General features: G+C 39.4%; 2 protein-coding genes across 3 annotated transcripts; one reads left to right on the forward strand and one right to left on the reverse strand.

Annotated features, from left to right (window-relative positions):
* Positions 1–3,989: 3,989 nt before the first annotated feature.
* Positions 3,990–37,180, forward strand: CCDC93 (coiled-coil domain containing 93). Its single transcript, XM_065750307.1, has 23 exons — positions 3,990–4,130; positions 4,952–5,065; positions 6,708–6,802; positions 8,893–9,004; positions 11,619–11,717; positions 12,555–12,611; positions 14,988–15,088; positions 18,593–18,632; positions 19,052–19,147; positions 19,633–19,683; positions 20,104–20,190; positions 24,026–24,142; positions 25,241–25,303; positions 25,582–25,655; positions 26,215–26,296; positions 27,164–27,235; positions 28,444–28,515; positions 28,777–28,885; positions 31,043–31,125; positions 32,795–32,832; positions 33,512–33,596; positions 34,378–34,491; positions 35,918–37,180. Exons 1-23 carry the CDS (start codon positions 4,089–4,091, stop codon positions 35,969–35,971), a joined length of 1,857 nt encoding a protein of 618 aa, XP_065606379.1. The 5' UTR covers positions 3,990–4,088; the 3' UTR covers positions 35,972–37,180.
* Positions 37,181–50,960: 13,780 nt separating this feature from the next.
* DDX18 (DEAD-box helicase 18) lies at positions 50,961–59,611 on the reverse strand. 2 transcript variants are annotated; one of them, XM_065750309.1, is made up of 14 exons: positions 59,468–59,611; positions 59,201–59,377; positions 58,724–58,855; positions 57,956–58,091; positions 57,539–57,639; positions 57,220–57,419; positions 57,023–57,137; positions 55,631–55,770; positions 54,692–54,853; positions 54,162–54,314; positions 53,392–53,505; positions 52,591–52,647; positions 51,739–51,916; positions 50,961–51,252 (listed from the first exon to the last, which is right to left on the reverse strand). In XM_065750309.1, the coding sequence occupies exons 1-14, from the start codon at positions 59,571–59,573 to the stop codon at positions 51,110–51,112; spliced, it is 1,914 nt and encodes a 637-aa protein (XP_065606381.1). In that variant the 5' UTR covers positions 59,574–59,611; the 3' UTR covers positions 50,961–51,109. The 2 variants fall into 2 exon arrangements, with proteins under 2 accessions (XP_065606381.1, XP_065606380.1); XM_065750308.1 differs by having other exon boundaries at positions 59,201–59,611.
* Between the last annotated feature and the right edge of the window lie 12,245 nt (positions 59,612–71,856).

The following is a 71,856-nucleotide window of genomic DNA, read 5'->3' on the forward strand; positions in this document are numbered from 1 at the left end:
TTCTCCCCAGTGCTAGCCTTGCAGACACAGCTGTGATCTAACTGAAATTTAATATCCTGGCCAAATCGAGGGCTGCGTGACGCACTTACAGTGCAATTGTTCTCATTTTCTTTGTACCTTCTCAGGTGAAGACTCTATGACTCAGACTTAATTAGCTGTTCCACAGATGATATGTGAGTCAGAAAAAGCCCACTTCATTCTCGCAGAGATTAATTTCTCATGACTGTAAGTGCTACAGATGCCCTGAGAATTAAAAAAAAAAAAAAAAAAGATGTGTAACAGCACTGTCCTGAACAAATTCCACTGTGAATAACTGCTCTGTGTTAGCCTGTGCTCTGTCTGCCTTTGCTTGGACCTTGCAGTGTGTACCTACCTAGAAGCAGAGCTGTCCTCATAGTCTCCATCCTTCCCACCAGCCAGAACAGCCCTGAAGCCATCAGAACCCCAGATGCTGGCAGGGCAGAGATGAAGGTGAAAGGTTTAAAGCAGACAATCAGTGCAGCTTTTCTGACTGCTTGCACGTGTTCTAGGCTTTTTTCATAAATCTCCAGGATTCTCCAGCATCAACTGCATTTTTTCTTGGCAGCTCCTACTCCATAGTCAAAAATGATCCAGAACTGTGATGGTTGTTTGAGGTGTGTGTTAGAATGAGAACTGTTATGAGTCCTTAATAATGCCAGTTTTAAAGAACATTAGAAGAAAGAAATTATTAGGGCTAGAGAGGAGGCTTCTGAACACGCTTCTCTCCCTTGTGCCAATATGATAGCCATCATTTACCAGTTACAAATCAAACTAGCTTTGGTCTCCGTGAGGATGTTGCCCAGGGAAAGAGTCTCCCTGCCTGTGTAAAGTCACTCTCTAACTTGTTTATAAGGTTCACTTAAATACTGGGAGGCTGCAATGAGGTCTCCCTGCAGCTTTCTTTTCTCCAGACTGAACAAGTCCAGCTGCCTCAGCCTTTCTTCATTCTCCAGCAGCTCCATGTCTTTCTTCTGCTGGGGGCCCCAGGCCTGGCTGGGGCCTCACGAGGGTAAAGCATAGGGTGTATCAGTCACCTCCTTCACCCTGCTGCTGCCCCTCTGTGGATGCAGTCCAGGATACAGTTGGCCTCCCAGGCTGCAAGTGCACACTGCTGGTTCGTGGCCAGCTGTTTGTCCACCAGAACCCCCAAGTCCTTCTCCACAGGAATGCCCTCACTGAGTTCTTCTCCCAGTCCACCTGGGATTGCCCCATCCACGGTGCAGCACTTGAGCTTGGACTTGTTCCACTTCATTTGGTTCAAAATGTCCAATTGCTGGAATATTCTGACCATAGATTTTCAGTGATGTCACCAAAATCATGGCACTGCAAAAGAAAAGTCCCTTTGCTAACTACTATGAGTGAGAAGATGTCTGTGAACAGCTTCTTTCTCATCCATACTCTCGCCTCTTTTGCCTGTGATTTTTTTGTTTTTGTCTGGCATGAACTAACAGTAAGTGAGCTAAAAATGTTCATATTAATGCTGCCAATCTTAACAAAACAATATTTAAAATGACACAAACATCGTTTTCAAGAAAAATTTCTTCCTATCTTCCTGTATGTTTTAAGTGACTAAATGCTGAGAATACAAACTGTTGAGAGAAGGGACCAAACTGGGCCAAACTGTACCTTCTAAATGTCACCAGTGGATGTGTCAGTAGGCATGTTTAAAATATCATTATGTAAACTTATCTGTGATTGATAAAAGGGCACTATGCCTTGCAAAATGTATCAGCCTGTCTGATGGGATGCAATGGTCTGCTGCAGCTCCTAACACAATGGCTACTGTAACAGGTCTGTGACTTTTCATTTCACAGTGCACAGAGTCTCACTTCCTCAGATGATAACTGGAAATCTGCAGTTGCCTAGTAAATGGCTCCTCATGCCTACTACATCTAAACAACAGAGGAAAGGGGGATTCAATAATTATAAGGAGCTGGTTTACAATCAAGACAACAAAGAAGAAAAAAAAGAGTAAATGCATATAGAGGAAAACAGTGCTGCTGTCCCTGACAGTCTTGCTAATTGTAGATGAAAACCTTCATGGCAAGAATCATGTTTTGGATCATATGGAAGTCATCTCTGTGCTAAAGCTGCCATGCAACAAGATGGGTGGCAAGCAGAGCTCATCAAAGAACTGATGCACAGAAAACAATGCAAAAAATGATAGTAACTTCAGAAGGCTTGGGTTCAGCCCCCTGCACATGGCTGCAGCTTCTCCAGGAATCGAGAACACAACCAAGAAGATGCAGTCATGGCGTTACTGAGGCACACAGCCCCTATCAAAAAGACCACGTTCAAAGGACCATGATGCAGGGATTTCTCTCTATCATGCAGAATTCGTGGGTGGAAAACAGTGTCCTTTAGGCCTCCTCAGAATAGAGACAATTGGAAAAATGCCTCAGCCTACCTGGTTATTTACCTAACAGTGTCTGCATTATGAGTGGAGCTTGTGCTATTGCTGTTAGAACTCCACCTCATGTTTTAACTCTTCCTACGAGGAAGAACAAGTATGTACTAAATAGGCAGTGACATTTGATTGTGACACTCAGCGCTGACCCAGTCTGATACTGCCAGGAGTCCAGACTCAATAGCAAAAAAAGTTTTCTGGTTATAAAATGGAAAAACAAAAACAAAAAACAACCCATTTAGTTCAGCTTCATGGGATCAAGATTAATAAAATTGAAAAATCAAGACTGCATTGCTCAAAGCAGCTACACTAAAAGGCAGAACATGGCTAACCTTCACAGATCAAAGTAGAGCAGGGAGGGGGAAAACTAAGACTAAAACTGAACCTGCTAGAGGTTTCTAAGTATTAAATCTGGAGATCTGAGGAAAGTGAGGTTTTTCTTTTTTAGAGTGTGCCCCTCTTGGGACTTCTTAAAACCTAATTGGTATTTAGAAGATTGATTGTCTGAATGTCATAGGGGACAAGGACTCTGAATAATCATGTGGATTTGCATCACAATTAGGTATTGGAAAGCAAAGGTTTTGTGGACTATTTTTTTTGAGGCTTGAGTAATCAAAGATGAGTTGTAATGACAATAGAGATACAATTTTGTATTTTCATGCCTTTCCTTTTGATTTCTTAGCATCACGTCAGGTGCAAGAATTGTGAATATTGAGGGCTGAAGCCCTCACTGCAAGGTGGAAAACGTTTTCAGCTCTCTTGATCACATAGCAAATTAAAAGAACCTAGTATGTTTATGTTTCTCATTTTAAGTCAGCTTTGTGAAGCTGGGTGTCCATGCATGAGTTTTAAACTCCACAGGACTTAATTAGCCATCTGCCTCCTTTCCTATACTTTAAAAAGCCAAAGAAATAGTTTTTCAGAGTGGGTTTCGTCCTTCCCTCGTCTTCTATGCAGTTAGTCCTTAAGCCTTTAGTTGATCTGGTCTTCCTATTAATCCTTTAAAATGCTTCTTTGAAAGGGAATTTGATGACAATCTCATGGCTGAGGAATCATGTTCATAAGTTGGTATTTCCTTTCAGTAGCTGTGGTAGGAGCAGTGTGGGCCGCTGCCTCCAGTTCAGCACTTCTTCTTCTCCCTCTTTCCCGTGCGTTTGTTTCAATCTCTCTCTTCACGACAAATTAGAGCCTTACATTTCTCCGTGAGCAGAAAGCAGATAGCAGAGCAGAGAGCGCACACTGCTCACGTTATTCTCTTGGGCTGCACAGCAGTTTTCTGCAACTCTAATTAAGACATGGACTGTGGCTACACCGGCATGCAGACTGAGCCAGCCTGGCATATTTTTGCTTCCATTATTATCGTTTTGATCGCTCTGTCACGGCAGCATCCAGCACGGCCGGCCTCGGCTACGCTTTGCTGCCCTCCAACGGGTGGAGGAGGCGACCCCTGGCGGTTGCGCTCCGAGCGGTCACATGAGCCCCCGCCCTCCTTCCCCGCACCCCCTTTGCCGCGAATGGCACGGCCCGGATGCGCTCGTACGCAAAGGAGGGTGCGGGCGAACCATTGAGCGGGGGTGGGGGAACCCGGCAGCCGCCGGCTGGGAACATCCCTTCGGCCGGGCGCTGCGGCGGGGGGAGCGGACGTGACAGACGGAGGGCGATGGTGGTCCCCCGGGGACAGGAGCATCGGGCCCCGCAGGAGGTAACCGCGGCCGCGTCTGTCCCCGCTTCGCTTCTCCCGGCCCTGCGCAGCCGGGGGCTGCTGGGCCCCGCGGTGTCAGCCGGGAGGGAGTGCGGAGCTGCGGTGACATTGCTCGGCCTTTCGTGGGCACTGCGGTGTCGGTGCGGTGGGGAGCGGGAGGCTGGGGGATGTCTGCAGCGTGCGGTGCCCGAAGGACGGCCCCGCAGCGCCGTGCCCCAGGTTCCAGGCCTGCCTCTGAGCCCTGGGTGCTCCCTCCCCTTGTAGGGGTCACCGGCCCTTACAACGGGGAAATGAAGCGCTTATAGGAGAGTGCTGCCTCGATAAGGAGCACCCAAGCTATCCCTAACGAAAACGTGTTGATTATTTGTTATAAAGCCGTGCTTCCAGTTTGCTTAAAATTGGCTTGCTTGAAAGGTGGAAGGCTACCACGGGTTATCTGCTCGTTTTTGTGTTAAAAAATAATAAGTAGAAGCGTTAATGTGGGATACGCTGTTATGTGAAGGCAGAAATTGAAGGAAATGCACAAAACAGAATAAAGGAACTGTGTTCTGGCCATTGGGGCAGGCTGCAGACCAGGAGTTTGAACTGGAAAAGCAGATTGTAGTATTTAAATGGGTGGGGGAAAAAAAAAAAAAGTGGCATTTAATCCACGCAGGAATGCATTAGGTATTTCTTTAATATTTTCCACTGGAACAGCCGAGTCGATGGCAGTCCATGGTCTCTCTAATGTGTGCCCTGTTAAGATATGTTAAGTCTGGAAAACATTAATAGGAAGAGTGAAGGAGAAGCTCTGAATTAGTGTTGTGTTGCTCATTTGCCAGGTTGAAACAAGGGAAGATGAGGAACAGAACATCAAGCTGACGGAAATTTTGGAACTGTTGGTGGCTGCTGGCTATTTCCGAGCAAGAATCAAAGGGTTATCACCCTTTGACAAGGTGAGACTAATGCATTATTTTATCAAACCCTTTCTTAGGTATACATGGGTTACATTTTTATTTCAAGTTAGTTTAGCAGTTCTAGGTGACTCTTAAAAAATAAACATTTGCAATGTTAGCTTTCCTGTTTTAACGTGTCTGCAAATGAGCCCTTTTCCTCCTATGTTTTGTAAAACATTTGTATGCAGCAAAGTCTGTGTTAAAAGTGACAGTTGGATTCAAACTAATAGCTGATATGCTTTTCTGTGCATGTTATAGCCTAAGCTTGAGTCATATATAGGGAATTTTGCACCTATGTCATCTGCAGCTAAAACTGCTAGGAAGACCTGAGGTCTGGAGATAAACACTTCTTTTAAATATTATTGTCCTCATTGTGAGAAAAGAGAGGTTTGTAGTGAGAGAATCTGCGAAAGAGAAGAATGCTTAACTTACTGAAATTACTTTGGAGCTGTTTTTACACATCTTTAAAAAGTCATGTGTGTCAACCATCATTGTCCTAGGCAGGAAGTGTGTGATAATGACAGTGAGCAAAGTTCAGGCTGAAAAGTGACTTCTGAATTGTTTTAGTGCTGACTCTGTGAGAAGTTCCTGAACTGAGGTTTGAGAATTTTTTAAAACACTTCTGTTTTTTCTGCTGTTCCTGTGGTCATAGCACAGCTATATTTTCCAGTACAGCTTCAGTTTCTGAAAACTGCATGGCATTACTGACCTTAGGTGTTACAGAGGCTGTGCACACAGACACAAGGTAGTCTCAAGGAGACAGCCTTGGGGTGTAATGTTGCTTTTCTGCATAGAAGTGTATGCATCAGGTTTACACATGCCTGAATGCAGCTGCAATTGTCAGTTCCCAACTTCTACAAAGCAAGCACTGCTATTGAAAATGAGCTGGCTCAAAAATACTGGTTAAGTGTTTCAGATGGGTACGTGAGAGGGCTAATAGGTTTTAGAAGACCTTGTTACATCCTTAATTGCTGTATGATCTTAAGTTTCTCTGTGTTTTAAAGTGTTTCTTATGCTCATCGTATTTGCTTACATTTAGGTTATCTTGCATGTGTTTGCACAAGATTGTCTTTCAGTACTTTAATGAAAAGCTGATGAAACGGCTGAGGTGTTTAAATATGCTGAAGTATCTGTAGGAACGGTCTGAGGATGATCTCTTCAGGGATTGATTTACATTACTATACTGCACACAGTGCTTGGTGTTGCAAATGTCAGCAAGTAAAGAATAATAGTAACAGTAGGATTTTTAAACATTTGAATGCAGAAATAGTGATCTTTGTTGAAGTTTTGATACAGTCAGTTTTTGAAAGGTCATGACCTACTGCCTTGTTTTATATTTTTTGTATTTATATTTTTTAGATTTATAATCCAACAGCTTTTTTAAAATTAAGAAATAAAGATCATAGAGTGACTTAGAACACCACTGGCTCCTCTGTTCTTTTCCCCACTCTTCTTGGATGTGTGTACTTTATATAGAAGTTGACGCACACATTTTATCTGCATGTCTGTGTATAGGATTACTGAGGATGCGGAAGATACTAAGATGTAGTTTCTAAGATAAATAAAGCCTTTAGGAATTTAGGATTTGTTTTTATATCTTCAGAATACCGTGGAACTAACCATGCTGTTGCTCCTTTGGTAGGTTGTGGGTGGCATGACGTGGTGCATCACTACGTGCAACTTTGATATCGATGTTGATTTATTGTTTCAGGAGAACTCTACCATTGGTCAGAAAATGTAAGTTGTTGAATGGCAACAGTGTTTTTCGGTTGTTTTTTTTTTTCCTCTTAGGAAAGATTAAAGGATAGGAAGAATTATTTCATACTTGCCTGTTCGTTACAAGGATTTTCAGTCAAAGTTTCCTCATTTTCAAGATCACCAGCTTTCAAAGCATTCTGTGATTTTCTGGGGTGCTCAGACTGCAGTTCCACGAACTGTAAAACCAGAAAGAAGCTCATTCTAAAAAAGAGAGTGTTACCCCCTCTGGGCTGCCATGGTCTTACATCCTTACTATGCAGTAAAAGCATTTGTGTGGCTGAACAATAAACCAGATTGGGAATTGACCCAGCTTAAAACCTACCTAAAAAAAAAAAAAAAGGGAAAATAGCTTTAACATGATTCAGTTACTGGCTCCAGGTCTCTGTGCAGATGTACAGATGCTTATGCTGGCACAAGGGGATGATGCAGAGGCCAAAACAAAGGGCAGAGAGAGACCACGCTGCTGGAAACTGTGGAATGCAACATGAGCAGACCATGCTTGAGCTCCCTGTATCTGTTGTGCTGTGTAAATAACCTCTGATTCTGCTGTTGAGTTCTGCGTTGGAACTGTAGGCATCAGCAGACAGAATCTAAAGCGTGACATTGTTGCCAGAACAGTCACCTTATTGTGACCTAATGAGACCATTTTGGTTTGATATGATTTGTTATGTAAGGAATTTACAGGAGGTAGCTGGCTTAGGAGTATTAGAGAAGGCTGTGAAAATAATTTATGCTGAGAAAAAAAGAATCAATTCTAAACTGCATTATTCCTTTGTGTTTCTGTGATAAGAGCCGTAGTTAAAGTTTGCAGAAAGTAAGAGTAGCCTGTCAAGTTACAGTTACATGGAGAGACATACTAGCTCCATGTAGTTGGAAAGAGCATCTTACTGTACTGTTTTCTCAGAAGTCATTTAGCTTTGGCAGGACCTTAATGCATTTAAAAATAAAGATTTGTTGTTACTTCATTAAATTTAGAAGTACTCAGTCATCATAGCTAGCTACATAAAGCGTTGGTAAAAGCACACAATTAAATTTAGACTAGCAATGATGATGGTAGTGGTGGGTTTTCTTGTTATGGGTTTTTTTGTTGTTAGCTGCCAAGAAAATGTTTCTTATCCTTAAGAACAGGAAATAATTAAGTCGTTCTTAAAATGTTCTTTTCTCTCTCCAACTGACTGCTTGTAAAACTGGCAAAACAAAAACCAAGCTTAGCTCCTGCAACTCCAAAGATGATTTGTTTGTATTTTGTAAAGGCACCGTTCCCAGACTTTGGTCTGTCTCATCCCTCTTGTTCCCCTTCATTTCTTTCAGAGTATCAGTTGTCCATCCAGTCTGAGCAGTACAGAATATCACTGAAGTCAGTACTGGGCCACTTAATTGTTTTCCTTCATGGAAAAATCTAATTTCTGCACGTGCATTCTTGATGCTAACATCTGCTTTAAAATGCTCTTCAGAGTACAGGCAGCAAAAAATGCCTTGCTCTAAAATGAGGGATTTGTTGGAAACAGAATAGTGTTCTTGTAGATGGATGCTTTGCTAGACAAACCCTTTATTTCACCAGATCTTACCTCACCATAGGGTGAGGTGGTTGCTGGTAAATTCAGTTTTATCCACTTTGGACCAAAACCATATGAACTATACTATGCTTGGCTGTTCAGTGTAGTACATATTTATACTCCAAAACTTTCAGTAGTGACATTGAGATAATGTGGCTGTTTTATTAAATAATTTTTTAAGTCCTTAGGAGGGATGTTTTAGTCTTTGAGTTTATACCTTTTACACAGTATTACTGAAAGATACAATTCAGACATTGAAATAACACTTGTATCTTATGTGAGATACTTATATGAGATTACTTACTCATCCCTGATAATATATACAAGTGCAATGTGGAAGTTATTCTGTAGCTGAAAGTATTGTTGCTTTTCCAGCTGTATGCAGTGCAAGCCACTAGAGGGAACTTTCAAACTCTGAATTGTTTGCAAAAATAACTTGAAAATTTCAAGAGAAAATCGGCACATGTGCACTTGTGTTTGTTTTTTGTTTATCTCTTTTTCTTTCCCTAATAGTGCCTTAACTGAAAAAATCGTGTCAGTATTACCAAAAATGAAGTGTCCTCATCGTTTGGAACCACATCAGATCCAGGGACTGGATTTCATTCATATATTCCCTGTTATACAGGTAATAATTGTACTACGTATCAATACTTCACTGAAAAAGGCCGTAAAACTTGCATGCATATTTTAACAAGGATCTGTGGTACTGTTTGTCTCTTTATTTAACTTTAGAATGAATAATGTCAGAAAAGTACTTCAAATGAATGCTTTTGAAGAACTGAATGACATTATAGTTATCTGTGTTTGAGAAAAACACAAATACTGTGTTCTTTGAAACGGATTCGTGTTCTGCCTCTTGTGGTATTTGTCTGCTTAAAAGAACTGAAAGTCAGTACGAGTGAAAAAATGAATTCCTTTGATGTGACCCTATTGCTGTGTGTTTGCTGAGCAACACTGACCACGTGCATGCTCGTAGTTCTCCATTTTATTCAGATTCAGGCTGACATGCGAGAAGTTCCACTTACACATGGTATCTTAAGAATTCTGGGTACGTTAACTTCATCTGTACACAAGAACATATTCCTCGTAAACTGGGAAAGTGAAGATAGTGCAGCAGGCTTTTTCTTTATCTCCTTTCATCCTTCCTGTGAAAGAATGTAGCAGGCAAATGTTTCATATGAATTCCAGTTTATAAGAAGTGGGGAGAACTTCTTGGTTTTCTTTTTCTTATCTTCTAATGAGAGGCTCTTGAGGGAAACCACTCTTAACTCTCTTTCCTGCAGTGTGTGCAACTGGTACACAGCTTTTAAGCTGTGCTCCTGATGCCTAGAGAGGAAGGCTTGTATTTTGTCAGTATGAGTTTTTGCTTCTCAACTTGTCTCTTCCTAATGAAGAAAAACTACCCCAAGTGATTTTCTTGCCCTGATCAATTTGAAATGATAATAATTGGCTACATACATGATGTAAATGACATGATAGGAAGAATAATTCCTGTCCTAAAGTGAAAATATAAACTATTACTCATGCTCTAAAAAATACAGCACTAGATACTCTTTCCTCTAAACTCCTTTGTCCAAAATTTAATTGGGGCTAGTACTTCTGGACAGGAAAACCATTATTTCTAAGCAGAAACGAAGTCAGCTTCTATATTTCTCTGGAAGCAGTGATCCTTAGTCTTAATGGCTAGGTGGTGAGGAGTGTAGCTAATCCATGCTTGGTCAAAAAGGTCTTGGTGAGTGTAAGTTGATGGTACGTAAAAGATCATTTTCTGGAAACAGGACATTCTGTCAGTTTCTGAAAGGCTGAAAGATCTTAATAGGCCTAACACACCTTGGTGTGTAGGAATTACGTATTTGGTAATGACACTTCACTCAATAATGCATTGTTGGACTCAAGATTTCATTTACTATATAAATCACAAGTCAGTCCCCAAGTGATGCAGAAGATCTTTCCTCCACTTGAAAGTGTGTCCCAGAAATTTTTGCACTGTGCAAGCCTGTCCAGGGAACTCAATGGCAGGAATTTAGCTGAATCCTTCTGAATAAGAGGAATTAAATTGTGCTGGATCACTGCCACAGGCTGCAGAATTTAAAAAAAAGAAAGGTGGGCAGAAAGAAAGACTTAAAAAGTCAGAACCCAGTGAGTAGATATGGTACAGTTCTTCTGAGTGAATTCTGCTTGTGTCTACAGAGAAAAGCATGTACACAATCTTGTGTTGTGGTCTGCTTTGTAACTTACAGCTTATATTTTCAGCTCCCTTGTTGTCAACATACTCCCTTCACATTCCACGGATTCATGTTTATAGCACAGAAAACTGTTTTTGGCTCAAATTTGGTTCCCAAGATGGGTCTGATCTCTGATGTGACCTGCTGCACAGGCTGTCAACAGCTCACAAGATTTATCTTTTCTGACATAATTTAAGATGTACTTGAATCTCCTGTGGCTTTTTGTGTGGTCTTATAAAAGTCTGAAGAAATGTTTCTGTCTTACACAGGCATGTGGTTCTTGAAAACTTCATAGGCTCAAAGTTACATTGATCTGTGGTTGAGCTTGTGTAAGTTTGTGTAAATGGTGTAGTTTGTGAAAAAGATAAATGATCTGTTACAGGAAAGTTAGTTGAAATGTGTAGAGCCTACATATAGTGGCTTCTACTGGGGCAGAGCCAATACTCATGCAATGAAGTCACTTCCTAAGTGGTGTCCTCTGTCAGAGTGCTATGGACTAATGAGAAAAGACACATTCTGTGCTGGGTCCTAGCACTGAGAGCTCAGAACATTTTTTGTTCACCTTGTGATTGTGTCCAATTCCAGCCCATTTGGCTCCTCTGATTGTTCAGCTAGGCTGTGAACAGTTCAAGCTTGCTTTGTAGAAGAATATCCACAGACTATGTAAAAGCAACCTGGACTATCCGTTTGTTATAAAGTATGCTCCTGAGGGCATCTTTGGAGTAAGTAGGGGTAAACCTGCCTGCATGCAGAGAGTGGTCTTGGTTTTGGTCTATGCTGTGAGCACAATACTTTCTGGAACCAAAGGCCTGTGCTGTAAGTAGTGAAGCAGAGAGATGACACTTGTGGCTCATATAGCACAGAAGGACCTACTGGTCCTTCAGTTACCATGTTTACAAATAAATATTCTTGTTTACATGTTTCTGTGTTGTATTATAAATAGTTATGCAGCAGTTCACTGTTTGCTGTTGTTGTCTTCCTTCTTTTTTGCACTGGTACAAATTTCTTTTTCAGTGGCTGGTGAAACGTGCAATAGAAACAAGGGAAGAAATGGGAGATTATGTCCGTTCTTACTCTATATCACAGTTTCAAAAAACACATAGACTTCCAGAGGTAAGAGAGAAACTAGTTTGCTTTTCTGTTGCAGTATGTAAAATGCCTTGGTGCAGTATCAGCTTCACAGCTCTGTGAAGTGCTTGTTTGGGCTTGTATTTTTTCATGATTCTTTTAATGCTTAGAAGCAGAAATAACAGTGACAAAAATGTCTGTCTTATGCACTAAGTTCATCCCAACTTTCTTTCTTTTTAATGTAGTAATGATAGGAGATCCCATAAGAGGACCAGAGAGATTTCACTGTGGCCTTCCAGTACTTGAAGGGAGCGTATCAACAGGAGGGGGAATGACAGTTCACATGGATTGATAGTGACAGGACAAGAGGAATGGATTTAAACTAAGACAGGGGAGATGTAGGTTGGATGTCAGGAGGAAGTTCTTCACTCAGAGGGTGGTGACGCACTGAACAGGTTGCTCAGAGAGGCTGTGGATGCCCCATCCCTGGAGGCATTCAAAGCAAGGCTGCATGTGGCTCTGGGCAGCCTGGTCTCGTGGTTGGTGACCCTGTCCAAGGCACGGGGGTTGAAACTCGATGATCTTTGAGGTCCTGTTCAACCCAAGCTATTCTATGATTCTGTGATGGCTAGGATTACATTAGTGTCAGATATTGTGTAAGCAGAAAACAGAAGGACTGCCAATCTGGATATAGTTCTGAAGACCTACCTACCTAGCTGATGGGAGAAACCAGTATTTTTATGTTACAGGAAATGGGTAGCATTTCACCAAACGGTTGGTCAGCTCAGTTGGAAAGTGTTTGACAAATTTGCAAAACTTACTACAGTGGTTGAGATTTAGTCTTCATTCCTGGTATTTTTTATCATCTCTGATGTCTTGCAGGATGATGAATTCATGCAAAGAAAAGAGAAGGCTATCAAAACAGTTACTGACATCTTTGTAAGTAAATTATTATTTTTAATGATCAAGAAGCAAGCAATTTTAGTAATGAATGATAGTGGTTGGTTTAATTCTGCTTGAGGCAGCTGCTCCTGAATTTTCTCCAGAGAAGGTCCTATGTTGAATACCCTTCTCAGAAGGGCTTGCAGAAGACAACACATGAAGTTAGACACCTTTTAGGTATATGCTGTTACACATAGGTAAACGGTGCCAATTGCCAACTCACTGCATGGTGTTTCATGCTATCAAACAGGTCACAAGGTAGCTTACAGTTCATTAAGCCTTCAGCAGGCTGTTGTGAAGCTGTCAGCACGTGGATTAATTTATTTTGAAATTAATCAAAACGGCAGTGACCTCTTGAGTTTAAACATCTGCATTTCAGATCTTGTCACTTCTACTGTTTGGGTTAGCAATGGAAATACGCACCGTACTTTGGGAATGTTTTCCTCGAGTAGCAAATGTTGATTTGGAAAGAAGACATCCATTGTGTTCTTCCTTTGTCAAGGCAGGGCCATCCAACTCTGTTTATATATTTGAAAGCTTTTCAACAGATGCTGCCAGGATATGTTATTGCTGCGTATCTGAATTGAGAGCCTGGCTAGCTGCTCAAGTTTCTGTCCTTGCTTGCTCTCTGATTTTTGCACAAGTATTTTGAGAAGTCATGAGAAATGTAGGTATGCTTTGAAGACACTTCCAAGAATCTTCAAGAAGTGTACTGGGAAAATCACTGCTATTTCAGGCAGCTCTAGCCAGGTGTACTACACTTTTACTTGTGGGCAGAGGTGTTAAGTGCTGGTATGCTGGGCAATTTGATTGCTTGTTTAGTGGGCCAAACAAGACAAATCATCTTATTCTTTTGTCATGCTTTGGTGCTATGTGAGTACTGTTGAACCAAGTACTATGTGGTTCAATTGCAGTATATGTTTTAAAAGGGCATTGCTGTGAAAGTCTCCAGGTGATGACCAATGTATGATCTCTTACTAATACATTTGAATAATAACTTTTGCTATGAAAGCTTCAATTACAGTCATTATTAACTGTTGTTACCCATTTCGGGATGGTGTGTTTTTTTTTTGCTGTTGAGATTTTTTTGTTTGTTGGTTTTGTTGATTGTTTGATTTTTTGGGAGTAGTAGTAGGGGGAGTTTCTCCCATTATAAATGGGTATTACTGTTTTATTTGTACACCAGTATAGTGAATGGAGAGAACAGAAGATTAATTCATGAGATCTCTCAAGATGTCAACACGTGAGTGCAGTCCAGAGGAATGTGCAGAGTGAATTTTAAGGGGAAGAAGGACACAAGCTTTCCTGTCTGCCTGTAGGAATTGGAAGAAAGAGTATAATCTCAAAACTCTTCTGCAAGTCACCTTCAAATTGTTGTGCATTGGAACTGGAAGAGAAATCAACTTTCCTAAAAGAGAATCACCAAGTGCGAAAGATTAGGCTGTTGTCTGAATTCATCATTAGACCTGAGCTCTAAGGACCTGCCCTTCTTTTCTCAAGGGGACAGTACAGTGTGATTTATGGTCACAGGGTTAGAAAAGGGAATATTAAATATCAGTAATGGTTATTGGAGTAACTACTGCCATTGAAAAGTGAATGTGTATTAAATGGAAATTCTCTTACAGCAGCTGTGTTCAAGTACTTGATTAGCTAATGCCAAGGTTAGTGTTAATGGTAGAGTGGCTACACTTCATATGTAGAGTAATGTTCTACCAGAAAAGCTGTGACTTTCATTGCTTTTCTGTGTGTGTGCAGGTGCTTGATGTGGGAGTTTCTTGGTCATGAAAGGCTTGTTTATGTAACAGGCAAAAATGTAACTAGAGAAGAAACAAAGGTGACAGAAATTCAGATTGGAAACAAGTGAAAAATTGCGGAGGGTAACTTCCAAATTCAGGAGAAACTTGCCAAGGAATACTTTCTATTTTCACTTTGTTTAAAATCTCTACTTTGGGATTACATATCTTTGAAAAAGATTGAAAGCTGTTTTAGGAAGGTTAAGGTTCAAGAACTGTAGAAAATCATAACTTTGTGTTGTATAAGTGTATCAAGCAGTGTCTCTTTTATTCTCCTTTGCAAATTCTTGCATTGAATTATTTGTCCCATGTGAGTGTGATTGTTTGAAGTTAAGCATATTAAAAAAGCATACATAAAGAGCACAAGCTTCTATTTCATCTTCTGTTTTAGTAGTGTTTGTTTTAACCATTCTGTGCCTGGCCCTTGAGGGGTTTTAAATTATTTCAGTGGAAAACAAACCAAGGAGATAGGTCTGATGCTTCTGTTGTTGACTCTTTGGTAATGATGATGAAGTTCTTCTCTGCTGTCATGAAGGCTGGAACTACAAGCTCTGACTTCATTTACTGTCTTGTCTGATAGGAGGTTTACAAACCCCAGAGAAAGTACAAGCGTCAGAAGGGAGCTGAAGAACTTCTGGATGAGGAATCAAAGGTTCATGCTACGCTTCTGGAATATGGCAGGTGAAGGGCTTCGTTTGATTGTTTGAGGGTTTTATGTTGTGTACATTTTTAAATTGATTGTGTTTTATTTTTAATTCTACTGGAGAATCAAACTTTCAGATTTACTTCGGTCAGGTTTCAGACTTGTTTTTTTCCACTCATCCTGTTCCCCTGTGATCTGTGCACACAGACAGCATACCACATTGTACCACCAATGGGAACCCACTTTCTAACTTTGCCCCTTTATTGAGTTATATTTGTTGAACTTATTCATTGCTCCTTAAAAATGGCTTATGCAATGATGGCAGTACTACTTTAAAATGCTTCTATATTAAAACAGCTTTATATGCATTCTGTGGGAGAGTGGTGCTCTATTACTTTGCCTACACCACTAAACTATAAATGTAGAGAGAACTTAAATGTTGGTGAATTCTTGAAAACTTGGAATTATTCTGTCATAAAATAGGACTGAATTTACTCCTTAAGCGTGAGTGTTGGATAAATGGAGAACAAGTGATGATTACACTTTTAACTTTGAGCCATTAAAGACATAAATAGTCCTGCTTCTGCAGTAGTTAAGGAATCTAAGAGTTGTAGCTGTGAACTAACCATACAGAAAACATTGCTCTTTGTGACTGGGTGTGCAGTGGGTTTAGTGCTTCCTAAATGTTTTTAAAATGTTCATCTCTAAAATTTCTTTTTAGCTATCTTTTCTTTTAATGTTTCTAAACTAGTAACATAATACAAATCTCAACTTTTCCTTTCCAGAAAAAGATAGAAAATTGTGAGTGTATCTTTGAAGCTCTGAACACTGAGCTTTGAAAATAAATTACAGGTTCATCAAAGCCCATGAGGCTGAATGTTTTTCTGGGGAATAGAGACTGTACTGACAATTTCCTAAGGTCTTTCTATAATTCAGAAGCTAATAGTTCAGAATTAAATTATATATGGAAAGAGTGTAGCCCTTTTGTTGTCCATGAGCTTTATGTCACCATATTTTAAGAAGAGTCTGAGAGTGTGAATCGTAATTGTCAACGGTTTACGGGCAGGTTCGGCCCGGTTCCGTGACGATTGGTGCGGGGGACCCACGGACCCACGCCCCAGGAAAAGGGAAGGGGGAAAGGGAAAAGGGAAAAGGGAGATGGGCCTAGGAACAAAACAGCGGCAACGATCTGAGGAGGAAAGCTAATTTACTAAATAAGATATCGGAAAGCAAAATAACACAATATAATACAATATAATTGGAATTAAAGCTAATAAATCAAATAAAATGAGCAAGAGAGAGTGTCCGATAAACCGAAGGCCTTACGCTAACGCTGAAGGCGGACGGCAGCGAGCACCCACTGCTGAGTCGATCCCAAAGGAAAGAGAATGTCCCGTGACCGCAGACAGTTTTTATCTTTCCCTCTGAGCGTAAACACGTAAGAACGCAAAGCATCGCAAAGTCCTCTGGGGAATGGAGTTCTTCTTCTCTTCTGAGACAGGTATACCTGGAACTATCGATGATCCACGGAGCTGGAGCATTAACTCTTTAACTCCAAATGCACTACATGATGTTATGATGTGGAATACCAGTACCAAAAATCATAAAACCATGACATTCCACCCCTTATTCCACATCACTACATCATGTTTGATATATATGTATAGAAGAACAATGATTAACATGCATTAAATACACACACACACAACATATATAAGTATATACATGGAATTAACGACTGCACTCGCCCAACATCAAATTCCCTTGTGGTACACACTGAACATCCCCATTCTTCTGCATCACCCACCAAGTGGACCCAGGTCCCTGAGCAAAAACAGTTCCACGGAGAGGTTTACCCTTTCCAGAAGCTGGAAGGACCCAAACTGCTTTTCCTAACATGTTCTTTACATGTACTACAGGGACCTTATCTCCCTCTACAGTAGGTAGAGATCTGGATTGGGCAGGACCATCACGATTGATGGATCCTCGAGTGTTGACCAACCAGGTGGCTTCTGACAAATGCTTCTCCCAGTGCTTAAATGTTCCGCCACCCATTGCTTTCAATGTGGTTTTTAACAACCCATTGTACCTTTCAATTTTACCAGAAGCTGGTGCGTGATAGGGGATATGATAAATCCATTCAATACCATGATCTTTGGCCCAAGTATTTACAAGAGAATTTTTGAAATGAGTCCCATTATCTGACTCAATTCTCTCTGGAGTGCCATGTCGCCATAGGACTTGTTTCTCGAGCCCTAAGATAGTGTTTCGGGCAGTAGCATGGGGTACTGCATATGTTTCAAGCCACCCAGTGGTTGCTTCCACCATGGTGAGCACATAACGCTTACCACTGCGAGATCGTGGCAAGGTGATATAATCAACCTGCCATGCCTCCCCATATTTATACTTTTGCCATCGCCCTTCCCCCCATAGAGGTTTCATTCTCTTAGCTTGTTTAATTGTGGCGCATGTATCACAGTCATGGATAACCTGTGCAATAGCATCCATAGTTAAGTCCACCCCTCGGTCTCTAGCCCATTTATATGTTGCATCTCTTCCTTGATGGCCAGAGGTCTCATGGGCCCATCGAGCTAAAAATAATTCACTCTTGTGTTGCCAGTCCAAGTCTGCTTGAGCCACCTTGACTTTGGCAGCTCGATCTACCTGATGGTTATTTTGTTGTTCCTCAGTTGCCCGGCTAAGGCAGCTGGTTTTGCCCCACGTTGGGCGCCAAAAATGTCAACGGTTTACGGGCAGGTTCGGCCCGGTTCCGTGACGATTGGTGCGGGGGACCCACGGACCCACGCCCCAGGAAAAGGGAAGGGGGAAAGGGAAAAGGGAAAAGGGAGATGGGCCTAGGAACAAAACAGCGGCAACGATCTGAGGAGGAAAGCTAATTTACTAAATAAGATATCGGAAAGCAAAATAACACAATATAATACAATATAATTGGAATTAAAGCTAATAAATCAAATAAAATGAGCAAGAGAGAGTGTCCGATAAACCGAAGGCCTTACGCTAACGCTGAAGGCGGACGGCAGCGAGCACCCACTGCTGAGTCGATCCCAAAGGAAAGAGAATGTCCCGTGACCGCAGACAGTTTTTATCTTTCCCTCTGAGCGTAAACACGTAAGAACGCAAAGCATCGCAAAGTCCTCTGGGGAATGGAGTTCTTCTTCTCTTCTGAGACAGGCATACCTGGAACTATCGATGATCCACGGAGCTGGAGCATTAACTCTTTAACTCCAAATGCACTACATGATGTTATGATGTGGAATACCAGTACCAAAAATCATAAAACCATGACAGTAATGGAAAGAGTGGACTGAGGTGGAATTGTTCTGTAAATATGCCATAGTACCTGAGTATTTCATTTATTTGAACAATTCCAAAACCAACATGAACCTGGCATTGGATGTTGTTGAATGAATATCTGTTGAATGGATCACTTCTCAGTGAATCTTATCAGTGAAAACTGATAACGTGTTTGTGGAAATAGGAGACAACAATGTGTTTATTTCATTTTACTATTATTCTTTCAGGAGATACGGATTTAGCAGACAAGCAGGAAAAACAGAGCAGGTGAAAAACTTTCTGAATTTTTAAAACATACTCAAATTTTGGGGAGAGCTGCGCTGCTTTTGTTGGGAGTGTTGTTTGCTGTAGTATCTTAAAGTTACACAACATCATATTTAGGGTTACATAGTTGACTTGTGGGGCTGGTAGTTCTCAGAAGGATGTGGAATCTTTGCCAGAGGTGTGACTGTAGCCTGTCTGGAACACTGTCTTGAAGAGCTCGAGTACTTGTGAAGTGTGTAAAGGCTGTCATGAAAATTGAATGATGTGTGAGGCTGTTCCAGCAGCTGAAAAGTTTTTGTAACTGGAGCGTAGTAGATCTGAGTTTCTTTTGTTGTTGTTGTTATCTTTTTTTCTCCTTGCTGTCAGTATTTATACTTTAGATTACTGGAACTAGATATAATATTTTCTTAATTTTTCTTCAGAAGGCTGAAGATAAGAAAATCGTGCTACCCTCAGGGCTTGCAGCGGCAGGGAAAGCTGAGCCTTGTGATGAAGATGACCTTCGGGCAGCTGAAGAGGTGTGCTATCTCTCTAATGGATGAAGCTAATATCTCTCTTCATGGATGAAGCTAACTTTTGGGGAGGGAAACGGTTATCACTGCCATTCTCTATCGTTGTCACTCTTTTCAGGAAGGAAGATTTCTGTGCTTGCTTTCCAGAAGAGAATATGGAACTTGAAATCAATGCTCCAAAATTAAATGCTTATTAGCATTCAATAACAAAAAAATCAACTTCTGTTTTGTACTCTGAGCATTTTTAAGCGGTCAGGTTTTGGGTTGATGTGGGGAGCTGAATGCTGTTAGTTAGCCTGCACTCTTATGAAGAATTTTCATTTATTCGGTAGTTTCAGCCACCTCTGAATTAACTTTTGTAGATTTGCTGTCCCATTACATGCATGAAAATACACATTATGTTATGTTAGTTGTACACGTATACCACTGTCAGTAGTCAGAAATAAGTTAGATAAGAGAAGATATGTGTAATTCCTGTTATTTTATCCTAGCTTCGCATTAGAACTCTGATGACTGGAATGGCTGCAATGGCAACGGAAGAGGTAATCAATGTCTAAAATTGATAACAGCTTTGTTTAAATTGTGATTGATTAGGTTTTAGCAGTCGCAGTTTGTATTCATCATCAGTGTTTCCTACTTTCCCAGGCCCTGTAGTACATTAAGATACAGGGTTAAGGATTTTCATGCAAATTTGAGTACAGTTTTCTCCAGTCTTGCATTGTTTTCATTCTTGGAAAACAGAGCACTCAGCATTATAGGTGAATTTTCTACCAGCAAAATGTTCTTTCAAATGGATTGTTTGTTGGGCTTGTTTATGATTGGAGATTTTTACCCAGTGTAGAATTTTTGTATGTTTCTGTTAATACTAGGGCAATTTCTCCGTGCTTTGCAAAAAGCACAGGCAGTTCAAAAACTCCCAATGTTTTGTCACTAAATTTTTAATGTTTTGTCTAAAATTGCAGGGCAAGTTGACAGCGAGCACGGTGGGACAGATAGTTGGACTCCAGTCGGATGAGATCAAGCAAATAGTGTCAGAATATGCTGAAAAGGTAAGTGTGTTTACTGACTGTAACTTACCAGGTTGTGATAGATAGCTTGTTAATTAAAGCTTCTGAATCAATTGCTGTGATTGTCTTAAAACAATACTTATTTCATATATGCTGTGGATAACAGTACGGTCAGGATTCAGGGAAGTATTTCAATTTGGCAGAATACCTATTTTTAATTACATTCACAAGTATCTTGGGTGTTCAGCAGCTTCTTAAAATTCTTTATGGTAAAGGGCCTGTGCCCATTATCTGTTGAAATCAGCAGTGTAAACTCATTAAGTATTAAGCACAGCAATACAGACAGTGGGATCTTACATGCACTGGATTCCAATTATCACTTGTGCTGGGTGTCTCATTTTCATTCTAATATTATAAAAAAAAGCCAAACAAATATTTGTTACTTTAAAAGTCAAGGGTGTATATTAGCTTTGTTCATTGTGTTCAGCTGTGATTGTTTTCTTTATAGTAATGTGAGAAGAAAATCTGGCTCTTCAAGCAATTAATACGTATAATACATCACTGCCAGTTATGAGTTATAGGTTGCTCTTATTTGTCCAATGGTCTTCTCATATTTCTTCTTTTTTGTTGACACTTATGAGGTATGGAGGTTTCCCATTTGGGAGATAAACCCTATAACTCAAGGAGTCTATAGCAAATTCTTGGCCTTTCTTTATTTTAAAAGATTGGAAGAACAGAAGTCCAAGGGTCATATTTCAATGTTACATTTCTTCTGCTCTGAGAAGGCAGCAAGACCTTGACTATTGCAGTAGAACAATGATTAATACTCTGGGAAGTAAGAACTGATTCAAGTCAAGCCAAAAACATATCGCTTTTGAAATCAACTGGATTTGAAAGAAAAAAAATAAAAAAGGTGTGTGCATGTATGCACCAGGGAATGAGAACTAAGGATGTTACCAAATAGCTTATTAAAGCAACAACAACACTTGTGTACTGTTCTAATAACTGTAACTTATTGTAATTATTCATGGTCTGAAGAACAGAAAAAGTGCTTATTTGTCTGTCAAAGTCTTAATAGAATCCACAGGTGCATTTCCAGTGAAGAAAGCTGGCAAGCATAATTCTGGGTCTGATTTTGCCACTTGCTAGGACTGTTCTTACAAGATGGTATTTGTGCTGAAGATGAATGGATGCAGCTTTCTGCTCTCACTGTTAACTTACTTGGTAAATTCAAAGGAAGGTAGCTTGTTATTAGCTGACCCATCTCAACATTTTTAAGAACAATTTGCAGTAGCTTTGTATTTTACTGTGTTAGAGGGATTATCCCTCTGAAGGTACTTTTTTTTTTTTTGCGGATACTCCCATTCATAATAGAAGCTTTGAGACCTTCAGTGCAAGTTCATGGAGAGGAATGCAAAACATACTGTTTTGCATCCTTTGTGAATTTGGCAGTAATCTCAGTTGCTTTCCTGTCTTATTTCTGATTGCGTGTATAAAACATTAGAGAAATAACTGATTCAGATTGAATCCTCCCAGAGGTACATGGAAAGTACAGTGAGAGAAGGCTGTTCCTTCTGTGTTTTCATCACAACAATTTTTACACTACAAATAAAGCCCTGAGGGAAGTTATTTCTAGTAGAGAAAACCTAAATATTTTATTAATACTATAGATTTCTACTTCTCCCCTTCTATGTGGAATAGAATGATTAAAGTCAATATATGCATGGTAGAAATGATGAGATAGAGTATGGCCACACTTCACAGATTTTCTCTGAAGACTTTAATGAACTGAACCTGAACTATTTGTTGCCAAAGCTGTACTGTATGGATTCATATTTATTTTTTGCAAGATCACTCTCAGACTGGTTTAGCTAACATTTCTTTCTGTAATGTTTCCAGTTTTCTTGATTTACATGTAGTGCATGTTAGGCAAGCTAATCATGTGAAAGTGTGAAGAGTACGTGATATAATGAGAAACTGTGATTTGGCTAATGAGCAAGAGAATCATAGAATTATCCAAGGTGGGAAAAGACCTCCAAGGTCATCCAGTCCAACCGTCCACCTACCACCACCATATCCCCACAGGCCATGTACCTCAGTGCTACACCTGGACATTTCTTGAACACCTTTGGGGATGGCGATTCAACCACCTCCCTGGGCAAGCCCGTTCCAGCACCTGACCACTCAGAGAACAAATTTTTCCTATTATCCAACCTGTAGCTCTCCTGGCATAACTTGAAGCCATTCCCTCTTGTCCTAGTGCTAGGAAGGGAGAAGAAAAGGCTGACCTCCACCGCGCCACAACCTCCTTTCAAGGGAATTGTAGAGAGCGATAAGGTCACCCCTGAGCCTCATCTTCTCCAGACTGAACAATTCCATTTCATCAGCTGTCCTTGTAAGACTTGTGCTCCAGAACCATCACAACTTTGTTGCTCTTCTCTGGACACACTTCCAGGGCCTCAATGCTTTTCTTGTTGTGAGAGGCCCAAAACTGAAAACAGTGTACCTCACGAGAGCTGAATGCAAAGGGATGGTCACCTTCCTGGGAATGAGAGAAATAAGTAAATCTTGATGTGTGTCTTTTGAATATAGTGTTGCAAGTGCTGTTTGGTAGCATTTTTCTTTCCCTAATTAGATGGAAAAGAAAGTACAAGGATTTTGTTAGGATAGGAGTTGGAATTAGTGTTTTCTTGCTGAAGGTGTAAAAGTATAACAAGCCATGAAGCTGCTGTTCAGCATGAGTAGCAGAAAATGAGGAAGACAGTTTGTCTCTCTTAAATTCACTTAAAACTAAGCTGTTAATGAAGGCATCCTTCTCCTTCTGTCAGGAGTTAAAAGCAGGAGCAAATATTTTATCTTGCAGTGGTTGTCAGCTTTGAGTAATTATTCAAAAAGCACCTAGTATTGGAGGTTTTTTTACAAACTCTACAATTTAGAACCTGACGTAGCTGAAAATTAAATGTTTTGCTAACGAAATATTGGAAAACAAATTAACTAAAAGAAGTCATCTGAATGAGTGAAGCAAATTACCTAAGCAGATTTAATTATTGAAGAGAGTTCTTTCAAACAGTACAGTTAATTTTTAGGCAAATTATCAATTCAGCATGTAGCTATCACTGATTTTTTATTAGTCTTTCATCTGCTGCAAATATACAAGTTCTATTATAAATGTTATTCATGACAAAACATGTTTCTAGCAACTTTCCCTTCAAAATTCAGAGACAACAGAGTGGATCCAGATTCATCTCTTCTTTAAGTATTTCTGAGTCACTTACTTGGCAGTGCAAGTTCTTTTAAAGACCATAGCACAAAAGTAAAATAAAAATAAATAAAAGCTTAGAGAGGTAAATGTAATTGCCTTTCTGAGTATGTCATTGTCATTCAGCTTGCTGCATCTATGCCAGTGTTTCTAAAGACAACTGTTCGATGCCTCTGAGTTCTGGATTTACATATTGGGGTTTGGATGAACTCCAATTCAAGAAGTTCAGGAAATACCACTGAAGCAGAGCTACTGCTTAAGGGGATTTTCAGCATGTTTGTTTTTGTTAGTGGTGCAGTTGTTCTTGTTTGAAAACCCTAGTAGGTTTAACTGTGATGTTGATGCAACAATTGATTTACTGTAGTATACTGCAGTATTCTTAACCAGTCCCACAGCATCTCACTAACTTACTTTACCTAATCTTTTGGGATTTCATTTAGTTATTTGACTGCTTTCTTACCTTGGCATTATATAAATTGTTAAGTCATTGTTTCTGTTGGACAGTGGGACACAGCTCTTGATAAGGAATACCACCTTCAGTTTGGCATCTCCTTAGCTACTGTGGAAGCAAAAACTATTATCGTGAGCTTCAACAGGCTGTCCTGTTCTTTATTTTAGCAATCTGAGCTTTCTGCTGAGGAGCGACCAGAGAGGCTTGGAGCTGCCCAACAGCACAGAAGGAAGGTGGCATCTCTGAATAAGCAGATTTTGCAGAAAACTAAACTCCTGGAAGAGGTAAGAATTGTGTGGGGAACAAAGAGGAAAACAGTGAGCAGCAAGAATTTCCTAGCAGATCTTTTTTTGCCATTTGCCAAAGACAGCTTTTGTGGGTAAGGTAGAAGAAGCTGAAATAAGTGATAGTCAAGACTTCCTCTTAAAAAGTGATTGTGAAATTCTCTCCTTGGTGTTGCAGTGAGTTCTGTCAGCAGTTCTCATATCAAACGGTTCTTTAATTTTTGTGTCAGTTTTTGTGAAATGTGGACGTCAGGCTTAAATTATGATTCTGTTTAGCTAGAGAGAATTTGGCCTATTAGTGAAAAATATGAAAACTGTAATTGTTATTGTTATGGGTTTCCCTGTGGATAGGAATGAGTGAGGTGTTGGGTCACAGCTCTACACTGTGAATGGCAAACTAAAACATCAGGAAAATAAGTGAATCAGAAGTGAAGCAGCACTTCTGCTTATCTTTTCTAACCCTTGTCTTATTTCTATTGTTTCTCCTTGCAATGTAACCTTAAACTATAACTACTTTAGAGGAAGATATTGATATAAAATTAGCCCTTAAGCTATCTGACAAGTGAAATATTGGTAACTGCATTTTGGTAACTGCCTACTTAATGGATTTTCCATAGGTTTCTGAAATATAATCAAACAACCACTTGCTTTATTGGTATGGACAGTTCTGTGGTACTGTCTCATGATGTTTTTATATAAGTCTTGAATCACCATAGTTTATTTGGAGAAGTAAAAAATGGGACTCTCTTCTTTGCCTGGAATGAAACCAGGCTAACGTAGCCAGGCTAAATAATTTCCAGCACTTCAACAGAGATTCATTCCAGTAAGTTACCTTTCTGCTGGAATCCCTTTTGTTAAAGTTGCTGTTTATTCTAGGACCTAATACATCAAGAAGGACAGGTGGAAAGGATTTGCTATTAGGAAGTGTTCAGAGTATTTAGAATAAGATGTACTCAGACAAGAAAAGACCTTGATTGTGATGGTTTGCTATTTTTTTAACAGACAACCATTATTAGTATCTCAAATATTAGTGCTCTCTATTACAGGTATAATTAGCATGAATGTAGAATCATACTCTGTTCTTTCTCTTTATTACAGCTGCAAGCTAAATGTGCTGATCTACAGGCAAAATGTACTGAAGCAAAAAAGACATTAACTGAGGTGATATTTCTTCATTTTTCTGTGCACCGATTCTAGCAGAATTGTTTCTGAGAATTCTTTTAAGAAGTTTTATGTGGAGGGATGTAATAAATGTGGAAGCTGATTGATAACTTTTATGTTAAGAGGGTTTTGAATTTGCGAATGGCATGTGGATTTCTGCTTTTCTGGTCCCAAAGAAACAGATTGATTTATGTATGTATTTATTTATTACATTGCCTAGAAAGGGAGACCTATTTTATGATACTGTTTTGAAGATTACTATTCATTACACTTCTTAGGTCAAGAGTTACAGTGAAAAGCTGGACAAGGAACTAGCAGCCTTAGAAATAATAGAATCCCAAGCAGATTCTAGGTAAGTTTGTATGTTTGTTTTCCTTTGTGGATTTTGAAGTTATTAAAAATGTTGGTTTTAAAATAAGTCATTCATTATGTCTTGCTTTTTCAACCTAAGCTAAGATTGAGTATTTAAAAAAATAAATTCCCTGGCTTCCCTCCATTTGTCAGGAGAAGATTACCAAATAATTAATTCCGAGTGTAAAATCTAAATCCATAGTTGAAAATAATTGTAGATATTTAAATATAGCATAAGCAGAAGAACATTAAACAAGCATGAAAAATTATTTGTGGCCTTCCTATTTTTTTTCTTTATATCTGAAACCTTAATCTTGCATAAATTAAATAGGGTGCTTTCAAAACTTCCACAATAATGAAGTCAGAATATCACAAAGCATCAAAATACCTGAGGTAATATAATGAGAGTACAAATAAAACTGATATTTGGACTTCTAATTTAAGTGAACTTGACTGGAAAGCAGTAGAGAATTAATCTTGTTCCAATGTATTTTAGTTCTCCATCTACTTAAGTTAGAATTGAAAATACTAATTCAGTTTTGCTGGATCTTCAAATATAGCGTGTTACAGAATCTGCGAACGCTGGTTGCCATGAATGAAAACCTCAAAAGCCAGGAGCAAGAATTCAAAGCACATTGTAGGGTAAGTATTATTTTCTTAGTTGACAATTAATTTACAATTTGGCAAAGAAGCATTGTACTTTTTCCTGTTTTGTCTTTCCTTCCTGTCTCCCCCATTCCATCTTCTTAGATGAGCCAGCAATGACCTGAGGAGACTGGTGCTGAAGTGGATATCTTGTTGAAATCCCCTAGCCCCTAGTTTTGATATAAACCAGTAGAGATAGAATGATTGAGATAAATCCGTTACAGTTCTTAGAGTAGTGCTTCAGCTTGGTTGTTTAATTATACTGAATTACTTCTGTGTTTATGGGCTGCCTAGAAATATGATCAGAGAGATTTGTTTTCATCCTCATCTATTTAAACAGTAGGGGGTGGAATTTAACAGAATGAAAAGAAGTGAAAAGGCATACTGCCCTCTGGCAGATACTGAGCACAGAAACCTTGTTTTCCTATACAAACGTTTTGGAAAACTCTGAAGAATTCTGAAGGAGATGACCTTGCAGCTAACATCAGGTTCATTCATTGTTATGAATACCATGCATTGCAGTTCTGTGTCATGCTGTTTCTGTTGTAGTATTTCTTTGTTTCCTCAGCTTCTCATTTTCTGTGTCACTCATTGGATGTCTTACCTGGAAAGAGTATTTGCAAATATATTTACAAGTAAGGAATAAATCTGTACATGTGTTTGACAGAAGCAGACATCCAGTTTGATGTAACAAGTTGTAAAAGATGCCTTACCCCTGCGGTAGGGATTGCCATTGGACCTTTAAAAAGTGTATTGTCAGCACCACGATTTTGTTACACTTATATGATATCAAGCCTTCTGCCATCTCCTTTTAAGAGAATAGGTCTCAATTAAAAGCAGTATAAACTTCTTTTATATTAATAGGAAGAAATGGAGCGGCTGCAACAAGATATTGAGAATTTGAAAGCTGAGGCAGCAGAAAATGGGGAGGAAGAGGTAAGCACTTAACACACCTGCTATTTACTTTCAATTTGTGTTTTAAAACATTGGTTTACGTCCTTCTGACTTGTGCACATTCTAGTTAGGATTAGAAGTTAAAAAACCTATTGCAATTTCTGAAGAATTCTGTTCTCTGACACTGATAAAGCCTCTGTTCAGGTTGAAGAATGAAGTACAGTAGACTAAAAATCACCATAGTATTTTTCATTCTTCTTGCTAGAATGCATGGGGCAAACTCATAGATGCTTTTGTCCCTTTTGCTTTTTTCTTTGTAGTATCAGAGAAGAATCTCTGGATGTTGTGTTATGAGTAGTGCATATGTGTGGCATGAACAGGTCCTCCTCAGAGAATATGTTCTGGAGGTCTTTTTTTTCCCCCTTGAAGATGGAGACGTTTGAAGGATGGAAGCACAAGTTTTCAATGGCTCAGATCACTGCATATAGTTAGCAGCTGTCTGAAATCAAGATATAACACAAGTGCAACCAAACTGATGGCAACGTATTATGAATGAACAAAAAATGAAACACTCAACTGTATTTTCAATGAGTAAACATCTGATATATTTATGTGCCAGAAATCAGGGAGATTATGGGTTCAGTGATGCTGCTATCCTTCTGAACACAGCATGAAAAAATGAAAACATCACTTCAATACTTAAGAAAAAATGATCCACGCACATTCCAGGAAATGGAGAATACATGTCAGAGGGTTTGAGTTCTGGCTGTGTTTATCCTTAGCCTTCTGGTGGTTGGTGGCCCTGCCTGTGGCAGGGGGGTTGGGACTTGATGATCCTTGAGGTCCCTTCCAACCCAAGCCATTCTATGATTCTGTGACCCTGCTGATGAATCCAAAGTGTGCACTAAACTTTTGCACAGCAGTTACAGAGAATCTTTGGATGCATGGGTTCATTTTGCTTGACTGTTGCAAAGCAGTGAAAAACAGTTGATAAATCATAAAAACCGAAGTATGGAAGTCTTAATACCTAGCAAAATATGCTCATATACAGTGAAAGACGTCAGTTTTTAAAATGCAGATTACAAATCATTGTTTAAAAAAAATATCAAGAAAAGATGATGTTCTAGTGGGAGCCATTCAGTGGAAGATATGAATACAGAGAACAAACTCAATCTGCACATTTTTGCAATTGCAGCTCTCATTTGTCAATAAACTGTAATCCACAATTGTTCTGGGTTCTCAAATTCTAGGAGCCAAATAAGCTCATAGACCAGCAGTACAAAGCTGAGAAAGAAAAACTTCAAAAGATCCGGCTATTATTGGTAAGTCTATAAATTTACTTGAACAAAACTGTTTATGTTTTTCTTACCTTGTCACTTTTAATGCTAATATTACATTGTATTGTAATTAAAAAAAAACAACAAATACAGATGTATTATAAAATAATATTGTGTCTCAGCCAACGCTTAATAAAACAACAAACATTAATTATTTGGTAACAAAGTACTGCTGGGGGGCTTCATCCATTTTAAGAAGAGAACAAGAAGAGGCTTTTTTTTTTCCCCTCCTAACTTTCTATTCAGGCACGAAGAAACAGAGAAATAGCGATTTTACAGCGCAAGATTGATGAAGTACCCAGCCGAGCTGAGCTTACACAGTATCAGAAGAGATTTATTGAACTATACAGTCAGGGTATGTATATCAAGCAGGAATATTCTACTGAAGGCTAAAGCCCCAGAAGGAGGGCAATTGCATTTCAGACTTATGGTGTGTGACAACAGCAGTTGCTAATTCTTTGGATTTTAGGAGTTGTTTGATATTCACATTATATACCCTATTTTCAAGGTTTTATAAGCTGGCTGTAAGAATTCTCTTGTGGGCAAAACTGGATGCACAGGATTTTTGGAGTAAATTCTGGTTGTAACAGGTTTAGTCATATAGGTCAGTGACCAGTGTGTTTACAAAGTGCTGAATTCACCATATACAAATGAAGTAGATTTAAGTCTCTTTGAATTTCATGAAACTCCGTTTTCTGTAGCACAAAATGAATGCAGTAATTTAGAATAACGCTGCGCTCGGTCTCCTGGCCAGGAACCTGCACTGTCCAGGCTAATATTTTAGAAAACTGAGCTGAAAACTTCCTCTGGCTTGTGACTTTTTTTTTTTCTTAAGAGATTTTTCATTTGGCCAGATTCAGGAGATCTTTAAAGTTGCCAAAAGCAGGTTTTTGGATTTCTGGATCCAAGGTATTTTGTACAGGGCAACCCACAGAGGTAGCTTCCAACCTCAGTGGCTCTGTACTGGAATGCTTTTAAGTTTCAGTATTTCCTGCTATGAAATATATATATGCACACGTTTTTGTTTTAATTTCTGACATGACTAAGCTCTTCCCTTGTAAATGTTAAGTTGTGGTTTCAAGGGACTCCTTCTTCCTTTCTCTCACCTCCTTACCTTACGCAGGTTTTGATTTGTGCAGACATTCCATAAGCTGATACCATTTCCTAATTAGTAGAAATCCTGAGAAGTTCCTCTTCTGGGTCAGCACATGGAATTTGCACATAAAGGTTCTGTCACTATCAGGGCTGCTAAAAGTTAAGGAGGGGCTGCAGGAAAGGAGAGGTTTGGGAAGTGCTTCAATTTGGCAAAATGTCCTGCAAAAACAGAACTAATCAAAACAGTGCACCTGAAGTATGCACATTGGTGGTCTTGCTGCTCATGGAGTTCTTCAAGCTTCAGCCTGATTTCAAAACAGCAGCAGTTGGAAAGTCTCCTTGTGGAGTGTGCTGCACAGCCCTTACTAATTTTTTGGCCTATCCTAGCCTTTCTTGAATTCCTTGATGCTTTCAGGCTCCAAGTATTCAGTCTCTTTCTCTAGGATAAAGCACATGTAGAACACGGGTCAGTTGCAGCAGTGGTAAAGCTCTTTCCTCACTTACAGCTCAAGTTGGAGAAGTAGTCAATGCTGGATTTCTGTCACTAAAACATTCAGCTGTGAGATGTGAATTGCTGTTTGACTTCAGCTGGAAAACGTCATCAAGCAGTAGGACTTCCTTTAAGAAGCTGGATGTTTAATGGTTTTATGACATGGCAGGAGAGTTGTGCTGTCTTTATGGCTCTGTTCAAAACCTTAGTCCAACATATTAATCCAATAAAGATCTTGTTTAAAGATGGCAACTTGTTAGTTTAGTATGATGATTTTCAATCATCACCTTGTAGGCCCAAAGGAAAGGTATGTCTGAACCTTACTTTCCCCAGTGAGCTGTGACCAGCATCAGCTATGCTCACCTAAGACAAATAGCATTAATATTACTTTCTTTTCAAAAAATGGTGTCAGCTAAAATATACTGTAAAGAGAGAAAGAAGTTTTACTGTTTTAAAGCCACTTTGGGCATCTTGCACGTTTGTGGCTTAGAAGATGCAGTTTAATGCACTCTATTTTTTCCACACAGTACTGTCAGAAAATCTGTACCCCTGCACTCTGTGACCCACCAGTGCACAAGTTATGTAGGGCAACTGTTAGCAGCACAGCAACTTGTATGGTCTAAGGGTCAGGAAGGATGAATGAACAGAGAGTGGTAAGAAAGCTGATAGTGCCAATGTACATCTGCATTAAGGACTGTCAGTAGCTGGAATGAAACACTAGACTGTGTTGTTTTGAAGTTCAGTTCTCATAAAATCTGATAGCCGAAAACCCTGCTGGAGATTGGTGTGCGGAGGAAATACTCTTCCAGAATGTACTGAAAAGTGTGTTCTATTATTGATAGCAGAGCATTACACAAAGCCTGCAAAGGTATAGGTCCTGTTTCACTCATGCTCTTTTATTATTCTACCCTTTTGTCTTCTTTGCAGTCTCAGCAACTCACAAAGAAACGAAGCAGTTCTTTACTCTTTATAATACACTGGATGATAAAAAAGTATATTTGGAAAAGGAGGTAAGAAAGTGTTACTGCTGTTTTCTAAATATTTGGTCTACGGAGAAGGAGAAAGTGAAAGCTGAGTAAAGTCTCTCTACTTAGCCAAGTCAGAGCAAAGTTAACCATCTTTGAAGGTAAAATTGAGATAATTGGTTCATAAGAATCTTTCTGATGTTGAGGTGGAAATGATCTGTGTTGTAGAAATTACATTTGTTAGTAAAGCATATTTAAGCTGCTCACTGTGTACACAAAAACACGAGTAACATTTGATGAGCAAATCACTCTGTGCTTAGCTTGTGAACCAAGTGGGTGTCAAATTTATGACAATAAAAATATGCTTGTTTTTGAAGTTATTGGACGACCATTTCCATTCCTTAAGTGGTGGATTCTAAAACGTGTGCTAGGTAGTTTTCAGTTTAGAAAATCAGTAGTTTATTATGACTTTAGAGGGTATGTGATCCTGACAGTTGCCATAAAACAACCAATGGAGTAGGTGTAAAAGCAGAAATGTTCTTCAGCAGATGCTGCACATAACCTCCAAGTTCCAAGCTTCACTTGCAAGGATATAATTTCAAAAGGCAAATAAACTGATCAGGTGTTTCGCTTAGCTTGATGTCAATCGTGAGAGAGATGTCTCAGTGGCTTCTTGTGCAGTCTTAGCTTTCTTAAGTGTGTGGTATTGTCTTACGAAGATTTCTGGAAGATTTCTTGTTTGGTTTGGTGGTTTTGTTTTTGTTTTTTTTCATTTGTTTTTATTTTCTGTGTATACGAGCACCCAACCCTTTTATAAAGTATGTTGAGCAAATTTTATAATGGAAGGAAATGTAATACAGTGGAATTGTGGCTGTAAAGGTTATAGTTCTGATGTGAAAGGTTTCTTCTCGTGCAGCTGATGGGTTTAATTGTACTTTGAAAGATTAATCATTAAAATGCTTTTAAATTGAATTTTTCATTATGTCTTTTCTTCATGGGGTTTATAGTCTGGCTTTATTGTTGTGCAGTGTGACACATCAGCGTGTTTACTGTGCAACAGTTGAGCAATGCTGCTTTTCATTACTTGGCTGTTTCGTGTTATAAGCTTATTGAAACTATTTCAGAGCAGGGATGTGGATTTGGCAAGTGTCAATGAGTCATGCAACAATCTCTTTCCTCTGAGTAACAGGAATCTTTAAGCATTGTAGCTTTGGAGTCTGGATTTGTTTCATAGTAAGGTCAGGAACAGCTGCAGGTTCTGCAGTGCTATTGCTGTTGCATTCTTATGGAAAGCTGTAGATTTGAGGGAGCTCAGTTCAGCTTTCTGTAGCAGTTAACACAAACGGTTCCATTTGCAATGCTTAGCTTTGTTCAGTACAGAACATTTCCAAGCATTCACCATAAGGAGAAACTGCTCAGAAGGCTTAACTGCAGGAGACATGGAAGAAATATTGAAAGCCATGAGGAATCTCATTAATTGCTACTTAGTGAACTTTAGTGCTCTCAGCAATCTTTAGAAAGTAAGGAAAAAATGGGCAGTTTAATCAGCTGGGTGAGCTTATACCAAGAGCAACAAAATACTCTTGTTAATGTTGTTACAGATTTCTCTTTATCTGGTTTAAGTGCAATGCCACTATCTCATAGCAGGAGCTACTCACAGTGATAGCAGAAATGACAAATGCATATTTTCTTTTTTTTTCTTTCTAATTCACAGGTCAATTTATTGAACTCTATCCATGACAACTTTCATCAGTAAGTGATGGTCATTTTTCTCTTGATAGTTGCAATGAGCAATACGGCTGGTTGGAAAAATAGGAGGGGGCATGAGTTGCAGACTTCAAAAATGTGTTAGAATGTTTTATTAACTTGAACTATTGAATTAAATAGTTTAATTCTGTTTAAGCCAATGTTTGGAGTATTTCAGGCTTGGAATTCCTTAACTTTTACAGTCAACATATGTTTTTGATATTTGTTCAGCTGTAGTTGTGCAAAGAAATTCAGTCTTAATTTTTTCCTGGCATTAATTGAAAGATCTTTCTCCATTTTGTGAAGCTGTGGTTATAACATTCTGAAAAACATTATTTCAGACTTATTTCGGACATGTTTATTATAGACTCACTCAATATTTAAAGGTTTTGATGAAGTGTGAAGTCTTTGAAGTAAAATTATGGTTCATTTGGATGCTTAAGAGGGGTTGGTATTTTTTTTTGGTTTGTGGTGAGCTCCATTGTCCCTGTTCCCATCACTCTGATAGTTTATATCAGCTGAAGATCTGCACTGGTACTTGAAATCAGAGACTAAAAAGATTATTTTCTTTAACATAGAATACTAGGTAATGCAAATACTTGGACATTGGTAAATGCACAGGATAATTGTAGGTGAGATGCACTGTCCCACATACATATCAGTTTGTTGCTTTCTTTTCCCCCAGAGCAATGGCATCTTCTGGTTCTCGTGAGCAGTTCTTACGACAGATGGAGCAGATTGTAGAAGGCATCAAACAGAATCGAATGAAGGTCTGACACACTTCTCACTTCCTTTTCTAGACCCGAAATTATTTCAGAAAAGCCTTTTGGATACTAATGACACATGGTGAAATTCAGCATGTGAGGTGCAATTTAAGCAAGCAAATGACAAGTATTATTTTTTTCACATCCATAAGAAACTGCTCACCAGTGAAATTTAAATGAATCAAGTAGAAGAGAGATACTATTAATGCTTCTCTGCTGGTGGGAATCTTATATCCCTTAACTTTGTTATTGGTCATGTAGTGATGTAGATCTTTGAAACAGCTGTGTGTACCCAAATCCTCCTTGATGTCCCTAATGATGATAATGATAATTTTTTCTATTTGGAAGAGGCAGAAGTACAGCTGGGCCTATGTTTGAGAGAATTTTCATGTGTGGGTCTTGAGCAAGTAAAAATTGTATAGAAAAGTTAAAAAGAAAAATCAAGATCTCGGTGTGTCATCAAAAGCCTTCATTTTCCTGCTAATTTCACCTTATCATCATTCATGTAGAACTGTTTCGTGAGCATAATTCTGGGCTTGCAGAGACGAACTTTAGTTCAATTCTGAATGCTGCTTATAGTGCCACTGATACTGAGATGTCAGCTTCAGTTTCTGAATTTTTCTTAAGAGTTGGCCTAAATGTTCGCTGTGCTTAAAGCACAAGGCAGAGATGTCATTTATGAAGCAGCTGTCTCGTGGTTATAGAAAATTATTTCTAACACTGCACGTGCTTGTGTGTGTGTTTCTTACATGGTAAATGACCTTTTATCCATCCTGCATACCAACAGATGGAAAAGAAGAAGCAAGAAAATAAAATGCGACGAGATCAGTTGAATGATGAATACTTAGAGCTTCTAGAGAAACAGAGGCTTTACTTTAAAACAGTGAAGGAATTTAAAGAGGTAAGAATGCTTTTTGCTGGTGTAAGTTAGCAAGTACTTGAACTGATCAAGAGTAATTTAAGAAGTTCTGCTCAGATACACTGATGGCTTTGAAGTGGGCTATAAACTTTGCTGTTGGCTGAGAGCAGACTTCTAAATATATGGGTTTGTCTGAACTTCTCCTTACTTTCTGCATTTATTTTCTGGAGACTTAACAGTGTTAAATCACAAAGAGTTAGAACTGGCTTATGAGGAAGCTGACAATCTCATCTTTGCAATGAGTTTTGTATCACTGTCTGGAAATGAGCAGTATTCATATTGTGAGAATGGGTGAAATGTATTCTCACCATTAGCAGAATAATAAATTTATTGATTGATTTTTGCAAGGCTTATAATGTAGTTCCTTGCAAGGTACAAACTCAGCAGCTAAATGGAGGCAGGTGGGAAGCAACAACTGGTTCTACCGTTACTGAAGTCAGGGGCAGCAGAGGCAGGTCCAAGTTGTTTCATTTTTCAGTAGTGAATTTGAATTATTTTACTTAAGCCACTAATATTATTCCTAAAAGTAAGAATGGGTTTAGTTTTCTTAATACTATGAGAGCCAATGAGAACTGTTCTACATTTTTAATCTTAGTGTATATAACATGTAACCTTTATGTGAGGTTTTAGGCCTCTGAGGTACACAGTGCCACAATAACAACAGGAAGGAAAATTCATGAAATTCATGTCCCTCCTACTTAGGAGATTATACTGTCTTGAGGTAAACATGAAGGATTGCTCTTTGACACTTGCTCCTTAAACATTCTCTGAAATTCAGATAATATTCAGAAACTCAGTTTTCCAGATACGAAACTTGACTGCAGAATAATTGGAGTTTTACATAAGGTTTGTCAGGGGATAAAGGAGTGTTTTTGTATGTGTTTGTTTTCATTAACTTTTAAAATATGATTCACAATTTTAAGGATTCTAAACATGTAGGCTTTTGGTTTGACTTCGGCATCAAGTTGTGCACAGGTGTTCCGTATACTTTATTACCTGGTAATGTTGTCTCTTGCTGGGTGTTTCCACATTATTTTTGGACTCTGAATTTTATTCTGAGAATTCTTCTGGCATTGGTTGACTAGCACCTCTTCATGTTGAAAGGGAAGTATTAATTTGTTACTGAGCAAGCTGTATGTTTAGGTTTTAACATGGAATCTCCTTGAGATCTGTGTTCACATACTTCTTGACCAAGAATGGTTTCCTGGACGTTGACATTTTGCGGACTTGTCATGTGAATTTTCAGATGTCCAAAAAATAATCTGAATCAGTGGTTAACTTCATCACTCATTCCAGACTACTTTGGATTTTGGAGATCTTTTAAATATGAGGCTTCAGTTTGCTGATGTGCAGATACATACAGTCGGATGAAGATTAACTACCTTATCTGTTTGCTTTTTGTTAACAGGAGTGTCGTAAGAATGAAATGCTGCTGTCCAAGCTGAAAGCTAGTTCTTCCTGAACATCTCTGGCTGGTGAAGTTGATCTATATGATTGTTCAGTCTATACATTAAATCTCTTTTGTGAAGTGGCAGTTATAGCTGCAATTGTAGACATATATATACACACACACATACATACAGCTGTGAAGTCTGGGATTTTTTTCAGTGTGTACTCTTTTACATTCCTTCATCAAATGGCTGTATTATTCACTATTGCCTCCACTACACAGTAAAGAGTTAATGCAGTACAGCAAAACAGAAATACTGTCTAATTTTATTTATTTTTGTTGTTTTGGGTTTTTTTTTCTTCACAGTAAGGACAATGAAGATGGTTTTTTATTTGGGTTTTAACACTGAAGTAACACAAAATTCTGCAATAAGTAAATATAGACTGTGTAGTATGTCCAGTACCATAAGATGACCACTGCAAGATGCAGTAGCTTGTTAATTTTGGCCAAACATAAACACAGAAAATGGTTCCCAAAACTTTCCACCAGCTAATAACTTCATGCTATTTTAATTTAAACTCTAGATAAGATTCCAAAGGAATAAAAATTAATTTCTAATGGTTAAGACAAAAGAAGATGGAAACCTACCTTGGATAATTCTCATGTAAAAATATAGATCTATATTTTTATAAAGTCTAGCAGTTGTATAATTTTGTTTGAAATTTCCTTTTTATATATAGAGTATGCACTTGTTAAATTAATAACTCCAGGAAAAACACCTTAATCACTAGAACCATCGTGTTATCCCTGGCTGGGATGAAAATCTAAGTCTGTGTCAGCTGTAACATAGGAAGATAAAGATTCAGACTTTCTACTCTAATGACTTGATGCTTACCTTTGAAGACAACAGCCTATCTACCCTACTGAAGACTTGTCCTTGAAAGTTTAGAAACTTCATGGAACACTTTCTGAAACCTTTTTATATCTGTATGTATGGTATTTTATAATTCAAACAGTTGCTTTTTGTACTTAACATCAGGATTTTGGACTGACTTAATGTGCATCACATCTTTTATTCAGGAAAAGGAAAACCACGTTATTTTTCCCCAGTAACACTGAGGACTGCTGATAGATTACTTTCTATGGCAGCAAATATAAAATAAAAAGATGTTTAGAATTCAGTGAACTTTTGCTATTGTGTTTTTAGGATGGCACTTCAAGGTTCCACACTTAAGGTTGATACAGAAGCCTTAATATGATTTCGAATTACAAGTGCATTAAAAGATGAATTCTGTAAAAGTAGTGTCTTGATATTCACTGGTAGAAATGCTTCCATGTGTCACATAGCATTTGAGTAACGCGTTATCTCTTGCAGCTTTTGGTAAGCTTGATGTTTAGGTTTGTGGAACAAACTATCAAGCTGTACACAGAGCTCATCCACAGAAGGGTAAGATTTGTTTTGCATAGACTTTTGCTTGTGATACAGAGTTCTCAACAGAGATGGTACAAGTTCATCATACTGCACTGCCTCAGTCCACGCCTTCTGAGAACAGCAGAAGTTGTACGTGACCTTACGCAGACAGCAGCATTAAAAGTGTATGTATTTGTCGAGCTTTTGATAAGAAGGTTGCTGACATTGTGTCTGGGTGAAATGCAGTAAGCTTACCTCAACTGTGGTAGGCTAGATTCAATGTGAAGTGCCTTCCTGTGAATGAGGCTGTGATTTTGTGACACCTGAAATGCTTTTCCTGTTCCGTCGGTACAAATGGAAAGAGCCTTTGCACTGAGCCAATTTATGCCTTACTTCCCCACAATTGCTAGTGACTGAATATAGTGCAGGGTGCTTCTCTTAAAAATCTAGGTAAAACTGAATTCAGAGTACCTGAAGAAGGAAATCAGCACTGCATGCTACTTGTACACATTCTCTAGTTAGCTTTGGTAGTAGTAGACATAGCATCTACAAACTTTATAAAAACTGCAATTATCTTTCTGATTTGTATTTCTTCTGCTACTTGGGGAAAAGTCAATTAACAGCACGAGAAAGGGCACTGCTACTACTAGCAAACTTTGTCAAACTTTGTGTTTCTTTGATGACTGTCTGGCTGCTGCCTGACTGTTCCTGGTCAGTTTTACGGTGGAGGAACAAGTACACGTGCTCTGAATGCTCATGGTAAGATGCTTTTTGGGAATGCTATCCATGGTGCTTTAATGCTATAAATATGACAGTCCTGCTAACCAGAACCAAGCAAATTAATTTTGGCTTCCACTTCCACTATTTTTGAAAGTGAGGGGCAGCATCATAAGTTAATTTCGAAGTGGGGTTTTCAGAGGCCAGAGAACAGTCCTGAAGTGGTTACTGTTTTCCTTTAAACAGTGAGCTTCCATGTGTGCCATAACTTTATATGGTCTTTTTATAGAATTGTGGTGTTACTTCTTGATGTGTGGAATCTAAACTACTTTTATTGGTCGCAGTTTAGTGCAGCTGTGTGGCCGAGGCAGTGAATTCTGAAATGCATGCATGGAAAGGACTGCTGAGTATGCTGGTTACTTTCTTTTACTTAGTGCAAAATCTTCTGCAGTTACATGTAGCTAACTAAAAAGCATGTGTACTCTGAAGTGTTAAGTAATGTTCTGATGTGCATCAGAGCTAAGATGCTCTCAGAGCTAACCAGTACACAAGCATTTGGTGTCCTCAGATCTCACTGATTTCAGAAGAAAGCAGGAGATAATTATCATGTGTTCTCTGGCCCCTGTAAACTGTACAAATACTAGCAACAACAGTGAGTAGAGATGAGAACACTTTAAATTATAAAGGGGACTGGACAGATTTGGAGACAAGCCAAGGCACTACTGATTTGTAAATCTCTGAAGGCAACGTGATCAGTGTCTTTATTATTTCTATTTATTTATTTATTTATGGTGTTGGTTTTTTTTAAGGTTTCTTCCTCTTTAAGCCTGTTTCCTGAAAAATCAGCTCCTTAAAATGTGATCTTAGGCCCCACTTTGTATAGCACCAGATAGCTGGGGATAGATGGGGAATTGTGATTGCTCCTCAGAGCCAGCTTTGCCTAAATTAGGCATGTAAGTAGGATGCACGCATAAGGCAGTACAGAAATCTTACTTGTTGGGGTGGTGGATGACGCGTGCTTAGGATGGTCTTTTCTCTAAAGTTTCTTAACAGTGGTCTGTTTATTCATGCAGTGGATGCACTGCTGGAGCTGTAGTGTAGGTAATGTCTGCCAGCACCCACCAGAGCTGGGTGGTGGGCTGGTCTCCCTGGTTTTCTAGGCAGGAACTGCATCCCATCCAGCTCTTTGGGCAGGTTTGGTGCCCCTTAGCATTCAGCAGCATGTTGCCATAGGCTGCCAGAACCTGTTTTCTTGATGGCTGTGGTGCCGACTAGCTTCCGAGTCACTTCTGCTAGGGGAATTTGTCAGCCTGTATTTTCAGGGCCAAGTCCTTACTTTCTGCCTACATCACTCTAGATGCAGGAATGGCTTGGGAATTCTCAGGTAAAAGAGGTTTTTTAGAAATAGAGATTGAGGCTTTAATTGTAGGAACTGGAGCACAGGACATAGAAAGCTGTTAATGTGTTCACGTTCCTTTTATCAAAGCCTTTGGATTTCTGCAGTCTGTGGATTCCAAGAGCACAAAGCCCCTGAGGCCTTAATTCATTTGGCACTGCAGGGTTCTTGGAACCTTGCTGCAAGAGTCAGTGGTGCCTATTTGCTGAGCAGTCATCTCCACTCTGCTCTAGGTGAAGCAGAGTCAACATCAAGAAATAAAATGAGGTCATTGTGTCCAGGCAGAAAGAACCAGTTTATGCCAGACTGGCAACCTGTAGCCAAATGACTGTATGTCTAAGCACTGCTAAATGATTTTTTTTTTTAGAATACCTTCTTAAAAATGATGTATTATTATTTCTTAGTCAAGATACTTTTATCAGTCATCTTAATACACACAAGGTTTGTATATTCTGTACGCTCTCCATTCTGTCTTGAAGCCAAGGGTAATAGTGCAGCAATAACATAAGACTTGAACTTTAATTCTTGGAACTGTTGGAAGCAGGAATGCCTGCATGCTTCATTTTACTCTTTTCTTTCAGTTAAAAGTTGCAGGTTTTGGTAATGAGAGTAATTAATCATGGAAATCAAGTACCAAGGAAGGTAGAAAATTATCTACTGTTCCAACCTTTTTAATCAGGGTTGATGACTTTCTGAGAGATATGCTCCCATTACACCAAATGTTGGGCTAGGTATGTAAATCAGTGGGTAAAACCCATGCTTGCTGTGCAGGAGGTCAGAGGATGGCAGTGCCTGGTCTGGCTTTTTAGCAAGAAGCAGCATACAGCAGGTTATGCTGTGAGCCTGGTCATGTTATATGTTTCCCCTGCAGTGAGATCAAGTTCTATGTAATTAAAAGCCAGGATTTCATATCCTGAGTATGTGCTGCTGCTCTTCTAAATACAGACGTGCACAGAGACAGTGTGGGAAGCTGATGTTGGGAAGAGCTTTCTCAAACTGCACTGTAGTGAAATGAAAGCTCACCTTGTTTGTGATCTCCTCTGGATTGGTAGCCAGGTTGCTTTCACTGGACGTACATCACTAACCAATCACTAACAAACTGCTGTCACAGCTGCTCGAGGAAGGACTGAACACAAAACAAGTTACCCTGACAATTCAGTGGAACTATAGAGCCTAAAATCCCTTTCTTAAGGAAGCTAAACCTCATTTTTTTCACAGGGTGGGGATCTCCAAAAACGTGCTACAACAGTAGCACTGCTCTTTTCTCAGGCTAGCTGAAGACATCTCTGCTGCACTGTAGCATAAGGACCCCAGATGGGGTGATGCAGTCTTTCACCTGCAGCTGCCAAAGTAGCCATGTGCTGGTGCTGGTAAATACAGCATGTTTCATGTTTGTAACAACAGATACATGCTTAGTCTTAGGGCAGTGTGAAAGAATACTGCACACAGTCCCTGCCAGAGGTATCGGGTGTCTGTGTTGAACTCACCTAGGTGTTTTGGAAAACATGCAGAGCATGAGTCCTGCAGGGTGAGAAAGCACAACACAGATAAAAAACTCCTGGCTGGATCCTCCTCCTTTGTAAGCAGGTGCAGGTATAACCTTTGTAGCTCAGAGCAGCTTTTACACGTGGCTTTAAAATTTCACTTAAGCCCAGGGACATAACTGACCTTTACTTCACCAACCCCTCCTCCTGAGCTTGCAAGAGAACACAGCCCCTCAACTAGACTGGGGTGTGTTCTGGGGCTGCTCAGTCACCCCTCTCAATTTCAGAGAAATTCAGCAATGCACTGAATGCAGCATGTTCATTCCTTTCCAAAAAGAAGTCCCCAGAATGAAGCCAACATCCTGCCCACATCACAAACACTTCAGTGTTTCTCAGTCTGCAGTTCCCCTTGCTGATGATGAGTGAGCTGCAGGATGGCACCTGCAGTTGGCTGGATGAGATGACCTGTTAGGTTCAACACTCATGGCATTAGACAAATACAGTGCTTCGCTTGCAGAGTTTAACACACATCAGTTCAGAGAAGGAAGATATTCACTGCTTCTTTCTTTGTAGCATATACGTATTTCCAAGGGGGAACTGTAAACTGACTGTAGGTTTATATGCAAACATCTTCAATCTTTGTTGCTAAATCCCGTTAACTAGATCTTGAGTTTGAAATCTGTGTGTATCACTGGCACATTTCCCTGCAGGAATCTCTGTATTGTGCAATAAAGGAATTATTTTCTTCTCTGTCCCCTTTTATCTCTGCTTCAGGAAAAAGTTCTTGAAGGCATGGTTGTAATATTTGTTAAATGCCACACAAAGGAGAGGATTAAAGGAAGAGCTGGAATAGCCAAGCTGAAGAAAGGTGCTTTTCCAGATGGGTGAGGTGTTGCAGGAGCAGAAGGGAACTCATTCATTCCGTGATGAAGAAAGGGATCCAGCACAGTACAAAAACTCCGATTAAGATGCCAGCCATCAAAGCAGCTTTTTACTCTGTTTCTTCTATGTTTCTCCATCTGTCTGGAAAGTGATAGCTGCACAATGAGCGGTAAACACCATCTGCGGTGCATGAGAAGCTTCCTTCACCTCAAAACAAAAGAAAACACAGATTCTTAGCAAGGCAATTTGTTTGAGGGAAGTATTTTTAAACGCCAACGTGACATCTGTGTACCTACCACAAAAGGCCCCAATTCCATTCTTTCCACATTAAAAGAAACTGTCCCAGACTGCCAGTGTTACCAGACTTCTCATTATAGTGGAAAAGCTGCTGAGTGTGACTGACAAACCACAGAGAATAAGGAGTTTTGTGATGCCAGGTGTGCTGCATTTCACTCACACCAACTCAGTATTCCCACAAGAAGTACTTCACTGCCAGAAAAAACACCATTTCAGTCAGCCTCCTGTTCATCCCCTGACTTCTACAGAAGGTGCATGAGAGGGGAATACATCAGCTACTCCTGCTGCTGACACTACTGCTTGCCTGTTGTTAGATTAGCTATGTATGCTACACACATGGCCCTTCACGCAAGCTTCAGAATACGCGGAGGGTTTCTGTTTAGTATGGGGAGAACAACTCAGCAAGGGAAGCATTGACAAGGGCTAGGCCATCACTCTTTGAGATGGATAGCCCTATCCTCACCCTCAGACACAAGATACGGCTGCAGAATGCAAGAGCAGCAGTGTGTGAGTGCGGGCAAATAATGGAGGAAAATGAAAATCACATCTATCCTGACAATTAAAATGGGACACCCCTCATGTAGCAACGATCACAACATTTGTCTGCAGAAGGACTAGCTCTGCACATCTTTTATCACTCTCTGCAGAAAGGGATGAATGTGTGACATGAAGGCAAATTTGTGACAAGCAACCCTGAAAGATCGTGTGTTAGCCCTGAGGAATAGCTACATCAGTGTGCCTCAGGAAGAGCTATCCAAAGGACTCGCACTAACACAGGGCAGTCTGGTACTACATGTAACCTTCAACCCTTATTTTAACTCCCTCAGAGGAGTATCTTCCCTCACTCCCATACTGTCCTAACAAACTCCATGGGCTGAAGAGGCTGCACAGAGCAAAGTCCAAGACAGCACTGCACCCCCCCGGCAGCTCTGGGACCTTGCCCAATTGCCATCAGAGGAGTGGGATGGACTCCTACAAAACTGATAGGATTTGGCCCAGGCCCTAATTACACACCTAGTATACAAACTACTTGGAGAGAGGGAAAACAACAACAGCGCATCATCAAGACTTGATTGCTAATTCCATACACTGAAATGTAATCCTGACACTGTAACTGCTACATATAAGCAGTCCTGACATTTAGATTCTGCCAAGCCTTGTATTTGTGACTTGACTGATCAAAAGTGCATTATCCAGCAGTTTCTGCTGTCTTTCAAGCATTCTAATTTATTTCAATAGAGCTTTTTACAAAAGGAATCATTACCTACTGTCAGCAAGGTATGACAGACCGCAGCTGTCGGTAACAGCATTTTTTACATGAGGTTCATCACATCAGTACTGACTGTACAATTCTGTAAAGGAATTTAATAACAAACAAATAATCATAAAGCATCAGACTGATTTCACCTACCAACTGTAATTTTTTTCATTGTTTCTTTAAAGGGATATATAAAAAACCTCCTTTTCAAAGGGGAAAGAGAACTGCATCACACCATATCACTATATATACAGTATATTAAAATTAAGAGCTACTGCATGTCCATCTCCCTCTTTTTTTTGGAAGACTGTCGATTGTTTTTTCCCGTCAAACCAGAAAAAGAAGGAAAATAGTTACTCAGTATGGGTATAGAAAGACATTCCATGTAAGAGAATTAATTCTCTCCTCATAGAGATGCCCTTTCTCTGTGTCTGTACACCCATGCCTTGGCAGCCTGGCTCTGTCAGCTGAAAAGCTGTGTTTGGAAGCATCAGAATCATTCCACTTGGTTTCTTCAGGCACTTCTACTGGCAAATGAGTACTATTCTCAAATCTTTTTTTAAGTTAACCTACTAGAATTAACCATACACAGTGCTGGCATGCCTCAGACCATCAATGGCAGCCCTGGCACACAGCTCCAGCCCAACAGTACCTGACAGCCACCTCCTGAGCATAGCACAGACTCCTCTCCCAGCAGGGATCGCTGCAGTTGCTGTCACCTTCAGGCTGAGAAGTGCTGCCAACCTTCGGCACCAGCTGCTGGACGCCCCCCAGTGCTCCTCAGAACAACCACTGCTGAGCATCTGAGATTTGACAATAACAGAGTGACAAGAACGGTGTTGCAGGGTGAGGACGACAGGCTCAGGGAAGGAAGAGGCGAAAGAAAGCAGAAATAAGAGAGATTTTGGAGGAGAATGAAGTGGAAAATTGAAGTGAGCTGTTGGGCAAAACAAGCAAAGTGAAATGGAATTTGTCCCATTGAATATAAAGTGAAAAAACCCTGGCTTGAGCATTTGCTGAGATGGCTTAAAAAAAAAACAAAACAAAAAAAGGTCTTCAGGTCCCACAGACAGCAGCTCTTCTGTCAGTGCCGCTCAGAGCAGCTTCCAGCACTGCATCAGCACAAAGCACTGCTGGCTAAGATGTGTCCAGGCAAGGCTCTGCTGACAGCTGGGAGCCAGAGCTGTTTTTGTGACATACCAACACGGTGCTACTGCATAGGCTAAAACATAAGCAACAGTGCCTCAGCTCAATTAGCTTTCCGTCATTTTAGATTACCATTAGTCTTGTACGCGTGCACGTAAAGCATAAAGCAAGAACCGTTCAAGGTAAACCAGCACAAGCACGCGCTCAACCCGCTCACTACAATCACCAAGCGATCCTGTAGAGACGTGCACGCATTTATCGCGCGCGACCCAGCCCTTCCTCGCCGGTTAATTACAGCCAATTACGGGCAGCTGGGGCTGCACGTCCCCACCCCTCCCCTTACCTGCGCAGCGGGGCACCGCGTTCCTCCTGTGGTCCCGGCGCGCAACTCGGCTCTCCCAGTACACGAAGAGGGCCGAGCAGAGGGGCGGGTCCCGTGCAGGTGGACGCGACGGGGCAGAGCATGCCGCCGTACCGAGCTGCAGCAGCGCGCCTCCGGCAGCCACGAGGAGGTGGCCCCGCCGCTCCCGCCCCGCCCCAGAGCCGCGCGGAGCACGGCCCGCCATGGCGGCCGCTCAGGGGCGGTGCTCCGCGGCGCCCCCCTCCTCACAGCCCCCGCGGAGCGGTCGGATTTGCGTCAGCTCTCTGCTCCCCGGATAGGACAAAGGGGAATGGTTTTAAACCAAGACTGGGGGATGTAGGTTGGATGTTAGGAGGAAGTTTCACTCAGAGCGTAGCGGTGCACTGAACAGGCTGCCCAGAGAGGCCGTGGATGCCCCATCCCCGGAGGCATTCAAAGCAAGGCTGCATGTGGCTTTGGGCAGCCTGCTGTAGTGCTTGGCGACCCTGCCCACAGCAGGAAGGTTGAAACTCGATGATCTTCGAGATCCTTTTCACTCCAGACCATTCCATCATTCAGCTGAGCAGCACCTATAACAATCAGGTAGCAATGAACACTTGTCACCATGAGACTGCTTCGCAGCAACCCTCCCGTGCTCTTCGTGCTGTTCCTTTCTAATTTGTCTGCTTTCCCGGAATTAACGCTGCTTTTTAAATGCCAGCTGAAGAACTTTCACACAACACTTGGTTTCTTTTTAAAAGTACCTCAGAAAAAAGGGTAACAAGCAAATAAAAAGACCTTTTAACTTCTAATTGTTTCAGCAACCACCAGTTCAATTCTGTGAGCTTCATACAGGAAGAAAAGGATTATACAACAATTTGAGTAACTCAGCAGAAAAGAAGTCCTGGGTTTGCTTGTTTTCAGTCTGGCATGCAGAAATCTTGCTCATGGTTCACCATTAAAGCAGCCAGATGAGTTCCCACCCCTCCACTCCTGTTTATTATGTGTGGGCCACATGCCACGCATGGACTATAGCTTTCCACTCCACACAGCAACTGCACTGGAATCTCCCACTTTTGCTTCCTCCTTGAATGAAATAACCCAATTCTATATTACAGAGGTTTGAATAAAGTCTCTAAAGGATTTTTATCTTGATAATTATCCCCTTTGCTGTCTTGAGAATACGAAGATATATTGCCTCTCGAAAATCGCTGTAGCTATGCGTAATGCTATAATGAGATAGAAACTACTGCATTAATAGCACAGTATAACTACAGCAAATGAAAACCCAAATGCAACAGCCACAGATGCAGAAACAAAGGTAAGGAGCTGCTTACCTTCAGAAGGCTTCAGGTAGGCAGAGAGCTCCAGCAAGAGATACCCTTACCTCCACTGCCAACCCTTAAATGAGGTCTGGGAAGGGGTGGATCCTGGCTCCAGCCCTTCTGGTCACTCAGGTGCATTGTTTGCAATGGGAAATAGTAATCAGCTTATTGTCTTAGCATAGAAATATTTTCTTTGCATCTTTTCTCTCTTTTCCCTGGTGACCTGAAATTAACTAAGGGAGAGGGACTTGTGGCAGAGATGAGTAGTTTAACAACTTACAGAACGTACTTCCCAGTCCTTATCAGTTTACCAAATACTGTCTTTAAAACTCATACTTTTGGCTGATGATATTGACATTAATCTCCTTTGATACAATCTTTTCATAATTTTTTATTTTCTGATGGCCCAAATATTCTGAACATAGCTTAATCCTCCCTGTACCCTCAAATTTCCTGTCCAGGCTTCCTTTCGTACGGTCATGCAGACCAACCTCACTAATGCTCTCTGTTTTCTAGCATTTTCAAGACCATGCTGTCTAGGAGCAGCTTTGGAGGAGGGTGATTCATCCCGATGACAGAATTTCAACTTGACACCTGAACTGGTGAGGTAGTTCTCATATTCCTATTTGCTGTATATTTATAGCAAATATGTAAGATTTAAATATAATTATCATTTTGTTTTCAGATTTGCTTGTATATGTTAGGGATAGAAGCAGGCTATTTTTATGTGGTTTTAAAGGGACAACAATGAACTTTACTATTTTAGCTTTTCTTTTTAATACAGAAGTAAGAGTGCTGTGAGAGCTTCTAGCAGATGCAGTTTTACTCCATCCTGTGTTCTTTGTTGATCCTGTAATAGAAAACCAGCTTTATTATAAAGCACTCTTCATAAAACTAATCTGTATCAATTCTGCAGTTAATGTGATAACTATCTAAAAAAATGGGAGAAACAATCCTGAGTCCTTTGATACTTGGTTCTAAATTTGTGTGAAAATGTGATAATCTAGATGTTAAATAAATCCTAGCCAGTATTGTTTTCTTCGAAATAAAGTCCAAATCTTAGACAGTAATTTCCACTTCAATAATGAAGCCACGGGGTTATGCTCATACTGAACACAGACAAAGTCAACACATGAACGTGAAGGGGATTATACAGCAGCAGATCTGCTGAGATTACACTTTTCTCCTGTTAATGGCAGTCACATTAAAACTCGCACACCAAACCCCAGAAGACCTCAGCTGGTAATCTATGATTTAGTAAGTCTGATTTGCATGACATTTACTTGTTGATTCTCCTACCACTGACAATCCTGAGGAGGAGCAAGAGCTTTTTACTATTATTTTGACTATGTAGAAGGCATGGAATTTCCACCAGTGTACTTCAATGTGAAGTGCTAGGTTCAGATTTTTTTTTAGTCCAAAATCATTGATTTCTAATTTAATGATTTGCTGAGAAATTGTTGGGATGCCTTTTTGATTCTCATTCTAGCAAACTCCAAAACTGTGCAGCAATTTTCTTTTTCTCACTTGTCCTAAATTTTAAATTATCCCTCATAACATAATAGAATGATCTGCAAATGAAATCCTGGGCTCTGTCCTCTTCAACTTCTGGTTGCATTGAAAGCAGAAAGGGCAGCTGCCTCTCAAATGGGCATACACAGCAGCTGTTTGTTACTGGGACCAGATAAAATAGTCACAGTTAGCTCTTTCCTCAAATAAAAGCTTTTATTAATCAGGAGTGAATATTGTGAACACTTATCCAGAGCTTAAAAGGAACATTCAGTAACTCATACAAATTCATATGGTCTATTAATCCCTGTGAGTGAACGTAAAGTTTCATTTATGCATAGTAACATTAAACAAAATGACTGTGTCTCATTGCTCATAGCTGACTGCAACCAATCACACAGGAGCTCAGAAAGCCACACAGATAGATATCTTCAGATGTCAATCAAAATAAAGACAAGTGCTTGGAAAAAAATATGCAAGATTTTGCAAGGCCTCTTTTAATTTCTGACCAAGAGGGAAAAAAAACCCAGACAATTACATCTTTCAGCACTGTAGTCTACAAGAGTTCAGGAAGATGGACTTCTGTTGTATGCTCAACTATTTTTGAAGGGTGAATGTAGCTCTTAAGCTGGATGATATTGACAAAGCAAGTGTGTATCTGGACAGCAACTTGATTTTCCTCTTGTCTTCATTCTTTTAATGGCACTCAACACTTTTCACAGCTCCATATGAAAAGTTTATTGCGGTAGTTGAGGGAAAAGGTAGTAATCTCTTTCCCACATGGCTATGCAATAAAGAGATATGATACAAGCAGTGTTACAGTATGCATGACTTTGATGCAAACCAGCAAATTTTTTTAGAAGCAAAGAGCATTCCAGTTCAACAGGGTGGATTGCAGTTGTCACAGCTCAACATTTTCTAGAAATCTAGAGCAAACAGAAGCATCAGAAACAATTGCATAAATTCTCCTATTAAGCCGAGATGCTAAATCCCAGAGAAAGCAAGCTAGTGGAGCAGAAATGAAGAGCAGAGACAGATTTTATATCTTTGGTCAACTGATTCCAGGCTTCTTTCAACCTTGTTACTTCAGTTTGAGAAAACACACCTAATGACAAATAATAGGCTCTTTTCTAGTTGTCAGGATTTTAGGTTCCTCTAAGTTCCCCTACAATCCGAATTAACTGAATAACTTGTCTCATAACAGAACAACAGCAGAACTAAAATACAAGTACAATACTTGTCAGTATCCTGCCTTCTTTCACAGACCAGAAGTTGGAAGCCTCTACTCAAATGTTATTGTTTTAATTGTTTGTCCTTACTTTTTACCCATTTTGTGAGAGAATATAGGGTATCTAAAGCATTGATTGTTCTGGTACATGAAACAAAAAGGCTACTTACTGCCACTATATGAACATATTTCTTATTTACAGCAGACGTGAGTAAATAACCAATTCTCAAGGGTTCTTGTTCTTGCCACTATCAACAAATGTCCTCTACGCGTGATACTCACCCCAAAGCATCTGATTGGCAACACCTTCTGACTGTTTTTGTGCCTGTCAATAACTCAGCAGCATTGCAGAATAAGAAACCTGTAACATGACAAGATTTTCATGATCACGAGCAGTAGCTTGGCAGTGGAATTCTCCTTTATGGGCCACTTCTGAAAACTGTCAAAAAACTCTTCCAGTTCAAGCAGGACAATTTTGATCATCCTTTTAAAGTGGTTTAAAGAGTCCAATTTCTTTGTCAAGGTTCTCAGAGGAAGAAGGCAATTTCTCAAGGCATGCGATATTAGTGCCCAGCCTATCAGTCACTGTTACGAGCCAAGCCTTGAGAGTCTGATGGCTGAGGTCTATTAACTGCTCACAAGATTGATAACAGGCCAAGTTGCAAAGGAAACGTTAGATTTCCAATCAGTTTGACAATCTCTCTTAAACTTCTTGCAATACTGCAGCAGAACAGATGATGCTTGATGCACACAGACATTTAATCAGAAACTGTTTTTCATTTATGATTCTATAAAGAGAAAGGTAACTGCATCTGCACAAGTCAGGAAGCTGAAGCCCTTCTCGTCCGTTATCTAGTCTCAGCTCAGGATGTTTGCTTTGGCTTAACTGGGAAATTATGGTGTGAAGTAGCAGACTGCATTTGCTTTAGTCTGTGCAGTCATTGTGCATCCAGAATGCATTGATTAAAAAATGTAATGACTATAATGTAGGGTAAGCTGGAGTAATATCACTCACTATTTCCATCTTCCAATTGAGATTTCAGAAATTTCTTTGTATTGCAACATAAGAAAACACACAGGAAAAACACCTGGAAGAAGTTGGGCAATCTCATGGCAAACCCATACTTCCAATTCCCAGTGGTTTATCACAACTCCGCTTGCATCTCTTCCCAAAGTAACTAACACTGCAGTTAGTCTAATGAATCCCTCAGTGTTACTGTCATTGCAATGCACATTAGTTCCCATACTGTAATTGCAAAGATGCAGGTGTAGACAGAACTCTTCAACACTGTGATGCTGCAGATCTCAGATAATTCTTACAGTGTAGTATAAAGAAATAGCTCTTCACGTCTATCTTGGCAACTGTTAGTTATAAGTGGTGTTAGCAAAACCACAATCAGACTAGATTATTACCCAATTAGAGCTGCTTTCCCTGCAGTGCAGATTCTTTTCAATAAATTCTGGAAGCACAAGAAAAACTGAGTTACAAAAATTTATTTCAGTATTTTTAAGTTCTTAGTATCCAACCAATGTTTATAGCCCCTGACTTCTTTCTTCCATTAGGACTAAAAGCTTTTTCAAATAAAAGGGGGAAAAAAAGCAACACTGAGGTCTGAGTGCTGTAAAGACTGAAGACATAATTGTTATGCTGTTCTTCCCCTCTCCAACGACCTGTTCCTTTGGAACAGAATGTACTCTTCACCATGGCTGATGGACAACAAATTCTGTACCACTAAGACAGCCTGCAGTGATTCTTGTGAACAAAAATCTTTTAAATTTTACACCATAAAAATATTTTCAGACATCGATGAACTGCATTTCTCAGCATACCAAAGTCTCTTGCTATGCAAGTCATCTCACACTGGAATCTGTCCCTGTATTCTGTCTACTCCAACAACTTCCAAGTGTGCATGTAAAAAAGGTACATGTAAAACAAAGTTTTCTATAAAAAGCTAAAAATATGTTTTCTTTAATAAATCTGCAATGTTGCCTTGAAATAATTACATTCAACCATTCTTCTTCACAACAACTTTGGAAAAGAGAATAAAGAATAGACAGCCAAAGCCTTCCTGAAATGAAAGATTAAGAAGTTTTCAAACAAAAACTTTTATTTCCCTACAATGTGAACAGAAAAGTTTAAGATGGAAGTAACTGCCAGACAGTTTTGATCAAGGTAGTCTACATCACTGAAAAAAAAACATTTTAATGACTGCACAATTAACGAGAAAATTGCCTATTGTCTGATTTCTTGCTAATGTGCTTGAAGATTTTAGCTTTGTGGACGCTCTTTGGTTTCTGGTAACCAAATCCTCCACCTCCACCTCTTTTCTGAAGTCTTCTGCCGTGGTTGCTGTTTACATCTGGGATTTTATGGGTTAAAGAGCTTAAAAAAAAACCTTAATTGAAGCATTGCTTATTGGGTATTGCAAACATCATGAAGAAGAGAAAAAAGCATTACACAAAACAAAACTGTGTTATGGACAGTGTCACTCTACTGAATTACTCTTCCAGCTGTCCAACTAATTGAACTGAAGAACCATTGCTTTAACTTTCCTCCTTCCAATGGCAGCTCTGACAAGAGGAGTCTTTGCCCCTCAATTTCAGCATAGTACTTTAGAACATGTACAAACATACCTACTAGGCAACTGAAGCCCATACCTACATTAAAGCAGATATTTGTAGGCAATTTTTCCAGTTTTAATAATTGCCATTAACCATTTTCTTTAATAAACCATCATTTGAACATGATGCATGTATGTGATTAATAGCAATACTGAAAAAAAAATTGAAATGCTAACATTTTTAAAGCAGGAATTGAGCTTTGAAACACAGCAGTAAAAGGATACTGAGGTCAACATACGGGGGGACTTTAAAGCCAAATGAGAGGCTGACTTTGTTAAGATCCAGGTTACCAACGTTATAGATCTGCTTCAGAGAATGGGAGTCATAAGCCCTAATGTAAGCTTTGTATGCTTCCTGGGCTGACTTGTGAAGGAAGTAGTTCTTCTCAATCAGTTTCTCCAGCTGATAAGAAAAAATAAATACGTTACAGCCAAAATTCCATAATGTAATAATAGGTTACATGCAAGCCAATTATTTACTGTGTGCACTGCAGTGACATTCACTACTCACTTTAGTAAGATTGCACTGTGAGAGCAGAGCAAACATATCTAGAGTGCATTTATAAACAGGCACTAAAGCCTGAACCTGAATTGTAGTACAAAGCTTCAGTTAACAAAAACATTAAATTAGGCTGCCCTAAAAGAAGCTCATCAGAAAAGAATACATAACTATAGTCAGTTATGCACACTGACAATTAATGAACAATCACAATACACTTTTGAGTCAGACATCCAAACTGTACCATTCCATACTGTTTTGCTTATAGTCCTGTCTACAATGCTGCAGATTCAATGAACAATACTAGTATTTTTAAGACAAAAATGAAGATGGACTAGAGTAGACTGAAGTACTTCATCTGTTAAGGGCATCAGATACTCAGAATTAATCTAAGCACGCATAACCATTCAATAAAAGCTACTGGGGACACTGTGTTTGCTATGCTAGACAACGTATTCAAAAGGTGAAAGCGTATTTACATCACTATGCTTTTGCCATGTAAAAAACCCCTACAAGCAAATTAATGTGGTGTAGTACTGGAAATTTAGTACTGGATGTTAAAATCCATCATTTCATACCTGAGACTGGATATCAGAAATCTTCGCCCAGGAAAATTCAAATTCACTAAGTGGTACCTTAAAAGAATGAATGAACAAATAAATAATCTAAATTATTTCTACTGTACAGTGAGACCTAAGCCAAATAAGAACAGACCTGACAAAATAGACATTAAAAAAAAAACAAAAACAAACCCAGTTATCTGTCAATAGATCTTCAGATTTGTAAAGTCCAAGGCCACACTTTAAATTAAAAGAACACCTTACACACTTGAAGGTTTTTGATGTCTTTTACTTAAAACAATGGTGCCAATATTATGAATCCTTATCAGAAATATATTCACAGAAACTGTCTCTGCATATGTAATTCAGTATTGTTACTTCCTTTAAAATAGGGCATTAAAGCACTCTTTATGACTTATGACACTGCTTTAATTACAGATGTACTATCAACAACCCCACAAGGAAAGCCCCTATAAATCTATGAACAGGTCCCTCTTATTAAAACAGTTACAATTCTTTTGTAATTGGAAAAAATGCAATTGATTACTTGAATACAAAAGTAACATTTGTACTGGCCAAGCTCCCAGTATGTTATGAAGAGGTCACAGGAAATTTATGATTTAATAATGCATGTTGCACAGCTGCAAAGCAACTACTATTAATACACTCAACAGTCACCTTTGAGTCTCAGGGTCAGCAGAATAGAGTCAGATGTCAGTTAAATATTTTCTAAGTAACAGAAGAGTTTTGTGCTCAGAATTTTTTGGTTTATCACAGCAAAAACAACAACAAAAAAAGGAATTATGTGTGTAAGTTTACCCTGGCTTGTTTCAGGTAACGAAGAAAGCCCAGTTCTTCCGGACGTAAAATGAGCAGAGCATGTCCTCTACCATTTATACCTCTGGCTGTTCTACCAACACGATGAATATACTCCTTTTGCAGAGAATAAGAAACAGTTAATTCCAGATGGCCCTTCCTATATGCAGCAATACAGTTTTATGGAAAAAGCATTCAACATTAACATAGTGTCACGCATCATCAGTTATACTTCAAGACTTTTCCTTATCACTCACACGCAGATGAGGCAAACCAAGTGCTGATGAAGCAAACCATTTCACTAGTTGAGAAATCCCTGACTAGAAGCACCTCACCTTTTACTGAAGAAGAAAGAACTTTAGCCTTATGTAACCGAAAACTTAACTTTGCTTGTACATACTTGCTATGTTTAAGCTTTTAAGTCTTTCTTGTTTGCATTGGGCATTTATTAAAATGAGAAATCTAATTTTTAAATAATCAAGTTTTTTATTGGAAAAGCTGCTATGAGACTCAAGGATGCAATATAAACTCATACTCTTTAGAAGTGTTTTGTTGTTTATCTGATTAGCTTTTAAATTGCTTTAGTACCCTAGTTATGTTTTGTCTTCACTAGCTGCAGTACTTCCCAGGATCTGGTGGAGATGAGTGGATGAAATCGGCTGCTGGATGTGAACATGGCTGAATTCTGACCTCTGTTGAGCAGAAGATTCAAGCTTTCTCTGTAGCTATGCTCACAGCTAGGATTTGAAGGTATTTTTATTTCCATAACTTACTTTTGGATCGTCAGGAGGGTCATACTGGACAATCCAGTCCACCTCAGGAATATCCAGTCCCCTGGCAGCTACATCAGTGCACAACAAGATCCCAGATTCTGCATTACAGAACTGGAAAAATGTTGTAGTACGTTTTGTTTGTTTCTGCTTGCCCTAGAAGCAAAAAAACACAACCAAAAAAAGAAAATAACCAAAAGAACACATACGTTATGGATGTCAACTTAAAAGAAACTTGCCAGTTTGTAAGCTGAAATGTAATATCTCATTTCACAGATTATAGCACTGCCAAAAAATACTTTAGGGCATCCTTCTACCTTATGGATTTGCACAGACCAAGCAGGACCATTCCACATAGAAGAAGCAATGCTATCACAGCAAACAGGTATATCTCAGAGATTATGCTGTACATTCAAAGACGTTAAAACTCAGTTATATAAGCATTCCTTTCAGTGGGACTGCATACATGCCTGATGCTCAGAAACAGGCACTACCAGATTAATAACAAATAAATCAGCATCTGAAATACTTACATGAATGGCCAAAACAGGCAAATCAATGTAGTTGAGTAACTCATAGTGGTACTTCACTGACATACACGAAGAAAAAAACACCATTAGTTTCTTCTTCCGGTTCTTCTTAAGGAATGTGAAGAGCAAAAGGAATCTTTTTTCGGATGGACACACTACGTAGCCCTGGAAGTTATTTAAACATTGTAAGACAAAACAGTAAGGACCACACTTTTGCAGGGGATTACTGGCAAAAGTTAACTTTCCTGCTATGCAGCATCGAGCCATTTGATTTCCTGTCTGTTTCTCACTTTGTTACATGAAACTCCTTAAGTACTGATGACAGCAAAAAGTTACTCTACGAACCTGAAATAATTCTCTACTGGAGAATTTAACTCATTTCAATAATCTGTTTAAATTAAACTTTTTATTGAGCAAAGTATGAATCCATTTCAAGAACTTCTGAGTTTCTGACACTAGGAAGGAAAATAACTGCATTGGCAGCTTCTTAAAATTGTTGGGTTTTTTTTAGATCAAAGAATTTTACTGAATCCGTGCTAGTAGTTTACTCTTTAAAGGTAACACATACCTACGGTATTTTAAACAACAAACACCATCGTGTCAATTGCACAAACCCAGAAGCTAAGGTGCAACTCCATTTAGCCATTATCTTAAGTAGAAAAAAAGAAATCTGAAGTGTTCTCAAGCCAGTAACACAGCGCTTACATATGTAATATAAATAGTACTTGGAAAGCGTAACAAACTGTATTACTGCTTCATGAATTTTTGACATAACCTTTCAGTAAACACAGTGAATATAACCCTTCAGGCAACTGCCAACTTCTGCCCATTAGGATGTTAAACACTTCAAGGGATGGGTACTTATGCAACCCGTTTAAAAGGATGTAGGGATTGTTGGTTTGTTCTCAGACCATACCCCTTTTAGTGAGATTTGTGTTTTACCTGTTCAAGACCATCTACTGTTGCTGTCTCCTTATTATCATCAACTCCTACGTACAGCGGTTCCTTCTTCAGAGAGATCTTTGCTAAATCTTCCACCTTTCTGGTTTGTGTAGCGGAAAACAGCATCGTCTGTCTGCGCTCTGAGAACATTTGGTTTACAAGAACGCTCAGTTTTTTCAATTAAAATTCAAATAGTAATTAATTAGTTGCAAACTTCCCCAGACAGTCTTCACCTTTTTCAATTAATTTTAATTAAAATATACTACTACTGATAAACAAAGGCAGGTGCAGTTACACTACGTATTGCATTGCATTTGGTATTTACTTACACTGCCACCATCTCCAAAATCTTAAAAGCTTACAGTTTCTTAAAGTTATACCTTTAAGAAAAGATTAACAGTGACTTCCTTCACTTTACTTTTAGCACTGGTCATTTGCATTCTTCATAGAATGTTATTGATTAGATTTATGTAACGGCATTTTAAACATGCATATCTGAACTTCAATATCTCAGATGTGTATAATGCTATAATGTGATAACAGCACGATGGCAAAGTCTTTGGATACAGCAAATGAGAACCGAAATGCAACAGCCACAAATGCAGAAACAAAGGTAAGGAGCTGCTTGCCTTCAGAAGGCCTTAGGTAGGCAGGAAGCTCCAGCGAGACATGCCCTCACCTCCACTGCCAACCCTTAAATGAGGTCTGGGAAGGGATGGATCCTGGCTCCAGCCCTTCCAGTCTCTCAGGAGCATTGCATACACCTGAGCTCCCTGGGTTGGCCCTGACTGCCTGCTAGGTGCTCCATCACTGCTTCAGGCCATGACTTAGCATTATAACCTCAAAACGTTTATCACTTCTTCTCCACATACTATTTTGATGGGTTTTTTTGTCATTTTGATAATGAAAGGAAGAGCTTTGATCACTCTGAGGAAGTGTTTTATATACTAATTACGAGGAACAACTGAATGACAGCGAAGAAAAGAAATAAGGTATTCCTTAAGGTAGTTCTGGTGTTATGAAAAAAATCCATCTGCAAGTCAGTAACCCTTTAACATATTATTTTCTTATTTCAGTCTGATTAGGAAATAATGAATAGCAGGAAATAAACACAAAGATGAATGAGATACTGTAGGCATTAAGCTAAAGTGATTTTATATGAACACAATTATATCCCTAAAGTGCATAAGTACACAGAAAAATGTGTCCTATAGGTAAACAATGCTAAAATAATATATGCTATCTTTCTGGAAAAAAAAAAAAAGGAAAGAGTTATGACAGTCACTCCAAGGTGCATTTACAAAAAATTAATGACTTACAATAATTGAGTTGTGAAGATGACATAACCTTAGTCAAGTAATTTACAGGAAGGACAGATTTTTTTTCCCTTACTTGGTAGAAGTTTTATGATCTGTTTCATTTCTTCTTCAAATCCCACCTCTAAGATACGATCCGCCTCATCAATTACCAAACACTGCAAGTTCTTGTACATGAAACCCGGAGTGTTCTAGAAGATTAACAAATTGAGAATCAGATGGGGACAAGGGTTTTATTACCTTTTATTAAGAGGCATTGTTATTTTTATCTACCTGCATATGATCCAGAAGTCTTCCAGGTGTTGCTACAATGATGTTGATTCCATTTCCAAGTTTCTGAGCTTCTGCTGATCTGTTACTGCCCCCCATTATCAGACCATAGGTGTGAACGTGATGATTCATAAGCTCTTTCAGAACTCCATAGGTTTGCATGGCAAGCTCTCGAGTAGGGGAAAGAATAATAACACCTGTCCCTGAAACATACATCAGTTGACCAAGAATAAGTTATAGCTCATCCAGTCCCATTTGTAGCCACACCCCTGAACGTCTGGGCCACCACAAAATTCAACTGCTGAATGATGAAAATCCTTACCGTTTCGAGGCATGAATTTTAACTTGTAGATGAGCTCTACTGCAGGAATGAGAAATGCAAGTGTTTTGCCACTGCCTGTTTTGGCAGCTGCTAAAATATCCCTGCAAAAAGCAAAGTTAAAAAGAGAAGTGTTAAGTTCATCCTATAGAGAAAAAAAAAAAGAAGGAATCCTGTTCTGAATGATGTTGCCAGGGTGAAAATGTAACATGATTTTAAGTCTAAAACTAAGTGCTCTATGGTAGATATGGTTCACAGCTTAGTTTCTTATTTCTCTGGTCTCTATGAGACACACTGGTACAAGAGAGACAAAACCAGACTTCACTGCCTTCAAAGAGTCACATTTCTTGTATCTAACTTGTTAGCAACATTTACACAACGTTTGAGTCAGCACAGCAATTACAAACATATATTTCTTACCTGCCTTCCAGAAGAGGTTTAATACTTTTATGCTGAATTTCAGTCATGTGTGTAAAGCCCATGTCATTTATGCCCTTCAATGTATTCTCACTGACGAGACCAGCAAGGGAAGTGAAAGAATTGTCTTCAAAGGCACCTGAAGACAGACAGGGAGAAAAACATTCACTTTAACTCTATCCATTCCAAGATTAGCCAGCAAGAGTTTATCTTACAAAGAACTTCTTACGCTTCCTTCTTACTGTAAAATTTTAAGATACTAAAAAAATACTCTGCATTAAAGTGTTTCCAGGAACACCACAGAAACCTGTTAAAAATGAACAAGCAGACTGCTTCTCAAGCCAGTTTATCAGCAATTTAACTCTATTCTGTTGACTCTTCCTCCATATTTGGACATATGCGTGTATGTTTCAAAAGTGTTTTTCACAAGTAACTTTAAGACCAACAGCAGCGTAGGAATGATACAAATTTAAAAGAACAGTAACTGAATTATAACTCTACAGCTGCCAATATCATGTCACCTATATTCAAACACCACATTTGTAATACAGTTTGAGAACTTGCTCTGGAAGAAAGCTTAATAATTTGGATTTTTGTAGATCTGTGAAAAAAGAGAACACAGAATCACAGAACTGTAGGGGTTGGAAGGGACCTCTAGTCTAACCCCCCTGCCAAAGCAGCTCCCTAGCCCAGGTTGCACAGTAGGCATCCAGGATGGTCTTGAATGTCTCCAGAGAAGAAGACTCCTCAATCTTTCAGGGCAGAATGTACCTGTTAGACCCAGAGGTAAACTAGGCACTTCCTCCTCCTCTTCCACCTCTTTCTCTCCAGAATCCTGCCCGTCCTCATCTTCTGCCTCCACAGATACGTCTCCTTCAGCTTTGGCTTTTTTAGTTTCTGTACCTAGGACATCATTTTACAGAAAACAACCCATTCTCAGTGAGGGGTACAGGAAATACGTTTGTCACCCAAAGCTGTGCTGTGGACTGGCTTTCTTTACCCCGAACATAACTCCTACAAACGTCCTGTGGTGGGAAGGGTCAGGAGAAGGGAAGACGAGGTTTCAAGGAGCTTTCAGACGCAGACAGCACGATCATTCAAGCCCTTCGCAGACAACACACTTAGCATACATCACATAAAGTCTTCTGGGGGAACGCAAGCTCAGGCAGAGAAATCGGCCATACATCAAAGCTCTCCTTTGGAATGAGACAACAACAAAAACAGCCCAGGGTAATGCTCCCAACGTACCTCCCTCAGGGCCAGCCGCAGATTTCCTCTTCTTCTTCTTCTTTTTTCTCTTCTCCCCCTCGGCCCCGGGGCTCGGCGCTGCCTGCCCGCCCGATTCTGCCTCTGCCTCCGCTTCGGGAGCTGCCACCTCCTTCACCTCCTCATCCTCCTCCTCCGGGGGACCCAGCGCGGCCTGACCTGGGCAAAGGACGTTGGGGGAGGATGAAGAAAAGCCTCCAGGCTCGGCGCTCAGAGGCTCCGAGGCCGCCCGCCCCGGCCCCGCCGTACCTTCCCGCAGCTTCAGGTTGCGCTGCCGCAGCTTCAGGTTCCTCTTGTGGATCTTCCTGCGGAGCAGCCGCATGGGCAGATTGCCCGCGGCCACCGACACCGACATCCCGGCGCACGGCTCCCGCCTCCCCCAGCCACACGTGGGGAAGGCCCCGCGCCACGCTTCCGGGCCGCGCCGGAACCACGCCGCCCGGCGGGCGCCCCCTAGTGGCACGGCGGAGGCAGTGCGTGCCGCCCCGCCCCGCCCGGCCGTGCTGCAGGGGGGAGCTTTGTTCCCAGCTGCTCCTCAGTTCACACTCAGGCAGGACAGCCTTTCCTACTCATGTCCTCCTTTTATTTATTTATTTATTTGCTTTTCTTCCTCATCCAGAGCAGTTTCCTGCAGCCCCTTTTAGTTCTCTTTTGACCAGCAGGTGGCACAAATAGCACGGGAATGCACAGCCATTTGCTCGGGTTTCTTACACCAACTGCTTTCAGAAATCGGAATTACTACGAACTGGGTAACGCTCAGCTTGCTGAGCAAGGCAGATTAAGCTCAGAATTATCGCTCTACTAACTTCGAGCTTTTTATTGCGTATAACTTTATTTTTTTAAAGATATGCAAAAATTGAAAAAAAATTCATTTATAGAATCATTACTGTTGGAAAAGACCTCTAAGATCACCAAGCCAAGCCCACCCCCACTATACCCACTGCCCACATCCCAGTGCTACATCTCCATGGTTCTTGAACACCTCCAGGGTCAGTGACTCCACTGCTCCCCAGGCAAGCTGAGCCAGGGCACCCCCACCCTGAGAACAACTTGCTCCTAATTTCCAGCCTGAACCCCCCGCCCTAGCACAACTCGAGGATATCACCCTTTGTTCTGCGTCTGATCTTGGTGGAGGTGAAGGGCAAAAGGGGAATGACAGCCTCTAAAGGACTTTGCGTTGCCCCCAGAGCTGCTGATGTCCACATCTCCCAGTAGCAGTGCTGCTGCTGTATGTCCCCACGTGATCCATACTGGACAATGAAACTCACAGAATCAGAGGAGAAGCTCCAAGTAGCCAAGGAGCATTAAAGCTAACTGCTGGCCCCACCTCCAAGTCAAGCCACGTGCCTCGGAGTGGATTCCTCCAGCATCACTGGATGCTGTCTTGTTTTTCATTATCTGTAATTGTTGTTCTCATATGGATCACCCAGGTGAGAATTAATTATCACTATTTTTTTATATATAAAAGAAAGCCTGTGGCTTTTCAAATTAACCAGCTTCTTTCCTTTATTTCTATGCTCTTGGCAGTTGCATTTGAGCAAATCCTTGCTTCCTGCAGCCTGAGATCTTACTGCTCTGCTGTCATTGCTGTGCTTTCCGTTGTGTTATATATATACAGACATTCAAACTATTAGTTATTAAGCCTTTACAAGTGAAAGGCAAGAGGTGGCCCCTGCTCTTCAATGGTTATAAAAAAATTCTAAGACATTTGCATTAAAAAATGTTGATGTTTATGAAAACACATGAAATTAGGAATAGGAATTAATGCTGATGAAAACTTAATCTCAGCAGGTATTGCTAGAGCAAGAAAAAATGTTCTTATTTGTGTATTATGTCATAAGACTGAGCCAAATTGATATTGTAACACCTTTAAGCTTTGTACTTGAAGACGGAACCTTGCAGGTGAAAAAAGGTTTTACAAGAAACAAAGCCACCAAGATTTTGTTTTTCTTTTTTCCTTTTTATTTTAAGTTTGAACAGAAACTGAAACAATACATCCTCTTGGCTCATTCCTCCTGTGAGTTTTCTTTCCTAGGTTCTAATTAAGAGAAGCTGAAGAGTAATCTGGACTTCAGTATAGCCATTTTTACTCTTTTAGTCCATCTCTTACTTCTTTACTTTCAGAACATTTTGTATTTCATAAATGCAAGTAGTTGCTGTGGGGCAGGATGTGTCATAACTCGCTGCAGAGTTCACAGGTGTTCACTGTGAATGTTCCTGACAGTTTTAAAAGCTGGCCCCTAGCTTGGATGTTGAGCTGCTCTGCTTACAGTTGTGACACTGAAACAGTGAAGCAGAAAATGTGATTGGGTCCAAACTGGCTGCTGGCTTATTAAATTATGAGGATACCTGTGTGAAAGCACATCTGCCTCCATCAAATGTGTTTTGAAAATAAACTGAACCATCCTCACTCATCAAGAAAGGCTTCTGGTACAAGACTCCAGGGAAAGTAATGTCAAGGCTGAATTTTAAGTAGCTTCTTGCTGCAAGTCATTGTAGTTTAGGTTCTGGATATGTATTTCCATCTTTTCTCCCTGTCTACCTTATATTGTGTCTACAGAATATATTTTTAATTAGCTAAAGATTTGTTCTTCCTTCTCCGTGCTGATTTATAGTTATGTGGTTAGATTTACTATTTGGCTCCTTCTGAAGTACACTCATTGTGCAAATAGAGTGCATTAAAAATCTGGGCAGGAGAGAGCTGACACCGACATGTACACTGAGGGCTGAGAAAATTATCTCCTTCAAGAACAGAATGATCCATGTGTTCCTATTTCAACCAGTACTGCCAGGATCATCGCCATTTAGCTTTCCTCCACATCATCACACCCTCAGATCTGCCAAGAACTGGGACCTGGGAAACCTGTTCTGTTAAAAGCCTACATGAGGAACTCACCCTAGTGTCCCCGTTGGGTGCAGTCTTGCTTGGCAAGAATTTGTGCAAGTGCATTAGTGTGGCACAAGGCCCAAACTGACAAAGGCTCCTAGAGGGTATGTTAGCTCCTGCAGAGCAGGACATATGGGATGTGCATCAGTCTTGCATCAACACAATTTTACTGCCTTTGTTGGCATGGAGCAGAAAGGAAACTTTGATGCATTTGCAGACAGATGATAATCTTGCAACTGTGTAAAACAGATGTCATGGCATTATGAATGGGATATGGCACTTGGGAAGTGAGATCCAATTAGGTGGTTAAGTATCATGTGTTCCAACACAGCATTGTCTCCATATCTTCTAAAAGATGTTGCTCGGAGTTTCCTGGACTTCACTAGAGATTTCAAAATGTGTTTTGAACTCCCTTCTTTTTGTGTCTGTCCTTTTTCTTCAAGCAGAATCTGTGGAAAGTCACAAATAAAAGAATCAGAAGGCAATAATGTAATTTTCCTAGTGACGACTCCAGACAATACTTTAAACAACTAATTTATCTTACGATTTTTCCTCTGAAGTTTGCTATTTCTTAGATTTTTGTATGAATTCCCTATGGTACATAAGTTTCATTTCTGCTCAAATGAGTTCATTTATAATTGCTTGACTTATCAGGCAGTCCTTAAAAACAGTAGGATTCTCTCAAATGATTACTGAGTTGCTGTCAAAATATATCAAATTTTCTACATGTGATTTTGCAGGCAGAATTGTAGGAAATTGTTTGGTTTAGCTAAGCTTTGTAGAGCTGAAGAGTTCCAAATTAGAAACTCTGAATTTATCTCTGAAGATAAAAGTTTTCAATATCCTAATGTGTTGTCAATGGCACTATTTTATCTCTCAGAGTAAATTCGTAACGAAATCCAGATTTGAAATGTTTGTTCTCATTTACTCTTAAGTTACTTAAGCTGGTTAACAGTGCTACATGAAAGTAAACATTGGGTTCAGCTGTATCGTTTCATGGACATCATGCTGATTTATATGAAAAGTATCAAAATCTCATTCAGAAAAGATCACAAAACAAAAGTGTATAGTTCTTACTGCTGAGATATGGCAGATGGTCGATTTTCAAGAAGTAGAATCTCTGAAGAGAATCTCTTTTTTATGTTGTAGTTGATTATGGGAAAAAAAACAACAACAAAACACTGTTAGCAATGGCATTTGTGAACATCTGCTCTATTAAGCTAAAAGAGTTGAGTTAGAAAATCAGTGCTTCTTTTTTTCCTGCACAAACTGGAAAACCTTTCAGAACCATTATTTCATTCTTATAGATCATAGTTAACACTCTTAGATCTAATTTCAGATCTGGATAGGCACTGAGTTTAAAATCAAGTATCATATAGACAGATATGTTGTTTTTTTGCAAAGTGTCTCTTTTGTACAAGAAAATCTGCTTATGTATGCAAGTGTGTTTGCAGAAGTTATCAATTTCCCACTTAATGAGACATTATCATTCTAAAATCTGAACTTTGTGAAAGTTATCCACCTGAGCTGATGTAAATTGTTTTAGATGAGATATATCAGGGTATATAAAGATATGTTATGTAAAGAATAGATGGCAGGGTTAACAGAACATTAATGTCAACTTGAAAATTTCTTGTTAGAAATTTCCAGTGCAAAATGTATTTACGTAGGGTATCATTGAGTATCACTGAATTTGTGAGGGAATTTAAAATACACCTTTGAATTTAAGAGAAAATTAGCATATCTGCGTTTATAAAAAGTAGAGTAGGCTGTCATTTTTTTTTTACGGTTTTAGTTTAGTATCACTTCCAAGTAACGTCTCCCTCATGGGTCATATATGCAGTTATTGTCTCAGTTTTAACTGGCATCATCAGCACTTTCTGTAGCATAAAGTATACATTTGGGTCCATACAAAATTTGTGAGGTTTTTTAAGGAAATCTTTCATTTACCCAGTATTATAGAACTTGAGTTATTCTGTATTATCAGTTGTAAATGCAGACTGACATGTCCCTGAATATTGTCCAAACCAAAACCAGAGCAGACCTGCAGTGAGAGTGAAAAGTAGAGATGGATTTGAGTTGCATTTTGTAAAATACCTTGTAGATTTTGCATAGTTCCTGTGGATTTTTGGAACTTAAAACTGCTCAAGCATTTCTCAGAAGCAGTTTAGTTCTTCAGAGTGTTATGCCAAGATGATTAGTGTTATTAGCTGATTAAAATGAAGACAATATTAAAGAGTTGGGGTAACATGGATCATGGAAGGATGAGGAACTGAAATAATTGCTCTAATTAATTCTCTCTTCTTTTATACACATAGATGATCAAGGTCTGATCTCACCCATTGCAGATTTTAGCATGGCTGAGCGTGAAATCCTGCTGTCTCACACAGCCTGGAGTCCAGGTTGCTGTACTGGTCTGGGCCCTTCCTGAAGTGATGCATCCAGCTGATAGCAGTCACCAGCTGCATGCCTACCCTCTTGAACCTTAACTACTGGAAACCCACCAAATCAGTTCCCTCTTGTCTCCTTCTTTAGCAATGAAATTCAACCACACTGGCAGCCAGACTCAGACATTTCAGACAATACCTGTGTGTAGACATTTGCAGATAATACCTGCGTGTGTGTACTTGTTACTGACTATGACTACATCATCAACTCCTCTGCAGTCTTAAGTGATCAGCTAACTGTGTGATAATACCTTAATTAAAATGAGGCAAGTTAGTCTATGTGATGATTCAGGGTAAAAAGCCTTCAGAGCTTGGGAAATGATACCTTGTATTAAATACTGTAAGTTCTTTCCTGCTCAGTGTTCACACATTGGCTTCCCACAGACACTTATACTAAGGTCAGCATTTTGGACCTCTTCTCCAAAATACACTATCAGTAGAGCCCAGCTTCTCTAAAACATAGCTTAAATCTCTGAAATGAAGAAATCAGTTGGAATCATAGAATTGCAGAATGGCTGGTGTTGGTAAGCATTTCTGGAAATTCTTTCCCAAGTCACCTGCTCAAGTAGGATCAGCTAGAGCAGATTGCTTGGCTCTCAGTCCTGTTAGATTTCCAGTATCTCCAGTCAGACTTCCAGTATTTCCATGGTTGGAGACTTCTAACCTATTGGGACAACGTTTCAGTGCTCGACCACTCTCTCAGTGAAAAAGCTTTATTTCTATGTTTACATAGAAGTTGTTGTTTTTTCTCTTTGTGTTCATTGGTTCATGTTCTGTCTTTGGGTACAGATCAAAAGAGTCTGGCTTCATAGTCTTTACTCTTTCTCACTGAGTATTTATGCACATGTTAAATGATGATCAGCAGCCTGTTCTGCACAGTGACAATACAAAAGCATCTTTTCATTTTTTGTAGGTAGTCACTTTCAATAGTGTTTAAATTCATTATATTATTTCTAATACATGAAGATCCATTACTTTTTAGCACTTCCTGATTAAAAAAAACAACTCATTGAAGGCTTTTTGAACTACTGGAAAGGCTACAGACAGGATCAGATGATTTAATAACAAATCGACCAAAGTGCAGTTCTAGCTGCTGGTTTATAACTTATGGGAATGACAGGCTCATATCTTTAGAACAATTATTTTCTCAGGTATTAAGTACTTTCCTTTTACACTGCCCTTATTAATGTAAAGAATCTTAGTAAAAAAAATAACCATTTCATTTTCAAAAGGGGACTGCCTTTTGCATTACCTTATATTTACATACATAGGGTCAGCCACGGTTCTTTGAAACTACCTTGAAGATAAAACCTGAATTGAGATAGATCTTAGGATGTTCTGGATGCTAGGCAGCTGGATGGAGACAGAGCTGTGGCATTTTGTGGGTGCAATGAACACAAGATGTAACCCTAGCTGTGAGATTGCTCCATCATAAAAATGCCATTATCTGAAGTGGAAGCGGAGTGAAGGATTGAGGTTATTATTTTTTACAAGATGATCATCACGTTCCTTCATTTATAGGAAATCTGAGTTAGTAAGACCTATCAACTAATACAGAACAATGTTTCAGAAAAAAAATGCAAATTGCAAAATGTTTAGAATTCAATGCTATCGTGCCATTTATGATTTCTTTGTTAGTTTTTATTTTAAGGTAGGTTCCTGAAATTTGGAATAAAGTTTTACTTCATTGAACAGTAACCCTGGGTTTATTGTACCTGTTAGTAAAAAAGATGATGGAGAAGAGTGCAGTATCTTTGAGTTATCTTCAGTCTGATTTGTGTTGATACACGTACCTTGTATTTTATGAGGTTACAGAAGGAGGCAATAGTGTGTCCTTTGAATCAATGTAAGTTGCCATTTTAAGAGCATTTCAGATTCCCATTAGAAGGATTTTTAATATTCCTGAGAATGAGTATAGTTAGTTCATAGACTATTATACAATACTGCATTTTTGATTGAAACTGTATAGGAGCTAGAGCAGTCAGCACTCGATATGAGAAAGCTTGTATTATGGGGATGAGAGCTTTTATAGTTCAGCCTTTATAAACTGTGTCAAGCTGCGATAGTTATAATTATTGCACACGTTGGTTTAACCTATACAGTGTAGTCATAATGCATTAGCCTTTCCAACTTTCCCTTGCCTGTCCTTTATTATCAGTGACATTTTCCCTTAAAGGCTCAGGTCAAGCATGACTTTATGATCAGCTCTAAGCTTTAACTAAACCAATTTTATTATTTTTTCCCATGGAATATGGTTGTTGAAGAAACCAGGAGATGGCAGTCTTTCTTAATACACTGGGACTAAATTCTACTGACAATTACAGTTGCTGTTACTGTACACTAGAATAGGCAAAAAAATGAAAAGAAATGAAGAGCCACTTTTCCTGTCTTGCCAGCACAACAAGTGCTGACCCCTCTGGTGTCTTTCAGAGCCTCTTCTTTATGGTGTCTGATCTTGAACAGGCAAATAAGTCCAGGCACATTTATGATCTTTCCAGTCTGCAGACTGGCTTTAGTGCAGTCTGAAGGTGTTACCTGGCTGTTTGAGCATACCTGAACTGCAGCCATTTCTTCTCATAACACTGTCATGAGAATTCAATTACCCTTGGTAAAACTCTGAATGCAGGTTATTTCAGAGTAAATTGTCTTAGGAAAAAAACTATAATTCTTGTGTTTTTTAGCTGTATGTTTATTCTCCTGAACACTGTTGTAACAGATCTCATTGTCATCTTTGTATATAGAGGTATTCAAACTGTTTTCTGCAGCTCTGACTGATGTTACTCAATGCCTTTCCATTGCTTTCTTGGGCTTTTGTAGCTGTGGCATACTGAAGATAACTGGTAATTACAGTAGAGCACTTATCTTTCCCTGGCATGCAGAAAGATTGGCTTTTCATATCCAGAAGTTAAACATTTTGGATTTGCATGCCAGGATTTTGTCAGAGAGAATCATTTATATGATAAGGAGTGTTTGGATGTATATTTGGAATATGGATACACTGAGAATGCAAAACTCCTTGGTGTGGCAAAACTTCTTGATGACACTGAATATATTAACCAAAGCTTATTGTATTTGCTTCACAAAGCCTTGGCAACAATTCCCAGATAACTACAATGGAATTTACCTTACCTGCATATTAGAAGTTTCAGTTGCTATGCAGCATCATAATACAAGCCTCTAAGAGCTTTGTTAAACATTGAGAGTGCACTTCATCATTTGCCAGAGATGTTTAAAGGCATAATGTCTCACTAATAATTATTAAATCATCTAGTGATGCAAAAAGAGGTGGTCCATCTTTTCTTAATGACTATGAAACGCAGGTCATTTACCAAGCGCGCACCAGCATATAGGGTACTGGAGTTCTGTTGAAGGGAATTATCAGAGCTTCATAATATATGTCTCAGAAAAGGAAGGAAAAAACACAATGCACAGGGAATGAAGCAGTATTCAGGCATAGGAAACAGTGAAGTTTCTATACTCCTCCATAATCTGTCAGCTTAAAACATTCTGAAGTACACTGGCAGGCATAAGGAAAAAGCATTAATAACAAAATTACAAAAACATAGTTTCCTAAGAAAAAGGCCCAATCATAATTCTGTTCCTCTTTAAAGAGAAGAACTGGATACTTCACAAATGAATAATTTCTGTCCTCCATTTAATTAAAATAAAACTTGCTATGCTGCCAGCTCAGATTTAGGGCATGCACAGATCTTGTCCTCCATTTGTATGTATGATTTTAAGTGCCGATGATTTGAAAGCTCCCAGGATCCTTACCTGACTTCTGTGATTTTGCCTTTTTATACTGCAGTGAAGGTACTGAAGGAACAACTGATCCTACTTCAAAAGTATGTCTCTACCTTGTTATATTGCATTTAGGGGGAAAGTGTTTACGATTTCAGCATGTAATTTTCTACTGTTCTCTGACAGCTTTAGTGGCATAAGCAGTATTCAGGGTACGTTTGAGAGAGACACTGCGATTAATAAGGAGCAGGCTAGTGAAGTGCTGTGAAAAACTGTGTAAAGAGTAAGGTTTTCTTACACTGGTAGAGTGGAAACGGACTTCTGGGTAAAATATTTTAGGAAATGAATCCAGTAAGGGACCAATTAGAAAAAAAAAGTCCAGTTATGTGCATTATCTTACTTTTAAGTGCAGTATCTTACTTTTCCTCTCAAAGATTTCCCCCTAAAGTTATAAAATCAGAGTAATTACTCTTAGCAAGATTTTCTGATCATCTATTCTACCTGGATTTTCTGGAGTACATTTTCAGATCGTGGATTGTATGTGCATATCTCATTATCACTAATGAGAATTTCAAAGCAGCATATAATTTTACTGTGCTATTTAGTCTGACTTGTATTACACCTGTCAGTCTGCGTTCCTACTGCTGTTTCATTAGTGTTTAAATATTAATATTTAAAGGTCAAACTTAGCCTGCAGTAATATTAAAATATATTATTCAGTTTTATCTGACTTGAGAACTTTTTTGGGTCAGTATTCACTAGAACAGGAAAAAGGCTATCACTAATACTTCATTGCCTTTTTAAATGTAATTTTATTCTCTTCACTCCATTAGATAATGGTCAGTTTCCATTTGAATGAGGGAGGAGAGAAGTTTTTGAAAGAATGAAATGTAATTCATACTGCAGTCAAGGGGAGTGAGCTGTCACTATTCTGTGTCTGAAGAACCTTCTGCTGGAGTATTCGCAGACCTGAAGGTCTTCACAGGTTTCCCAGGTCAAAACTCTCCCCCTCAGTGTTGGGTTATTGAAACAAACTATAGCATTTTAGAAAAAAAAAAAAAAGCTACATATTAAGTACAAATATTTAGGTATGTGGGCAGTTGAAATGCATATGGTACTGGGCATACATTGAGGTGTTTTGCAGTCCTAATGCCATAGTTTTGTCTAAATGATGTGGCCATGGTAGTAATTAAGACTGAGCAGAAGTTTAATTGGATGTTGACTATATAGACATCTCTGGTGCTGACAAGCAGTGCAACTTGACATGTTTTATCATAAAAAAAACAAAACAAAACAAAAAAAAAACTATGAAGCAACAGGAAAACTATTTAGTGAAAGTGTCAAATCTCTGCCGCAGATGTGAACAGAAGTGTTTATTTACATCAGTGGAATAAGATCAGTCTTCAAGAGCCTAACTGCCTAAATAAACCTGTCCCAAGTTTGTGCTTGCTGTTTCTTGCTGCTCTTGAATTGTAGGCTTTTTATTAGCCATGGATCTAAACATTGTACCATTTGAGAAAATATTAATCTTTCACAGGCAACCTGAACAGACCTTTATCTTCGAGTCTTTGAACTTGATGACTAAAGCAGGGCTTTGAGGTGGCAAATTAAAAGACTGTCCTTTTTACCCAACATTTTACCTAGCCCAATCGTCTTAGAACAAAACTTTACATATCTGTACCATACATCAGTGACTCTAGCTTCTGCAGTCAGATACAAAAACAGAAAGATGTGAATACACAGACTTTCCATATGAGGAATTATCATTAAACATATAGCTGTTTACCTGAAATAACATCATTCCTCTGGATGCTACATCTTTGTAAAGGTCTAATATCAAGTTAGTACTAATTTTGTGACTCTCATCATCTTAATGCCATTAATCAGTGTGATTTTTCCTACTTCAGTTGGTGCTGAATAATCAAGTGCTCTCGCTGTATCTCTTAATGCCTCTTTTAAAACACAGAACGCCAGTAAGAAAATACAGTTATAGGTATAGTGAAGGGAATATTTTAACTGGGATGTGATGTAAGTAGCTGATCTTTTATCACTTTTGGCATATCATCAAAGAAGAAAAAATATTTTTAATAAGCTTAGTTGAATCTTCCTAAATTCAATAGATGAACAGCTCCTCGGGGGTGCGTATATGGGAAACAACAAAAACCTCCTGCTTTCTGCTGCCATAGAAACCACCCTTTCCAGGACGAGTTGTAAATAAAAAGAGCACCCTCTGGCTTTGTATTTATGTTGCATATGTATTCCTTCTTAAATACAGAAGATGATGCTTAGTTTCTGAAATAGGTAGTCCATTTTGGATTTGGCTGTCATTTCACAAGCAAGCTTAGGAAGTAATGTTTGTTGTAGAAATGAAAAATGTGCAGAACCTGAAAAGGCTGCACGGGCATCTTGGGTCATACTGCAGACTTCTAACTCATCACAGAGCATGTAGTGGGAAAGGGGTCAGAATACTTCTCTTGCCCACAGCCAGGGGGATGAGAGTAGATGCACACCTCTTCCCTTTCTGTATTGTCACCCTTCATATTACCTCATGAGACTGTTGTTTTGTTTTGTTTTGTTTTCATTTCAGGTTTAGAGGAGAAAAACTGATACATATTTTCCTGTAGCTCAGTTCTGACAAAAAAAAAACAACACAAGCCATGCTTTCCAAAGCAAGGAGCTAGCTGGTGTCTAGATTGGTATGTCCATCTGGCAGCAATATTTGCCTAGAAATGAAATAAGATTTATTGAAGTGTTAGAAGATGAATATCCCAGTATACATGTATGTGCTATCTCTACTGGCATGGAAATTTTGGCACAAATGCATTGATTCTTTTGGAAATGAGAGTATACTGGTTTTTTTTGTTTGTTTGGTTGGTTGGTTTTTGCACATATGAAGTTCAAAATTGCTTTTGGTGCAATTTAAAATTGCATATTGCAGATTGGAACTCCAGTGACCTTTTTATCCTTGACACAGCTTCTAGTGAGATCAGACTGAACTGGACCGAGAGAACATGGCTCTGCAAAATGAAGCTCAGTTCAGCTATATTTTTCCAGCAATTTCTTCAGTTTTCATATTTAAATTGAGGAAGGTTAAAACCAATGCAGGTTTAAAAGGTTTTCCATCACTCACTGCTACTGCCAGTGCAGCATCACCTGTCTGATTTCTGTGACTCTAAAATAAGCTTAAATACTCCTTGTACTAACTGTGAAAGAGAAACCAAAAGGCAACTCGGTATAACCCACTTGAGGGACCAGCAGGGAAATTCCTGTCTGTGTTTTCTTGTTGCCCACAGGAGTTCAGCTGCACAGTTATAACAGAGGGACCATGGCAAAAGCACTCTTGAGAAGGATCCTAACCTCGTTTCTTTGATGTCATTCACACGGCACTGCTGCAAGGATAAACAGGTATGTCAAAGCAGTCACATCACAGCCTAGTTAGTTCTACCTCTTTTATATACATAAAGACAAGCAGTCAGACACCCACAGCTTGGTAATGCTGGTGGCTGATTATCTGTGAGTACAAAATACTGTGACTTTTGCAAGAAATGTATTAATATCTGCAT

This window comes from Cyrtonyx montezumae, unplaced genomic scaffold, assembly GCF_038088225.1.
Source record: "Cyrtonyx montezumae isolate F1298 unplaced genomic scaffold, pur_monq_1.0 scaffold_7, whole genome shotgun sequence".
Taxonomy (NCBI): domain Eukaryota; kingdom Metazoa; phylum Chordata; class Aves; order Galliformes; family Odontophoridae; genus Cyrtonyx; species Cyrtonyx montezumae.

Excerpts from the sequence above, each read along its gene's own strand:
- CCDC93 (XM_065750307.1), top strand. The coding sequence starts at position 4,089 with ATGGTGGTCCCCCGGGGACAGGAGCATCGGGCCCCGCAGGAG. Across the intron at positions 15,089-18,592 it reads ACGCTTCTGGAATATGGCAG|GAGATACGGATTTAGCAGAC; the intron begins GTGAAGGGCTTC and ends TTATTCTTTCAG. Across the intron at positions 25,304-25,581 it reads CAAAAAAGACATTAACTGAG|GTCAAGAGTTACAGTGAAAA; the intron begins GTGATATTTCTT and ends TACACTTCTTAG.
- DDX18 (XM_065750308.1), bottom strand. The coding sequence starts at position 59,573 with ATGTCGGTGTCGGTGGCCGCGGGCAATCTGCCCATGCGGCTGCTCCGC. Across the intron at positions 57,640-57,955 it reads AAACCTCTTCTGGAAGGCAG|GGATATTTTAGCAGCTGCCA; the intron begins GTAAGAAATATA and ends TGCTTTTTGCAG. Across the intron at positions 55,771-57,022 it reads GATCATAAAACTTCTACCAA|AGCGCAGACAGACGATGCTG; the intron begins GTAAGGGAAAAA and ends AAATGTTCTCAG.